We start from the raw sequence: 70,255 nt of genomic DNA on the forward strand, positions 1-70,255 counted from the left end.
CCTTTGCACCCTTTCAAAGGAGTGTGCTGCCATCGCCTCCCGGTCGTGAAGGACTGGCTCTGCAGCTCTCACATCTCTGCCTGTCCCTCTGTCTGCAATGTAAAGTAGGTGTGGGACAGGTGCCAGTCCTGTTGTACTGGCAAGGTGAGATAGCTCTGGTCAGATACCCCAGGTTAAGTGGGGATCCCACCTGGGGTGCCTGATCACTTTCTGCTTTGTATTGCCACTCTTGTAACACAGTCATAGTAACCCAAGGGATGTTTCCCCAGCAGAAGACTGTTACAGCAGGCCCAGAGGAGGGCCATGAAGATGATAGGAGGGCTGAAGCACGTCCCTTATGGGGACAGGCTGAGAGAGCTGGGGTGTTCAGCCTGGAGAAAAGAATGCTCCAGAGGGACCTTACAGCAGCCTTCCAGTACCTGAAGGGGACCTACAGGAAAGCTGGGGAGGGACTTTTTATGAGGGTTTATGGCAACAGGATGAGGAGAAATGGCTTTAAACTGGAAGAGGGCAGATTTAGACAAGCTATCAGAAAGAAATCCTTTACTGTGAGGGTGGTGAGACACTGGAACAGGCTGCCCAGAGAGGTTGTGGATGCCCTCTCCCTGGAGGCATTCAAGGCCAGGCTGGATGTGGCTTTGAGCAGCCTGGACTAGAGGAATCTGTCCCTGCCTATGGCAGGGGTTTGGAACAACATGATCTAAAGGTCCCTTTCAACCCAAACCATTCCATGATTCTATGATTCTGTGTGTGAGATGTGATAAGATTTGAGACAAATCAAAACAAAAGATCTCCCAGCCTTGTTACCAGTGCAAGCAATTTGCTCCACACGCTCCGTGGCTGACCACAGCCCTCTCAACCTCAGTGCATTTTGGTGGATGTACGGCAGGAGGTAATGATACTTCTCTTTTTTCACCAAAGACAAAGCTGCAGAAGACAGATTCCATGGCAACAAAGGCAGAGAAGTGTCCCAAGATGTGATTTGCTGTAACGATACCCACCTTGCTGCAGATAGGGCCAAGTCACAGCTCTGGAAGTAACTGTTTCCATGGGATCCTTCCAAGAGAGAATGCAGTGACAACTCAGCACTCTGCCAGAGTGTTCAAACACCAAACAGGTCCAACTGATGGAGAACAAGGCTGCTGCCTGCAGCAAAGGCTGTTCCTCGATGTCTGCCTAACCCCAAACAAGGCACACTGCTGATCGCTAATCCACTTAACCCAGGCAATTACACCTGAACGGTGGCCTGCAGAGCAAGTTCCCAGCTAAATATTGGCTATTTTTTGTTTGTTTGTCTAATCCATGGAGTGCTACCTTAAGACATGTTGAAAGCTCCTCACAGAGCACACATTTATGCTTTGGCAGTACTTGTTACGTTAGTGCATTTCCTCCTGACACTTCCATTTATCATACTTCTCCTCTCCCGCCCCTGCCCCTTCAGTTCCCATGGGGAAGTTAGTGAATTTATGCAGGAACAAAGTCACCTTGAGCTTTAATCCACACCCTAGCAGAAGGAATATGTCTGTCGGCAATCACATCCACCCACTCCACAACTGCATAACAATGCTCACTTTGTTAGCACAGAAAATACCGGCTCCCTTCCTTGTTGTTGGGACAAACTGCCTCAAAGGCAGAAGCAAAGCAAAGCAAACAGACTGGGGAGAGCAATCTGGTTCTGGACATTCGAGGATGAACAGGTAACCTGGGGTGAAGCAGTGGAAGTAGGAAGGAAAGAGCAAGCCTGGCAAACCAAGTCCTTGTATTACGAGAGAACTCCTAAAACAACCCCTGCTCCCTCTTTGCCTAAGGAATGAAGACAACCGATGTAGTATGGTTGATTTGCAGAAGATTGGCAAATATCCTTATCCAGCTGACAGCAAGACCACAGCCAAAGCACAGAACCAGGCGTATGAAGTGACCCGGGTTTCCTGACTGGAAGCAAAGGCCAGACTCAAAGAACTGGGGTGACATCCAGCTGCTGGTGTAGTGGCTCTGCATTCACCTGACACCTTACTCCAACCCCCTTGAAGCTATCTCTGGCACTGCCTGAGCACACTCAGCCAAGATGCTGCTTTTAGAAGGGGCCCGATAGCACCAGGAACCCACTGTAGCATCGCAGATGTGCGCAGAAACAAAACAAAGCAGATAAAAGACATCTCCAGCAGAAGCCGCCATCAGCTCCGCACACACTGCACACTCACCTGATGCTCCAGCGGTGCACACTGACACAGGCATTGCTTCTGTGGGTACAGTGCTGATACAAGCCCATGAGCGCAGGCAGTGCTCCCACATGTGTCTCTGATACCCCACCCACCTGGCTGAGGAGCAGGGACAACTGGTTTGTCACCTTTGGCATTCACTGCAGGAAAGCACAGCCTTCGTTAGCCCAACGTTGCTTTTCTCAGCCAGGCTCTCCAGAGAAGATGAGGATGTTTCTGGAAAGTAGTCCCACCTGGCAAGCTGAAAAGAGTGAGGATGTAGATCTCCAGGTGTAAGATTTCTCTGCATTCATGCTGGAATCCAGGGGCTGGGGAAATCAAGCCAACCCAAATCCCCAGCACTTTGCTTACTACATTATAAGAAGATTGAAATAGCGCACACCTCGGTAAGCTTATCCTGATCTGCCATCATTTCACTTGCATACCCTGGATTATATTGTTACTTCTGTGGTCTGCAGGGACAAGAGGCACTGGTGGATGGATTCCCTGTCCTTGACAGCTGAGAGGAACACCAGCATCCCAAACACAAACTTCATCAGTTAGCCCGCAGGTCCAACAACTGCCAGCTGCTGATTTAAAAGCATTTAGAAAAAAGGCAGGTTAGCCCTAAACAGCTTTAGCTGGACTTCCATAACCACAGGCAGAAATCTTCTTCATCTTTCAGTTATTTTGAGCCTAACAAAAGGGTCACAAAGCTTCCCTCATGCTCCAAGAGGCACTTTTAGTTGACGCTTAGATAGAAAAGGGGAGAAATTGCATATAGGCTTGGTCTAGCTTAGTCTGGCTACATTGGATAGAGGGCAGAAGTACACAAGAATAGTTGACCAGAGGCATGTCTGAGACATACCTGAATCGCTACTGCTTGTGAGAGAAGTGGGGCTCTCTAAAAATAGGTTCTTCTACGTCAGAGAGGAAAAAAGACAGAACTCTTAGAACACACCCCTGCTTCTCCTACTTTCATGTAGTAGGGAATGCTGCTGCTGCTGCTCTGGGCTTGGTCTGGACAAAGATGTGTGTTCTCTGAGGCTGTTCAGCTCTTAAGGCAGCAGTCCTATTCCTCCCCCTCTGGAGATAACTGCTGTGATAACTGCCACCATGCAGGCTCACTGCCATTTGGCTCCACACTTCTGAGGAAACCAGGACTTGGAAGCATTGCTTGAATGATACCAATTGCAAGGACCTTCCATGCTACTGATAAGTATCAGGGGGCTGAAGCATATCTTTTCCTTCACAACCAATTTGGTCAGACAGTCCGTCACATTCCAGGCTACAGCTAGATGTCCAGATATCGTTTCCTAATGCAATTCCCATGTTTCCACTTACCCAACATCAGGCTCTGAAGATCACAGGTACAGTAGTGGGGATGGGATTGATGGTATAAGTGTTTGCAATGCAAGTTCAAGGAAAACTCTACTTCTTAAAGTACTTTCAGAGCAGGTTTGAAATCTCTAAGCCAATCTATCAATAGACAGAATAGGGGTAAAATAGGAATAGTTACTTTTCTTGAAGAACAGTCTCAGAGCCCCCTGAGCCACTTGGGGTTGAGTGACCAGAATGTGCAAATGTGTGCTTTTTTTCTTCCCCCCAGAAACTGGGTATTGTGCTGAACTCTGAATTTACAGTCAACTATAAAGCACACACACAATTACACAATCCCCCACTGTGTCCATTTAAGCAGTTAAGTGTGGGTGTGGATTTGTGTGTAAAGAAACAAGCCACGGAAGGGAAGGCACAGTGGGGCCGGCTGCTACATGGCAAGGCTCTTTTCAAGGGAAGAACACCTGACTTCTACATCCTGATCAATAAATAATTGAAAAAAAATAAATAAACAACCCACGAGTAAAGAGGCTGGAACTTAAACTCAAAACCATTAAGCACATCATTATAAGCATCTCTGCTATGGGGATCTCACAGAGCTGCTTACGAGACTGAGGAGGAAGAGTGCCAGAGCGCAGCACATGGGGATGCGGCCGTGAGGCTTTGCTGAACCATGAGGGAGCAGCGAGGCTGACAACCCGGGTGCACAGCAGCTGTGGGATCCTCACCTGTAATAAGGAAAAGGAGCACGGCGCTGAGAGGGGTGGCACAGAGCGCACACACGGCTTGGCCCAGCTCAAGTCAAAGCAAGTTTATTGGTGAGAGATCGGTTTGGGCACTATCAGATTGAAAACTTTTCTCCTTCTGAGTACCTTGAAGAAATAAACAGGACACAAAGGCGGGACGACAACTACAACCGAAATGCTGAAGAGAAGGGAAGGCCTTGCTAAGGGCAGGGCCCCAGAGAAGTACCGCACGTACACATGAGCTGCAGGGCAGCTTGTGCCTGCTCACAGCACTTCTGACACTTCTGGAAAGGGGACAGAGCTGTTTACAGGAAACCATTTGTTCCAGGGGCTGCCACTCCCCGCCCCCGGCGACGTCCCCTTCCCACCCCACCTTTCATCGCAGCTTATTTTGCTCCCGGGCAGCGGTCAGAGAGCCCATCCAGCCTGGAATTTGAAACCAAGCGTCTCAGACAGCACGGCTGGGGCAAATGGTGCCACCATCAATTTTGGAACTCGGTTTCAGGGAGTTTTGATTCTATTTGTACAGGAGCTAATGAGTAGCTTGGGACGTGAACAGCAACCCCAGGGCATAATTGTGAGAGCCCGATGATAGATTCTCGGTCCCCTGCTCTAATTATACAGGCAAAATTGGAATGGGAATGAGAATAGACAAGAACAGAATTTCAGGTCCCCCGTCAGATTAATGGTATCATTTTCCCAAGCACCGACACCTTTTGAGGATTAGCAAAGAAGGCAACAATCACCTCCACCAGGAAAGAAAAAGACTTTAAAAAGAAGTATAAAAATGAAGTAGCCGAGCCTCCGCATGAGGAAAGCTGTGCCTGGAGCTGTCACTGCAAGAGCAGCGATCACCAAGCAACCGTTCCATACAGTAAAACCATAAGGCACTAATCACATTCTGCTCGTTACAATCATCACATGACTGAAAATTGACATTCATAAATTAAAAAAAAAAACAACAAACAAATCACTGTACATGTTAAAAAGGCAATTTTCCCATTAAAAACAGTACCCACTTCCCAGTTTCAAGAATTTTCCTGCCCCTGGCTCCCACGTGGCATCACCATTCAATTAGGCTGAGTGTTTGATCAAAGTTCTGCTGGTTAACACATATCTACCACACAAACATCCCAAGGCAAAAGCAGAAGACAATTTGTTGAGAACTTATTCAGTGATCCCATGAATACCACCATCAGGTGTCAGAGGTGTCAGTCAGCCATCCTGCTGGCTGCAGTACTGCAAAATGCTCAAATTCTCCCATCCTAACTGCAGCCACATGATTTTAGAGCTCACCTGCATCTAAACTCCCACATACAACTCAACTTCAAACTCTGGAGTATAAGCTCCCTTATGCAGCCACATGGAGAGACAACTGCATTTGCTTCTTGTACTGCACCATGAGGAAGCTTCAGTCCCAGTCTGGAAGCTCTTGTCTGAGAGCAGCCAGGTCTCTTAAATTCATCCAATTTATCCCTTGTTGGAGTTGAAAGCAGCTGCCCCATAAGGACACAATCAGCGACACTCGCTTCCTTCAGAGGGGCACTGCACAATCCCATTTTGGTCAGTATTGATCAAAGTACAAAACACAACCTGGTAGTGAAAGTATTTGTGTCCCATCACTGATCCCCAAAGCCGTTGGAAGTTCCTTCAGAGGCAAAGGATCTGTTAAGGCTTTTTCTCAGAGATCACTGTAAATTATTACCTAAATATTGCACACTGTTTGTCTGCTTAAATATTAAAAAAACAAAATCTCATTTCCCAGAGATTAGTAGTAATATTATTAATAAAAAATGCTAAAAAATAAAATAAAATATGGAGTTAACCTCTCCATGCAAATCTGCTGGAATATGAGACAGTTATTAGCCAGGGACAACAGAGGTCCATTTGTGCAGAGATTTAGCAACAAGATTTTTGAAACAAATGGACAGCACAAATTCCAAATATTTTTGCCCTTTCTAAAAGCTACAGTGATTGTAAATTGAAACTACCCATGAAATACACTGTATGCTTTCGCCAGCACAACAAAGCATCGAAATTCATTGCGAGACAGCCTCTCTAATGTCAGTTTCAAACGCCTGACCTGTAGTCAGGACATCTAGAAATAAATAAGGGGATAGCAGTGAGAGCACCCAACAGCAGATCCGAAGTGACTGCTGGCATGGAGAAGCCTGGTCAGCTGGGACAACCCACCAGCCCTGCGGATTGCCCAGCTCTGAGCAGCAGCTCCATGATGCGGATGGTCTCAGGACAGGTATTTGGTACTGTGATACTGAGCTCGCAAAGGCAGGCGAAGCACAGCTCACAGAGTCATTTTGAACTAGTCCAAACCTGGAAGATGTAACCAATAAGTCTCCCAGGAATCTGATTAGTATCCCAGCCATCAGGTCCAGGCAACAGTCCTTCTGGAGGAAAGCAGAAGTCACTCAGCCAGCATCCGCAGGCGCCGCTCGTGCAGAAGCAGTCTGATCTCCCTCACTATTAATGGTGAAATGAACAGGATGGTTGAACTCGTCTGTGGAAAGAAGCATATTCAGGACAGTCAGCACAGAGCAACAATAGCCACAGCCATCCTGCAATCCAGAGTGTGCTCAAGGGCTCCACTGAGAGATTCGGGCTAAAAGCCACTGCAACAAAATGCGCAGAAGTCAAAGTGCCCGAGTTTGCAAGGAGGCTGCTACGACTTCAGCTATCGTGGTTTTCCTTCCAGGAAGAAGCTGAGCCCTTCACCTCCTCAACAGCCTTCCTCCCAGCTTTCTCTGCTAGTTACCCATCAACTTCCATTGTCAGCAGAGATACAGAGACAATCCCTGCCACTTCCAGTAGGAAACGAACAGCATTCAACACTGTGGCAATGCTGAGGAGATCAGGGTTTGAACCGTCCCCTCTCCCGGTGCTGTATCAGGACAGGGCATTTTAATTTTAGTTTCAAGAGCCTCGTCGCTCGTCTCACTAACCTTCAAGGGCTGACAAACGAGCAGCTCTCTGAAAACATTAGGAATTGCATAGCATGGAGATGAATGAGGAAAGTGTCCTGCCTTGGAAGTCAGACAGGCCAAATGAACTTTGGGAAATGCATACAGGTATTTTTAGGTAAGTATTTTCGTACGTCTGCCAAAATCCCCATTCCTGTTGAGCAATGTGACTTTAAAGGATCCAGAATGAACCCAGCTGATTTACAAACCCTGAGGCAAAGGCACACCACAGACCATTCTGATAACTGCATCAGAGCCTGCAGCTACTACACAAGTACACTGCAGGTCCAGGTCACCGTGTTTCAGTTCTCATAAAAACTTTCCATTACAAATTGAATAAAAAAGGGGGGCTTTCTTACCATAAGAATGAAAAAATAGAAAACCCACATCCATCCCAGGTTCTCTTGGATCAAAGACACTAGATACTGAAAGAGAAGAGGAGAAAATGATTCAAATTGGGAAGATAAGCATGACATTCAGACATTACTCTTTCAGAATTTGTGGGCTGTTAACACGCCATAAAGAGCTGATCACAAAACCTTCCAGCTGATCTCTTCCTGTCAAGATAGATGACTCAGGACAGCAGCCTTTCTGTGTAAAATCCCATCTCAGCAAAGCAGAGACATCATCCTGAAGCTTTACAGTAACTCACAGCAGCACAGAGACAGAAATGAACTACAGCTTCAAGGGTGACAAATTGACTCCGCTGAATACAGGGTTTTTGCGCAGAACACCAGGACATAAGTGGATGTAAGTACTCTCAGAAGAGCTAAAAGCTCTAGAATGGCTTATAAATTAGGACACATTTTTAAGAGCCGTGCAACTACTAACTACTTAACTCTTCATCAGAGGCAAGGCACTTGAGACTACAGTCTGTTCTGAACTGCATCCTTCTTCTACAGGACTATACAGTGTGTAAAAGAAAATGTATTTCCTATTAGCAGATTTATACTCAATTGCTGCACAAGGGCTTCCCCTCTTCACCACATATTAGCACAAAGCAGGATGTGAGTTTCCAACACGTTCATTTTGCATTTGCTGTTACTCACACATCCCCAGAATGACATCATGCTTGTCTCTGCTGAAATAAACGCCATGTTAGAATGGGAGGCAGGTGGAATTTTTCAGAACTAAAGGCCCAATTTTTGTGACGACGTAAGTTCCAATGGTATGTGTGGGGGAAGACAAACACTGAAGACAATGTGTAAGAAAACTGAGTGCAGCAGTGCACTTCAATACACCCACCAGGCACTTGTAATTTTCCATGCTTAATGGAGCTAAGTGGCATCTTTCCTATGAGACAGAACGATTGCATTCATCCGGCAATAAATGACAAGTACAAATCCAAATCCCTTCAGAGAAAAGAAGCTTGCACGCCTTGCCTAAACCATCGGTATTTCACCAGCACTACAGAATGCCTGGAATAGAACTGGCTCCGATCCTCCTGCTAAGTCCTCCCATCCCAAAGCACCACTGTATTCTCCCACAAAGTTAACGCTTGTATTTGAGAAGTAAAAATGCCCCCAGTGGGCACTCTGTCTGCTTCCTCTTCTGCAGCAGTCTGCTCTTCAGGCCCCTGGCAGCAGGCTGTAAGGACTATGAAAAGTAAGTGGTGCCAGATTTACAGGGTGTAAGAGACATTTGCAAATAAGAGCAAAAGTGAAATTGCTTTGTAAACACTGTAACATTCATAATGCGTGTTCTAATTTTATTCAGTCCTGTAGATAAAGTTTTCTGTAAGCAAAGATTTGGCTATTACCTTTGAGCAAAAATCCCAAGCAAACTTCAAAACATTTTATTCTCCCTCTTTGTGAATCTGACCTTTTCTTGCTTTTTTCCAGTTTGGGGTATGAATGTCTCAGACTCACTGGATTTATGAAATTGCTATAACGATAGGGCTAGAAATACTTAGTCTGGTTCTTAGTTAAACTTCAGCCACTGGATCACAGAACACATTCTCATGGTTGTTTGTTAAACAAATACCATACATACACACATACCCCCACACTCCATGCACAGAGGAGTGAGCTAGCATCTGTAACCACAACAGACCCTCCGCCTCATTCCCATTGCTCGTTTTCCTTTGTAGCCTCACCTGGCCCACTGCAGCACCAATGCTGCCAGTTCCATCCACAATCCCCGTGACCGTTGCCAAAGCTTCACTGCTGCCTCTCACCAAATCCTGGCGCCCCAGGTCAGCAGAAATCGCAGAGCTGATCATGTTAGAAGGGCCACCAATGAAAAATCCTGAAATAGCCAAGAAAACAGGCTTGGTGCAAACCAAGTAAGGGGATGGATTCTCAACAGAACGTCTTCAAAACGCAGATTCCAACAGGCACATCTCGGGAGAAAGATTAATTCTAGGACCAGTGATCACAGACTAACTGCAGGTAGAAGTTGACCCGCACAGATGAGGAATACAGTTCTGACACACCTGGAGTATGCACACACAAATTGTCAGCAAGCACATCTTCATTCAACAGCACAAGCTAGGTAATCAGATGTGGCACACTGCAAGGAGTCGGGATGCAACAGACTGAAAAAGCTACTGATTAACAGCGTGCATACACAAACCCTCAACATGAAGTACACACAGCACAGGTATGTCCCCCATGCTACAGCCTCATCATCCCAGGGTTGGTGGAAAGATGGAAGAAAAAATCTCCATGGGACAGCAAGTTCTGAGTAGGAGTGTTTGAAAAGAAGGGCTCTATTCATGCAGGCTGATCTTAATTCCATAACACAACATCATACATCTGGTACACAAAAAGCTTGTGACCCTTCACAGAACACAGGGCATTCGGGGTCCTGGCAAACACCCTCAAAGCTGAACTGCAGTTCACTGCCAGATATTTTGGTAGAAATCCAGCTCCATCATATTGAGCCAAGGCAGACTGCTATAATTCCAGTCCACTCTTCCATGTAGTATATATTCCATACTTCCCTCTGTTAGGCTATTTTTCTACAGGTATATTCCAAAACTAACATAATTTGAGCCTCATATTTTATTCTTTCTACAAAGCTAGTAGAGATGACGGCACATTACCAGTACTTAAGCCTGATTTTTCCACAATGTAATATGTGTGTAATACATACACACATTATAAATGTGTAACAATGTCTATTGACATAACAGTGGCATTTTAGATCATACCTGTAATTGCCATGATCACAGCATTGATAGGTTTGCTATTAGGAGAACCTGAAGGAGAAAGAAAGGTTAAGTCTTAAGTAAAACAAATGAACTTGAAAACATCATTTATTTATGCCTTTACAGGAACAGCATTATTAGGTACACGTAGCTTCTTTTCCATCACAATTCCTCAGTGCTTCTCAGACATTCTTTTCCCCAAAACCTCAGTTCCAGGCACTATCTGAACTCCTTACTCACTACCACAACCTTGGGCCCCCACATGACAAAGTTACCGCATGTAAGACAAGTTGCAGCCCTATTGATATTTTCTCAGTCCATTATCGTTCTTATGTGCAACACACATTTCCATCAGTTTGGCTGATAGAAACGTAATTATCACTGCAATAACTTTGTGTTGCAAGTCTGAGACTTCTGCATATCTTGCTCAACTGTACTTTTTGAGTTGAGCACCAGACACCTGGACTTTTGGCTGCTCGCTCTGCTATCTAGTACAAGCTTCAAACCTCTTCAGCAATAATACTGTATTTGCTTCTAACTCACTTTTGACAGTAATGAGGTAGCAAAAGTTCTGGCAAAACTCCACCAAACGCAATCTTTGCTATCTAATGCTTATACATCACTGCCTTTAATTTGAGACCATTTGAGCAAGCCAGCATTCCTCTGGAAAGGTATGACTAGCTCTAGCAGTGATTTTTGTCCACAGACCTCAAAGTGCTCTATAATAGCTGGCCTGCAATGCCACTTCATTTTAGAGGAAAATACAAAGGAATGAAATGACATAAAAGTGAGTCAAAGCACTCTGGAGCCACTGAAGAATATATCTCAAGGTACAAATCCAGTGCTCTTAGAAGAGCTTCATAGATGCTTCACTGAAATGAGATCTGCCTCTATCCATTTTCCTGACAGAGTTTTTCTAATAGCCAGCCACCAAGAGATGGATCTACTATAAAGGAGGCAGGAACTCTTGTAGCATTTTAGCACTTTCAGAAAAGTAAGAAGTAAAGCCTAAGGGTTTCTACCTTTTTGTAGTATATACATATATATTTGTCAGCACAGATCTTCCCCAGATTCTCTTTCCTCTTACTACAGAGACATGCCTTACATTTCCTGCTCTGCCAGTTGTGGTTTTGATACAGTGACAATGCCAGAAACCTCACTGACACCAGAGAGGGAATAGTACCACATAGGGAAATCCAACCACTCAGAAAATTCTGTTCCATCTCATTAATCAGACAATGGATTTCTTCCTCTGCAGTGCCACACATGAAGTAAAATACACCAAAAGGCACCATCCTGGCTCAGGAGCAGCTTCAAGAGCAGAAAACATAATTAGAACAGGGTGCACACTGTTTTTCCCTAAGAAGCACCAAATGAACGTCCATCATTATGCAAACAAACCATACTCACGGCTGTATCCAAAGAGAGAGCCTACAGCAAAGAGCAGGCTGATTGCTAGCACTGGGGCCCTCTTTTGTAGCACGTCAGAAATCAAGCCCTGGATAGTTCCACCTGCAAAACCATAAATCATCATCAGGCTTAGAATGCTAACACTTGAACAAAACCAAGTTGTTTCACTGAGTGCAGTGGTCTCTTGCCTTCTGATTAACGTGCATTTTCTCTACAGTCCAGAAGGGTATGCCTCCTGCCCTTACACCTCAGATGCAGAGACAACAGTACACCTAACTGGCCCAAAAAGAGCAGGGAAAACGACTCATGCTGCTTTCTCAAGAATTTGTTACTTTTTTTCTTCCCCCTCAGGCAACTAGCCAGCGTTCCTGCTTTCCTTTTCCTTCCCCTATAGCAGCAAACACAGCTCTGAACGTGAGCAAGCTTAACATTGTGGCTGATTAGCTTAACTGGAAGTGCAGTTCTTTTTCACAAGGCAAGTATTAAGCACCCAGGCGGCTCACGTTCCCTGCTGTCTCACCTACTTAGGGTAGACGCAGCTAATTGCAACAAATGTTGCTAGCTGACACAAATCACCTTATGCATCACCTCTGCCTTCATAGGAACTCCTATGCTGGTAAGAACTACAGTGTTTGAAAAAGCCTAACTTAGAAAAGGCCAGAGAGGCAGAAAAACTGACACTGAAAGGACCCAAACAAGGATGAATGCTCTAGGAAAGCAAACTGGACTAGGTAATAAAGCAAGAAATTGAACACAGGAGTGTGGAAGCCTAATCACAGACGGTAGATTCTTTATTCTGGAGGGCTAGAGGTAAATTTGGCAGTCAGCAGAAAAAAATACCATTCCATTTTATCTCACTGAAGATAACAGAGCTGTGCCTGCTCTATTGAGCTTTGTGCTGAATCTGTTCTTATCCATACAGGACAGAAGGTGTAATACAGCACTTCACAGCACAGACCTCACCTCTCCCTCAAGGGTTCCTGTCAGAAAGGAAGCATCAAGCCGTTGGGATGCTGTTTTTTGTGCCTGGCACTTTTCAGAAAATCCAAGCAAATAAAGAAAAATACCTGCTGGGGGTAGTGTCCAAGAACACAATAGCATCCTCTAAATCATATGTGAACAATCTGGGAGGCTAATATACTCTGCATTTTATAAAATGGCCAAGCACACACATACATAAAAAGCCTATTTGTATATTCACCAAACAGTTAGATTGCAATGAATGTGACTGCTCTGAGCTGCATTTTCTGTCTTTCATTTTCAAACACTAGCAGGGCAGATGCAGAAGATGTCACCATTCCCTTGCTCACTCACCTATGATTCCTCCCACATCATACCAGATGGAAAGCTGGTCAGCTTCTGCTTCTTTCCATCCAAAGTTGTTGCTGAGGTAGAAGGGCAGCCAGAAGAAGAATGAGTAATTCACCAGCTTCAGGCAGGCATAGGCCAAAGAATACTGGAACAAAGAGTGGGGCAGAAAGCAGTTAGCACTTGAGAAAAGTAAAAAGCATTTCTGCTTCTTCCCAGAAAGCTCTGCACCTCGCAGAAGCTTTCAGGGGAAGTGCTTCTGCATTTCATATAAGACGACAGCATCATGAAAGCTTAATGCTGAACATCAAAGGGAACCCAGGAACTCAAAAATCACTGTCAAGAAGGTTATTTTCTTTTCACTAAATGCAATGGGTTAAAATACTTCCAGTGCAATCTTGAGAGGAACTGACACAAGCCTTAAAAAAAAGAACAGGAAAAAAAAAAAAAAAAAAGGGAAATTCAATATTTAATTCGCCTTCTAAGGAGAAGGGAATTAACCATATGACATGAAACAAGCTTGACATTTAGTCACCTGCACATACTGCTGAGCAAAATTATGTGAAGTAGTTCCTCCATGCTACTTTTTGTTCTTCAGAAGGCTCCTGCCTACAGCACCAGGAGAGATAAAGTTTCATTCATAACCACCAGGTAAATATTCCAGGACAGGTTTATTCCAGGAAAGGTTTGGCCAAAGCTAAGCCTCCACACACAGCAGCTGAGTCAAGCTTTTGCTTTTGGCTGCTGAGCTCAACTTCTCCTTAGCCAACAGGAAATCTCATTCTGTAGATCTTTCCTATGTGGAACAGGATCTTTCTCTGGGATCACTGGCCCAGCACGCAGCAGGATGAGGCACGCTATTTCTGTAACACCTCCTGATTTACACTGACACAACAGTTTAAGGGATCCACATTGGAAGAGGTAAATGAGGATGAAGGTGGAAAAAATTACCTGCTCAGATCACAGCTTTTGAGAACATATGTGCTCAAATGTTAAAAAGCAGATTATTCTAACACAAAATCAGCTCTTCTGAAATTCTCTCAATACATCATTATTACCAGCTCTGCTCTTTAACAGGACACAAACCAACTTTTATCACATACGTATGCGACAGAGTTATGTCTGTGACTGTGAAGAAGCACGCTGTACAGAGGTATTTATTACAACATGCTTAGAAACTGTCAAATAGATTGACAAATTTGACACTGAATTTCTGGAGGTCCAAGGCAAAACTGTCTATGCTGAAACTCTTCCAAGCACATGACTCAGCAGCAGAAGAAAGGAATTACAGAAAAGCAAGTGAAATCTTTGTAGGATTTTAACAGATCTCTGGAGGTTCTCTCAGCATTTGTTTTCTCACTCACTGATCTGACACAGAACTCTGACATAAGATAAAACTCAGAGGTGTTTGCACTGCTGGGTTAACACATAGAATGTGCTCTCAAAATCCCAAGCACAGAAGCAACATCAGTTATAGAGTACTTCCTTATGTTCTGGTCAATGGAAAACCATTGCTAAGAAATAAAGGTTCTTTTTCTACCATCCCATTGTTAGCACCACCAAAATCAAGCCACAGTTTATATGGCATTCAGCCATATTAGGCAGGAACTCAAGAGGACTACATTTTCTTTTGCCATCCCTCAGTCAAGGTCTTACCAATGGAACCATGGCTACATAAACACTGATAACCATCCACCCACTCCTTCTAGATCTTGTGTTGCCTTAATCACAACAGCCAACTGCTTAGCCTCTTAATAAGGGTGCTTGACAATATCACCCTTTCAGTAGTTCTACTGCATGATCAAATCCAAATGGTTCACACTTATTACTGAGTCAGCCACTCTATCCACTTCACTGCACTGACTCTAGTGTTCAGAGGGCACAGAGTTCACCTGCACAGAAAACTAACATGATTTTTAATGGCTGTTTCATTTTTTCAGCTGGATCAAATTCATGAATTGTGCAATACTGCTGATGCAGAAGTACAAGTTCTCATGCAGGGGACAGGATGAGGACATGGGGAAATTGCATCACCATGCCTTGTTTCCAGCCATCTTTTTAAAAATACCTACTTTGGCTCATTACATCACCATCACATTGACTAAGGCTTTTTCAGGCCAACCTTCTGTTCCAAAGCAACTAAAAAAAGCACAGCCGAATATCAGCATCACAGAGTTTAGTGTAATGCTCTGCTAGCAGTAAGAATTCAACCAGTTACCTCAGCAAGAAAGGTAGCTTATTCATTGCCTCCCTTCTAATTGACCAGCAAAAAGGGCAGGATCTCCATAGCCCTAGTTGGCTCACCGTGTTCACTAAATGAAGCAGCAGTCCAATGGGAAGAGCAACACGCAACCCCATATCAGGACATCATTGCAATGCATGCAAACAGAGATAATTACCCCAATCCCAAGATTTTAACAGGATAAGTCATCAAATGTCGGCAACTGAAACACACAGTCTATAAATCAACAATCACATCAACAAGAGCAGACAACACAAAAAGCCACATTTATATTTAAAAAATAAGAAGCCAGATCCCACTCAAGAATCCGCGTTCTCACCAGTACTACACCTGGAAGACAACAAGCCTGGAAAAAGCCGATGGCCTTTGGCTGGCTGTCAGTATCAGCTGCTTGAATGGAGTAATTGCCATCATCGTCATCTGCATCATCATCGCCCATTAAAGGTCTGTTGGCATCTTCCTCAACCTTGCCTTCTTCATCTGCTCCAAGCTCAGGAAGGCCTAAGTTATACAAGGGATATGCAACAGGAACAATGGACCACAGACTGTTCACGCTCTCCCCAGTTCAAGCTACGCTCTGTTCTTTTAAGTAGTTTTCTCTTTGAGAAGTTCCCTTGACCTCCCATACCTCCATCTTCTTTGGCTTAGAAACATTTCTAGATGGTGTTCTTCAATGTCAACAGGTTCTAGCCTTTGTCTTCTAGCGCTCTTGCAAGTATTCTGTCTGATCCTGGTGTTGACTTTGTCTGCTCTGAGTGTCTGGCCATTAGTTTGAAGATATACCAAATTAATGCATTTCTTTCCTTACTTGGTGGTTGGAATCCTTTCACCTGGCTCCTGGTTACCACCTCCACAGTGCACGGAGGCTGAGTGTACCACCACCTACACTGACAGCTGCTGCTTGTTAATGCCTCCTCTGGAATGGAGTGCTTAGGAACTGCACTGAGCTTTCAGGGCTGCTGAACACTTTTATGCAGACTCTTTTTGTGCTACCAACTTTATAGCCATTACAGGCATCTGGGAAACCTCCTCCATGTCCCTGTCAAAGCCTGAAGAGTCTTTTGTTTTCCTGTTATACTCTGACTTGTCTACCATCTTCTTGAAGAAGGACTGTATCCTGCCTGAGAGCTGTTTAACTGGCTACTGGAAGCCTACATACTGAAAGCACTTTCCCTTCCTAACATATGGCTAAGGCTTGCCACAGTTCTTTTTCCTACAGTAGCCCACCAACAGTTTGCTTACCATTTCTTAAAAAAACTATTGGTTTCCCAGGTGAACAAAAACTCAGAATTAGGCATACCCTAAATGGAAGGATTAGAGGTAGGCTGTTACATCTTGTTTTTTAAAAATTTCCAGACTCTATACAGATGTTGCATAATGACATTCAGTGTGATTTTGGTAAGAGCATTTTACATATTAAAGTGCAACACCATTTTGTAAGAATCCTGAGGATTAGTGCTGTCAGAACAAGCAGCACTTTTAGTACTACATGGAAAGCTACAAATCAACTCCCCATGAAAGAACTGAAATACTACAGCCCTCTGCTACTTACCCACTTCCTTTGGTGAAGTCAGGAGCCCACAGAAGACGATTACTCCTCCAGCAAACTGGACTGAGGCAGTCACCAAGAAGGCATACTGAAGATAAACAAAACAGACATCATTTTTAAAAGGCTTTCAGTCACATGGGTTTCTTTGATCAACGAGGATCTCTCTACATCCTGACCTTATCAGAGGGCAAATATAGCTACAACAACTCACATTACATCCATAAAACTTGGAAACAAGTGATCTCCACATCTTCTGAACAAATTTGGTTCTATCTAGGTGACGGAGGAAGGAGCTCACACAACACAATTGCAGATCTAGCTACACTGGTAGGCACTGCTTGAAGCAGTGGCAAATACCAAATTCAGACCAGCTTGCTCAGGGGAGTCTGTTCAATTGGGTCTCAAAACCCTCCAAAAGCAGACTCCCCAGGCTCAGGGACCTTCCTCCAGTACTTAAGTGATTTCACAGTGAAATGTTTTCCCAAATTCCAGCTGACACGTTCCTTGATTCACTTTATAGCCACTGGTTTTTGGTCTCTTACTGTGCAACCCAGAAAAGAATATGACCCTGATTTTCACCAATCTCCATACAAGCATTGAAAGGCTACTATTTGGTGCCCAATAAGGTTTCTCTTCTCAGCCCTGTTTGTCCATGCACGTCGTGTGCTCCAACATGCCTTGGTTCCCTGTGTTCCCTGCCTGGCATATTACAGCAATATAAAGCACCCCTGGCCTCTTCCCAGGAAGAAGCTGTACCTCTGTATCTGTCAAAACTACACCACTACTTAGCAGCAATGAACTCACTTTAGTGAGAACCTGTGATGGACGTGATTCGAAGAGTATTTTAAGCCACTTGGATCAGAAGAGAATACACTACAGCATTAATGCTCTTCAAAAACACCAACCACATTGCCAAGAAATCTCAGGTTCACTCCTCCCAAGTCTGAAGGTTTAGGAAAGGAATAACATTCTGTTCTGCCCCCTGCTTCCTACCATAGAATTACAGAAGATGAAACTGAATGTTCAGATAAGAAGAAAAATATTCCTTTTATTTGTCAAGACAAGAAACTGACTCTGCATAACCCAATCAGACATGCAGGCCTAGCTAGAAGCCAGACAGCAATACCTACCTCGTAGCCATACTTGAGAACGCAGGAGGCAAGGAACGCCCCAAGGATATTTCCCACAGATGCACAGGCACTCCAGAGGCCAAACACAAAACCTCTCCTGCAGAAATGAAAGAGAATTTGGAGGGGAGGATGCAGGAGAGGTGATACTAGGAGCAAGACAGACAGACAACATTAGAATGAACTTTAATTTACTTATAAAGTTACAACATTCTCTCGCCTGCTCCAAAGAGAATCAAAGGTCTCTTACAGCAAAAAAAAAAACATAGAGCAACTTGGGGGCACCAAATAAATAAGCAAGAAATGTTTTGTCCTGAAACACTCACATTACAGCAGAGATAAACTGGCTTACAAGCTATGGCTACAAGTGTGCCCCAGTCAAGACTCAACACTCAGATAAGTCACTCTCCATATGAACTCTTTAGTGATAAGTGGTCAGAACCAGGTAATCCAGCATCAAGACAAATTGAATTCAGCCACTTTGCACTACAAAACTTTTCAAGTTTGCCCTTGTGTCTTTAGCACACACAAACGTGTTCATACCAAACTGTTCCATGGCTCCAGAAGAGATAACAGAAGTAGGGCATGCCACACAACTTTAATTCTGACCGAAATGTTGGCAAAAGAGAGTTGTGTTGGCAAAACAGAGTTGTGCCCTTTTGGTTTGAAACTTCCAGCTCAGCCAGCTACTCAGCAGGTCAGAGAAGTGAGTCACTGAAGAAATCTCAGCTTACCCAGCTTTTCCAAACCAATTGCCCATGACAGCAACCACACAGGGCCAACCAGTGGACTGCAGCAAGCCGTTCACAACCCAGAGACAGCAGTAGAACCACTTGTTGTAGAAATGCAACCACTCTGTGAGTGTGCCAAAGAAGAATACCTAGGGAAGAATAAGAAGAATTAGTAAGAGGTAATAATAAAACAGAAAAGAAACCACGAGGCTACTCTTGGAAGCTGAGAGCGAGAAGTAAAGGCAATTCAGGGGGAAGGTTCCCGGCAGAGCCCAGGCCAGAGGCAGGCGTGGTATTGTTTGAGAAATGGCTCAGAGCTAACAGCACCCTCTGCTGAGCCACCACAGCACCAACTCTGGAGCCCAAACAGCTCAGGAGAGAAAAACATCTTTTTAGCACTTCCAAGACTTATTTTTGTAAACAACTCAGTCATAGCCAAAGAAAGAGACAAATACTTTCAATAACAATGCTAAAAACCCAACGGCCTCTTGATTTCTTACTGTACTGACATCTGAAACCACAGTTCTCCATGCAAACACAAAGCCTCCAGTAGCTCTTTATCTTTGCAAAAATTAACATAAATATTACAGCCAGGTTTCAAATTGCCACAAGCCCTAATCCAAACTAGCCAAAATAAACACACTGTGTTGGATGCATGTCTGCCTGTGATCACGTGCTTGCAGAATGCAACGGCCCACAGAGGGCTTCATAGCTGAAGGGTAAATCAAAAGCACTCTGCACAGTTTACATTGCTTCAGTTGCTAGAAAACCACAAAGAGATAAAACTGATGCCCGCTCATCTGCAATGGCTTGAACTCAAAGAATGGTTTTGTTTTATGCAGTCATTCATTTTTGACGTACGCCCTGTTGTCAATTACAAACTAAGCACATGACTGCTTAGTACTGTTAGCATGCCCTTTAAGGATGGCAGCAAGGATTGCATTCGCAGGCAAAAAAATTGATGCCAACACACGTGTGTTTGGAATACTGTTATAACACCAAGTGGTCCCCAAAAGTCCAAGCACACTGATCTCGTTCAAAAGCTATTTGTCAAGTCTCTAAACAGTGCCTCAAACATAGGAAATTCCTTCTGACACAGCATCCATAAATAGATATTTCAGGAAGAGCTGAGTCATCCAGTAAGTGCACTGAGACCACTGAGGTACAGCTAGAGCTCAAGGCATGGTTCACACAGAAATAGTCTCTTCTCCTAAAATAGATCCCTATCCAGATCCCCTTACAGAGGTATTTCTAAATCGCACCAGTACATTCTGACTTACCACCAGAGCAGATGAACACATGCCAAAAGACAAAACCCAACGTAAATTCAGGCGGTCTCCAACAATGCCACTCACAAAGAGACCCTGAGAACAAAACACAGCAACAAATAAATCCACAAAATGAGCACTTGTGATCTGCAAGAATTAAAATGAAGTAGAAGGGGCAAGCTGATCCCAATGTTTCTGTATCAGCTTACAGGTTGGTTCTAGCCACTTCTTCTGCCACCAAAAATCATACAATTGCTCAGGTTGGAAAAGACCTTAAAGATCATCAAGTCCAACCACAATCCATCCATACTACCCTAACAACTACCACTAAATCACGTCCCTGAGCACCACATCCAAACGGTTTTGAAACACATCCAGAGATGGTGACTCAACCACCTCCCTGGGGAGCCTATTCCAGTGCTTAACAACCCTTTCTGTAAAGAAGTTTTTTCTGATACCCAAACTAAACCTCCCCTGGTGCAACTTGAGGCCATTTCCCCTCATCCTGTCACCTGTCAGCAGTGACAAGAGAACAACTCCAACCCCACTGCAATCACCTTTCTGGTATTTGAAGAGAGCTGTTTTCCTAAGTTGTTCATTCAATTTCTTACATTTAAAAATTTCAACAGAGTTTTTGGAGAGCTCAATCTACCCCCTCCCACTCACTCGTGAAAGGGGTATAAGAAATGCTGAAGTGACAGTTACTTCTCTTGCACTTGTCAACAACCACGTTCACAAGGGACACAGGCATAGATGGAATGAACACAACCAAAGAAAAAAAAACTGCTCCTGAACCAAGCTTTTTCACTGCATTAGTGCTAGGCAAGTCCAGGAAGGTCCTGTCCAAATGTAGGTGCATCAGATTTAACCAAAGCTCAGCACCACTGAGTTAGTTTTACTCACCACAGCATAGGAAAACAAAAAAATAGTGTCCAATGTTCCCAAGAAGAGAGTTGCTTCTTCTGCATTTGGAAATAGATGGTTGCTGTTCCATAGCTACAGAGAGAAAATTGCAACAGGTAAACATGGAGAAGCACAACCCATTACATTCATTTTGATGCAAACCCCAACTCCAAAGCAGAAGAGCATCTGTCCCTAGCAACTTCCTATTCTTCCAACACTTTAATTAACAAATTAAGAACAATTCTCACATTCTTCACTGCAGAAAATGCCCACTGTCATTTTGTTTCACTTCTAAATGACATAACAGCACGCCAAGTGAGAAATGCAACTTCCACCTGGATCAAGACAAATGACTGGAAAACAAACTCTGCTTCTAACGAGCACACAACTGTTAGACAGTTTCTTACATGCAAACACTGATGAGTATCTTAATGAATAATACAATAAAGGCATATTCTGTTTTATGTGCAGTGCCTCTCCTGTAGCTATCTGTCTTCTTTACATGAATAATTCCCTTAAAGCCTTTGTGGCAGCAATCATAATTAGGCATGACAGACCACAAACAGAAAAGTGAGAACACAAAAGGAAGGCAGGGAAGAAACAGACTAGATAGAAACTATGCACAGTGAACTTCAGTTGCTAATTCTTTCATTTTTGTGTTAACCTGTATTCAGTATGATCAAACAAAGGAAAAGGTTCAATTGTCTCCAAACTAACATTAGAGACATCACTGGAAAAAAGCAAGCTTTGAGGATGACTTGAAGAATGAATAAAGTTTATTAGGACAATGCTTCCCCCACATTTTACCCCCATTAGAAAAACAAGCAAACAATCCAAACCTGGCCTACAAATGCAACTAACTCAACTATGGTCAGTTTTTGCTTCTGTCTCCCCAGAGGAGCATCTTATCCAGGCAGCACCAATTACACATCTGCTTAGTTTAAGAGACTTAACTTTGATATGGCCAACCAACACAGCTTCTGCTTAAGTCTCATGTGTCAAAGAAAACTAATAAAACCCTTGAAAAACATTTGCCACTTGAAGCCACCAACACCTACTTATAGCAGGATAGCTCAACTTTTAACAGATTCCTGGAATTCCACAAGCTACTAAGTGTCCTAGAAAGAGAAGAGAATCAAATCTCCTGTCACTAGGTTTAAATTCATTATAAAACCCCTAGAGGACTTACAAATCTATAAAGGCTGAAAAGTACAGATCTAATAAAATCATGGTATGGTCACCAGCACCAGAAAGCCAGAGCCAGGACATTAAAGCACTGTAACCCCACTCACTGCTCTCTTGTGTTGCCTTTGGCACTTCAAAACAGGTTCTTTCCTTATCCCTCCCTTACCTTCTCTGTTCTGCTATATCAGCAGGGAAGGTGTCCCAATCTCCATCAGAACACCAACTTCCTAACAAATTTTTCTCTGGGAACCATTAGAAAAGAGTTCAACACCAGCTGGTGATCCAGAAAACTACAGTTCAGAAATCTGAAGTTCCCACACATATTCAGAGAAGCAACCCTGACAGAAAGAAATAAAAGAGCCTCTTCAGCACCACAACCCAAGCACACTGGAAGTTACTCATCTTTCTTTGCACCTGCTAGTTACCTCATTTGGCCGGAGCTCAAAGGTTGTGCTGTTTAGGCAGGATGGAGTCCACTGGCTTGAAATGCTGACTTTGACATTACTGAATGTCTTTCTGGAAGCATGGAGCAAGGAATAACTGCCAGAAAAAAACACAAGCACAGGTTGGCCAAATCTTCTCTGCAAATCATGTGGGAAAGAGTAAGACTCAAAATTCAGACATATGCTCTGAGTAACAGAGAACTGACATTTTAGAGATCACTGGTAGCAACAGGAACCATAAAATCATGGGCAGATACTGATTTTAAAGAGGAAGAATCTGCCTTGTGTACCCACCCAGGCCAGCCTTTCTGCCATGGCTTGAGTTCCTGGCAGTCAGTCTCACCTTTGGCGAGGGCTCTGCTGGTGGCTGGATTCCCCAAGGGCACAGCACACTTCACTTTGCTATCACACGATTCCCAGACTGGCTGTTACTATTGACTTTTGAGTTTGTTTTCAAGGCTCAGAGCCAAAATTAAGAGTACTTCCCTACTTTTGCTCTCCTTCTTCAGACAAGCTCTGTACCTCCCCCAAATTCAGTGAAACGAACACCTCTCTGCAGAAAGACACTCAGCCTACCTGAAGAAGGTCAGCAGGAACACAATAATATGATGGTGAGTGCAATGGGACACCAGGCCTCTGTTTGCAGGCTGTCTCCGCGAGCTTCCAGGCACAGCCATGGCCCTGCTCCTGCCTCAGCAGCAAAGTTTGGCCGGTGCTTATGTCATTTTGTCTTCTTGCTTAAAGAGAAACAGGTGGGAAGGGAGAACAGAAGAACGGATACGAATTAAAATACAGGTATAAAATACAGTGCTACAAGATATGGTTTAGTAGCTTGTGGCAGCAGCGCTAATAGGAGGACTTACAGGTCATTTCCAACCTTGTAATTCTATGATTCTATGATTCTCTTCCCATGTCAATGATCACTGTGCACTATTTACGTATTTGGTAGACTACAGGGTGGTCATACATCATACCTAAGTTGCTCTGAAAGTAATGCCTCCTATTTATTTCCATGGAAACTACAACAGACACAAAGAACACAAGGACACTATTTGATCGAGAAAATTGTCAGCAGCAACGTTATTTTTCAGCATAGTCACCATTATTAGCTGTGCAATTTCACCATCGATGAACAAATGCCTACACATTGTGCTCATAAAGACCTGCACTTGTGGAGGTGACCTACTGTTTCACAGCTGCTATGATGGTCTTGCAGCTAGGAAATTGTTACCCATGCAGTTCACCTTCCACTGGTCTGAATGCATGGAAGGCAAAAGGCCTACATTAGGACTACACAGTAAGTGTGGTAGGACCGTCCAGCCAAGACTGGCAATGTGCTCCACAGACTTCAAATTGGCCCCTGTGCTGCAAGAGAAAGATTGTCTTCTTCTCAGGCCTGACTCTGGAAGCTTAAGCCTTCACCTTAGTCAGCATTGTGGTGTAGTTATCAGAGTTGATGGTCTGTCTGGGTTCCAGAAAATCCAGAAGAATCACCCTTTTCCTATCCCATAAGACAGCGCACATCACTTTATCCACTGAGGGCTGTGTCTTGAACTTTTCCTTCAATGAGGAATTTGTATGTCATCACTCCTTGGACTGTTGTTTTGACTCCAGCTCACAGTGGTGACACCACATCTCATCACCGGTAAGGATGTGATCCAGAAAAGTGTCACCTTCAGCCTCATATTGGTTCAATAGGTCCTGACAAACTTGCACGTGCTGCTCTTTCTGTTCCCACATCAGCATTCATTGGACCTACTTTGTGCAAACTTTGCAATATGCCATCGTTGTCGCTGTCATTTCCAATGCACTGAAGCCGATATTCAGCTCTGTACACCATTCCCTGGTCACAATCCGCCAATTCATGTGGATGAGCTGACGGAGACATCCGTGGTGCAACAGCTGTGCATAGCAGTCTGGAATGCTACTTGTCCTTCATGTCACTGCTGAAACGCACCACCCACAGCCTCTCTGTGCTCACATCCACTGTTTGGTCTGCACAAGTGTTCAGCAAGCACCGATGAATGTCAGTGAGTGCCATTTTTTTCCAGCAGCCCTCTGCTGCTCCTCTCTCTCTCCTGCATGCTGCAGCAGATAACAGAGGTCTCCAGAGGACAGCAACACATGTCCAACACTGAGGGAGAAGTTCCTTCCCCGCACAACCTCCCTGCATTGAGATTTATTGCTATCCTTGTGCCAGCACACACAGACACAGATCTGCTTGCCTGTAGGGCTGAGTACTGGATCTGATCTCCATCTTTGTATAGAATCATAGAATCATTAAGGTTACAAAGGACCATTGAGATCACCCAGTCCAACCACCATCCCATCACCCCATGCCCACTGCCCACGTCCCTCAGTGCCACATCCACCCGGCTCTGGAACACCTCCAGGACGGTGACTGCACCACCTCCCTGGGCAGCCTGTGCCACTGCAGCAGCGTTCTTTCCGAGAAGAAATGTTCCCTTACACCCAACCCGAACGCCCCCAGGCTTCAACGTAAATCCATTCCCCGCCCAGCCGCCATTCACCGGACAGAAGCCGGGCGCGGCTCCGCAGCCCCACGTACCCCACCGCCGCGGCGCTCAGGAAGTGGCGGCTCGGGCGGCTCTTCCGGCGGTGGCGGCCCACGGGCACGGCGGGACTTGTAGTCCGGGAGTCCGCTCAGCGCCCGCCCCGGGGAGGCTCCCAGGGGTCCCGCCTCGCAGCCGGCGTGGAGGGAAAGAGAGGGGAAGGGAGGGGAAGGGAAGGGAACAGCGCCGCCCCCAAGCCGAGGGGTGGAGGAAGAGGAAGAACAAGGGCCGGGACTACGTTTCCCACCGGCCCCGGGGCGTCGGGGCGGGGTATAAAGCGGCGCTACCTGGCCGGCAGGTGAGCCGTACAGGTGGGGCGGCTCTTGGCCGGGTCGCGGCTGCCCCTGCAGGTGCGGGCAGCCCCGGGTCGGGGCGCGCTCCCTCACCCCGTGCTCTCCCCTCATTCCAGGCCCGGGCTGCGGGATGCCGTTCTCCAGCTCCAGTTCCAGCACGGACGATGCCTTCGATTACCTCTTTAAGATCATCCTGATCGGGGATTCCAACGTGGGGAAGACGTGCGTGGTGCACCGCTTCAAGACGGGGCAGTTCTACGAGAAGCAGCAGAACACCATCGGAGTGGACTTCACCGTGCGCTCGATGGATATCGACGGCAAGAAAGTGAAGGTGGGTGATGGGAGCGGGCTGGGAGGCGCCTCGGGGCGGGACTGCGGCCGTGCCTCCATTACCGCGTAGCGAGCGCGGCTCCGGGGGGACCCCAGATGAAGGGGGATGTAAGAAAGAAAGGGACGGGGTTTTTAGTGGGGTCTGCTGCGATAAGACGTGGAGAAATGGTTTCAAACGAAAAGAGGGGAGATCTAGATTGGGCATAAGGAAGTGGAGTTTTATGGTAAGCATAGCGAGGCACTGGAGGAGGTGATCCAGACAGGTGGTGGATGCCCCATCCCTGGAGACACTCAAGGTCAGTCTGGATGAGGCTCTGAGCACCCTGATGTAGCTGTGGGTTTCCCTGTTCATTGCAGGGGAGTTGGACTAGATGGGCTGTAAGAGTCCCATCCAACTCAAACGATCCCATGGAAGGTCAGGTAGCAGACTCCTTCCCTCTGCCTAGCCCTGCAGCAGGTTCATCTGCTTTTCCCCTTCCTATTTGAAAGCTGCCACGCTCCTTATCTCTCAGCCCACTTGTGGGAATGTTGGTCTATTTACAATGCCAGCGTTAATCTAACAGATTGCTCTTTAGTCTGTGTAGGTTGTCTGTATGCATACAAATATCTCTTCAGATCATAGAATCATCATAGAATCATAGAATGGACTGGGCTGAAAAGGACCACAATGATCATCTAGTTTCACCCCCCCCTGCTATGTGCAGGGTTGCCAACGAGCAGACCAGGCTGCCCTGAGTCATGTCCAGCATGGATCTACTGGTCTTCACATCTTGAATCCTTTCTCTTGCAGATCCAAGTGTGGGACACAGCTGGTCAAGAGCGCTTCCGGACAATAACCCAGTCCTATTACAGGAGTGCTCATGGAGCCATCCTTGCCTATGACCTTACTAGGAGGTCCACATTTGAGTCTATTCCTCACTGGATTCATGAAGTTGAAAAGTATGGTGCTGCAAACTTGGTCATGATGTTAATTGGTAGGAATCTGAATTTAAATATTACATTATATAGCTTTTGTAATAGATGTGTAAAATCCCCCTCACCTCCCTCCTGCTGCTTAAAGCATCTATGAACCTATGAATTAAAAGGGAGTATGTTTTAATTAAAATAATGAAAATATATATTAGTTCGATTTCAGACAAAAAGAAAGTCACAGCCTGACCCTGGCATGACCAGACCCGTTGCAGGCACTGAAATCTCTTCACACATTCCTTTCCTGCTGGAATAATGCAAGGAACTTGCTAGTAGCTTAGCAAGCAAACACAGCCCTATTGATGTTAGAATGGCAGTAAACCTGACCCTGTGCTCCTGATGTGCAGGAAGGCAGCAGTGTGATAATTCAAAATGAAGAGGGATGCACAAAGCAACACAACTCCTCCTTCTCGTTTTTCCTCCCTGTTCTTGTGATAATGCCTTCCGTTGCTCTGTAATGTGACTCTGACTGGGTAGGACTGTATGCGGCTTCTGCAAAGCACTAAGAATCTGTTTGCATTTCTCTTCCTCCTTCATTCCGCTAGCATTCAAGAAACTTCGCCTATCGCGGAAAGGAATGAGTAGAAACTGCTGAGGTTGGAGATTAGAGGAAGCGGGATGGTTCTTCTTTCCCTTTGGGCTTCAGATTGTTATTGTTCTTTCCCTCCCCCAAGGAAAAAGCTGCAAATGAGAGCCCTGACGTGCTGAAGTGATAGAGCCTTTATCTACTTTCCACTGCTTCTGCCTTTTCCACTGCAGCACAGTGCTGAGAGCAATGCACGCAGCCCCAGCCGCCCAAACTGGCTTTTGAGGGTAGGCAGCACTGAGCCCTGGAGGCAGCAGGCATGGGATTTAAGCTGCTGCTGTTGCCTCTAGCAAACTGTGTGCTTCTGGTGTTGTGGTTGTTCCTGTTTGTTTCCTTAGAGGGAGAACAACAAATTCTGACCTGCTTATGGGTTGGGAGGAGGAAGGAAGGAAGGAAGGAAGGAAGGAAGGAAGGAAGGAAGAAAGAGAGGCGGGGAGGGAGAGGGGAGAACCACAACAACCCACAAACCTTGGTGATAGGGTTTTTCTAACTCTTCTAATGACTGCAAAAAACAAGATTTATTAGTGTGTATGGTGGGGTCTTTTTTTGTTTATTTTTTTCTCTTAAACTCTGAAATGAGTAACAATCAAGCTTTTGTCAAAGAGCTGGTGTGGTAGTTTCTTCTGGTGCTATTTTACTTACCTTAGCAGGAAACACTGAATTAGTTGTAGCCATTTTCTACACCTTTCCAGTGGGACAGTTAAAAGTTTTCAGCCTTTCACATCTGGAACTGAAGGAGGAAAACACCTGGCACTGGAGGAGGAAAGGGCCAGGGCAGGGTGGTTTTAAGATGGCAAACAAACATCAATAAAGCAGCTTTGGGGGCTTGTGCTCCACTGATAATATTTGTTCCCTTTTGGAAAAGCTAGATGTGACTTACAGGGGAAGGGCAGCTGGGTTATACATACTGTGGTGTCGAGATCTGCACATGATGAAGGGTTGTCTTGGAGCTAAGAAGGTAGATTTAAGCCAGGCACTGCACGTACCAGGACTGGTACTGCAACTATTTGAAACACCTCAAATAAAATACCTTTGTATATTTATAACTTCTATCAGATTATGATTGTTGTTTTGAATAGTTTTCATCTATGTGCTTTCAAAGAATCCTTTGGCTCTGCTATCTAGAGCAAATAACTAGATACCCACTGTTTTTCGTGGGTCTTCTTTTCTTAAACTCATTTGATGAGCTATGTTTTTGATCGATGTGATTCTGACATGCTCACATCTTGCTTTTCAGCAATTAGTTTCCACTGTAATTCTGTTATTTAACAAAACTGAAGTAATGCATTGGACTTAAAGGAAACAAAAGTGTGAGAGATTAAATTATCAGGTTATCTATTTGCCTTCCTTTTAAGGGAACAAATCGGACTCAGTGGATAAGCGACAAGTCCTGTTTGAAGATGCCTGCACGCTGGCTGAGAAGCACGGGCTCCTAGCTGTGTTGGAGACATCAGCAAAAGAAGCTCAAAACATTGAAGAGGTGTTTGTGCTGATGGCTAAGGAGCTGATAGCCCGAAACACCTTGCAGCTTCATGGAGAGAGTCCTCCAAACAGCGTCTATCTTGAGTCCAGGCCAGTGATTGCCAGTCCAAGTGCAGAGAAGACCCAGTGCCTTTGTTGAATGCTCTTTTCAGGAACAAAAAGTTGGAAGTCATCATTTTTCTGAGGCTATGTTTGATCTCAGTTTAATTCAGATGACGAAAGTTTGCTACATGGCCTCGAGCCATCTCTCATGTTTCTACCTTGCAGTTTGGTGTGTAAATATCCTCAGAGATCACTGTTGCTGTTGGCAGCACAGGTTGCTTTGAGCATAGCAACTGCTACCTTAATGTGAACTTGTAAGCTGAGACAGCTCAGGAAGCTGCCAGCCTTAACCAAAGAGAACTGTTTAAAAAAAAAGAGAGGAAAAAAAAAAAAAAAGCCTTTAACTATATCTTTAAGACACTTTTCTGGCTATGTCAGGAGATAAATTTGCACTAGAGCTTGCACTGAGTTGATTCTTCTGAGATGCGCCGTCTGTTGCAGTACAAGCTCTTCACCTTAAGATGTCTGATGCACTCGGACAGCACTAACCCACTTCTGCCTTACGTTTCATTTAGGGGAGGGCCTGATGTGAGGCACGGAGCCACCCGTGCTGAGCTATTAAATACCAACATTTGTAAGAGGGTGCAATTTCACAGCTGTGTGGTTTTCTCACCAGGCAAACCTGGAGTCATCCTTGGTGCTTCAAAGCAGGCAGAATGTGGTGCGTTAGGGTCCCAATCTTCTCCTGGGAGTGACAACTCCTGCCTTTCATTTTGTTCTTGAATTGTAAGAATTGTAACTAGTAGTGAGTTGTCTTGTTACACAGTTATTAGGAGCACTGAAGCTTCCAAGGCCACAATAGCTTCCATTAATGCTGGGGTGAAAGGACTACTTTGTTTTGCTAAGCCTGCCTTGCTTTTGATGTACTGATTTTAATCAAAAGCTGACTGTTAGTTGGCGTGAAAATGCAATGGTAGAGTGTGCCTGGAGACTTTCAGAGGCATGTGAAAGAAGGGATTCAAGTCTATGTAAAACAGCAACAAGGAGCATGGTTTAATAATGCACCCTCACCTCAGAGCAGTGAAGGGGTGGTGTTGAGCATACAAGTACGTGTGCTATTGCCTGGGAGATGTCATCAAACATCTTGGTAAGCAGTGGAAGATTTTGTCTCGGCCCTCCGAAGTGCAAGCAGTGCTACTGGAGGGCTCCATTCTATGCACAGGAACTGAAAGTGGGGAGGGGGGGGTTGTTAACTTTTTCAGTAGATATGAACAGTGGAGGAGAAAGGGGGAAGAAATAATGTACAGGAGAAGCCTTCAGATGACACAGTCCACGTGTACTGAAGTGTATCACTGAAGCTGTTAACGTTTAAGCTATGAACTAGAAATGGCACTCTGTAATGATTAAAATACAGTCTGGGTTATATGGAAAGAAGCCCTGGGAGGGTTGGCAAGCTGCCACTTCACAAGATGGCACTTTACCTATGATGTTTCACAAGTTCCTGAAAAGTGGGGAAAAAGATGTAGCAAATCCTTCTGGAAAAGCTTGTCTGAAAAGCACAAAATAGAGTCAATCATTGCTTTAGTCTTGAGCGTAATTTCATTATTATGGCTTGCTCTGGCCAGGTTCTTTGCTAGTGCACACCAACAGTGGTTAATTCAGCTGCCTGTAAACAGAGCAGAATGCCACACAGCTCAGGCTTGCAGTTGAGCTGTTGTGCTTTATTCTGCACTGTTCCCTTTCGTTTGATGGATGTAATGGTCCCTCTGTCTTTTTCTTCAAGAGTCTGGTCTCAAATACCTCCCCTGCCATTCACCCTTGTGCAACTCAAAAAGGAGTGTGTGCTCTCCTTTGGTTGCTTCTGCCTGGTGCCTTTCAGAAGCCCTCTAAGCACAAGGGTTCCCCTGGGGTCACTTCTCATTCACAGAAGGAGCTTAGAGTGAGCTGCAGCAGTTCCTGGGTTTTTCAGAGTGTAGATTAATAGATTAATTTATGATGTAGTTAATAGTTTTCTTCATGTCAGGTACTAAGTCTGTTAACAAGCTTTATTCTGTTGTTCTACAATGTATGATAGCAACCACCAGATTTGTAACTTTCGTCAGTGCCTTTCTCCATCACAGCAAATGGAAGTGTGCAGCTGCTGCCCATGCAAGTTAACCAAGAAACTGCTGCAGAACCTTATGTTACCATTTTTGCTCTTCCAGCATCATACACAGATCCAGCATAGTTCCTGATGGCATCATTAGCATGCTTGTAGAAAGGCAGCTCTTCTATAAATGTTGTTTACAATACTATGCTACCAATTACTACTGTCCCACAGTTGTAAGAGCTGTGCATCCAGCTGGAGGAGATGCTCGTTTGTTTTTACCTACCTGGAAGAAGTATTCAAACCTTAGCTGTCTGAATTTGCTGCTGTGCATTCTTTGCACTGATACCCACACCCATGTCACATGAAACAGAGGCAGCGCCTCCCCACGTGGCAGGGCAAAGAACTGAAAGAATTCTGAAATGGGGCATGCACTGAAGCCCCTTAGAAGCTGACTGGCTTAAAAATAAGCATAATTACAACCCAGTGATGTGGAAGGCATGTGGCACTGCTTATGTGGTCACACTTTCCTACATACATAAGGTACAGGTTCTTAACAGCAAAAGCTGAGGTTCTTACCTAATAATTCCAGTTAAGTATAGTTGGAAAAGAGACCAAGAAGGCACATCTCAGGCCCACATCTGGTACAGAGCTCTGTTCTGGAGCCTCCTTTCAGGAAGCAGATGCATGCTGGTGCTTTGGGACAGAACCAAATCCACCTCCTTTTCCCAGTAGGCAAGTGTTCCAACCATAGCTGCTCCTCCCCAGCTCTCATATATGGAGGAAGGCTGCTAATGAAGTCTACATATGCAAAACATTCAACTCAAGGCAGAGGGAGTTTTAGTACTCAACACCCTTTCTACCAAGTCCTGGAGCCATTTTCCAACGCCTCTCTCAAGCGCAAGGACCACAACCACAACAGACAATGCTAGGATAGACGAGTTGCTTTATTCAGAGCGAGAACCTCTTTCACTGAGAATTACATCAACTTTTAATAGGGAATTGCACACTTGAGCGTTTCACTGTTAGCTTGAGACAGTTAGGTCCTTTAAAGTCATTTACTGCACTTACAAGAAGTTTGAAAACCAGCCTCAGCTTAGCTGCCCACAAAGGCTTTGTCTGTGTGATCACATTAAGCTGCTGGCAAGGAGGTGTGGACAGCAGCTGGGCTGCAAATGACAAATAGCATATCCAAGGGTAACAGCAACAAGTTATGGCAACATGTGAGGGGCAGAAATTGAATATACTTGCAACTCTTATTTCCTTGATAAAAGCTGTATCCATAAACATTAGTGCTTGTTAGTTATCACTGCCAAGTCTGGCTAGATTTGCTCACCAGACGCAAGGCTTACCTCAATTGCACATGTACACAGAGTTAAATGATGCCTCTAATTCTACAGCTGACTTAAGTTGCCTTTGTAGCTCCTTTGTTGCTATCTGATTCATACAGCACAGTCCTGTATTCTATCTGAATCCCAAGAACTGTGTGGATTCCCTCCCTTTAGGCTGCTGCAGCATTAATAACGCCATGTAGGCAAGTTCCATTCCAAACAGGAGACACTCTGTACCTCAAGTCACGCTCCAAACAGAAATTCATGTCATGCCTTCCGTAACAGGAAAGAGTTAGTATGCATTCCCTTAAATGAACCAGGCCTCCCAGCAGCAAGATTACAATACACATTGTTGCAAGCAGGAAAGAGCAGCACTTAAAAGCACTGTAAAGAAGTAGAGGCTCTGAGGCAGCAGTGAAGCTGTTAAGAAGTGCCATTTGCTTTTACAATTGCCATCAGACCAACCAGAACATGCAAACACTTATTTCACAGTTACCACACAATGCAAAATTTCAAATGAAATCAGAAGTATATTTTGCTGCACAGGGACTGAAGCCAAGGCACTTCAAATGACAGCATGCAACTTTTTCTCCCCCTGAATATTTTGGTTTTGAAATCAAGATTTTGTATAAAGACTCCACAAATTTCCATCAACCTTTTTCATCTCAACACTGCCATGAATACTCTCATTGTCCTCTCAGCCTATTCAGTTTCTGTATCTTGGGAACTTACTATGTTTACTTACATACTTACTATGTACTACGTTTTCTTTTTGAGCTTTACTCTCGTTTTCACATTAAAGGTTGATCTTCATCCTCATGAATTTATTTGTTCTTAAGAACACAGCAGCCTACCAACATTCTTCACTCACTCCAAAGGCCCCACACCTTTCAGTCATTCCCCCTGACAGGGAATTATAGCACAACAGCACACTTCAGAACAGGCCTACGAGCAGCTGGATTCACACAGGAAGAAACACACAGTGCTGCTCAAAGTAAACACACACAGCTCCTCTACTTGCAGAACAAGAACCAGCAGCACTCTTCAAAGCAAGGGAGCAACCAAACACCTTGCCACGATGAGCTGGACTACACCAGTCACAAGTGGACAGAGCCACCTCCTCATTAAATCACTCATTAATGTATTCCCAACTTGCCTGAAATCATACACAAGCAAGGTTTAGAAGCAGCAACACCTAGCACTGTGCAGCAAAAGCACCCAAACCAAAAGCAGAGCATGCTATATCTGACCCTTTGGGAAGGAAAACGATCCACATGCTTGTGTCCATTACCATTCTCCATCCTCATGGGTCCCATCTTCATTACACTTTGAACACAGCTCTCCAGTAAGAAGCTGGCAACCTACCTTCACTGTGTGGAAGCCTTGTTCTACTCCACAGCCCTAATTTTTTCCTGGTTCTTCCTACCTCCATTTCATTTACATCTGCATTTCTCCCTCTGCTGCTTGCCTCTGGAAAAAGAAGATCTGACAATGATTTCAGACTGCTCGGCTCATCTTTTCTCATATTTCTGAGCAAGGCAAAATATGCTTCTAGCAGTTAACTTCCATCTTTATGCATTTTTGTAGAAGAATGCTTCTTTCTGAACACCCACAGTTTTAAATAAGCATGTGGATTCCCAGAAAGCAGCCTGTAGCAATGCTTAAACTTGCTGTCCAGGCAGCATTACAACAGGAAACTTAATAGAAAACACACTCTAGTTGACTTTTGTTGAGGACAACAGAAACAGCACCATAGCATGGGAATCATTTCTGAGGAAGCCACTTCTGTTCCCAGCAACACCTGCAAATGTTCCTTCAGCAGCTCAATTATCTCAGCTGTCCATTCAGAATGTGTTCACAAAATCTTCATTGGAAAAGTTGTAAGAAAGTTAGAACTTCCTTTTAGCATGACACAATTCTGCAGGAGCTAAGCAACAAATGCTTTTGTACAAACCAAACACCCTCTCCCCACCCCCCCACTTTCCTGAAATAAAAAATACAGAGGCTTCAAACGTAAAAGAACAGACAGACCTCACTTGATTTTTTTGGGGTTTTTGTTTTTTTCATTTTTTTGTATTTTTTTATTTGGGAAAAGTGCTTCTTACAAAAGGCAGCTGCAAAACATTACATTATAGACCTCAGAACAATTTCTCATTCCAATTAAAAGTGAAAGGAGAGGCAGTCTAGGGGACAAGAGCAGCAGGAAAACAGATCACGGGGCATCCACAAGTCAATAAAAAAAAAAAAACAACAGCAATAATGTAATGCAAGGTTAAAATTCCTGTACGGGAGCTTTGGTGGCAATGTAATTTCTCAATGCAAATTACAGCCAGAAACTGCATGACCGACTTCCTAAGCGCTAACTCACGTAAGCTGAACAGCTTGACCAGGCAACCTGCCCCACTCAGAGGCCGAAAGGCACACGGCCCTTGAACCAGCTGAGAGGCACAGAGATTTCCTAGCAAAGCTCGCGGCTTACGTGGTCACATCGAGTTCTAAAACTTAAAGAGCAATGCAGCTAAAGGGGCCTCTCGTGTTCCTCTGACCCCACTCAGCTAACCGGACTTCTGCTCCTGGACCACCCTAACGAAACACATGAAAGAGAGCTGGTGTATCAGGGAGTTGCACATGACAGATCGTTGCCACGGACTGAGCTGAGACCACTAAACCAGTTTCATGTCCAATTGGAGGCTAGACTTCATGCACCAAGAGGGGATGAAAGGTGGCCTTGTTACTTAACTTACACAGAGTCTCCCCATCCTCGAGGTCCAACTCTACGTTTATCTGTATATACACATAGAAAGTTCTCCTTTCACTAAGACATTATCCTTTCATGCTAGACACAGTAAAAACTTGGAACATTCACACCTGGTTCTGGTTACACAGTAGTAATAGTAATGTGCAAGTAAACAAGAGTCCAAAATCACAAATGAAGATGTGTACATGAGGGGGCTGGAACGGAGCTGATGTCAGAAAAGGATTATTTGTATCTGGCCTGACGTCAGAAATATTGATACAGAGACAGAAAAGAGGCCATCAGCCAATTTACATCCCCACTGCATGGCCACCGCTCATTTTTGTATCTGGGCTCTTCAAAATGAGTGTGGAAGTCCTGTAAACACTTTAACCCTGGAACTGGGTGAGCTCTGTTGGGTACATAGATGAAGCAACAAACCTAAGCTAACTGTTTGACAGTTAAATTCATTTTTACAAAAACTAAGATTTTAAAGATTTCTTGTTATTTGTTTAAACAGAGGAGAAACAACACTCTTGGGGCGGGAGGGGACAGGAGAAGACAGACCCTGGGTAAAAGTTATTACAACAGCACCTGGAATTGATAGGCCTGCCTAGGAGAAACACAGGCACTGCCACAACACCACAGGTAAGTAATAGCTACTGCCTGAAGCCAAGACGACAGTCCACACTCCACTGTCAGGTGCTATAGATCCAGGTCATAATAATCTTCCAGCTCATCATGAAACAAGTCCCACTCGTCCTCGGAATCCGTTAACTCATCATCACCTCCTGCTGCCAACAGCATGAGCAACATCTCACCGAGCTCAAAGGTCACCACTTCGTCCTCATCGGTCTCAAATGGGTCACCGTTCTCTCGCTCCTCAATGAACTCCCAGAACCGATTCCTCCGCTGGGCCTGCAAGCAGAACACAAGCAGTTACCCGGGTGATCAAGCATGCAAGGAAAGGGCCTTCCCACAAGCCAACAAAGGTTAGCTCCCGTGTACTTTCTGTGTTTCTCCTTCAGGGAGACACTGACTCCCAGTAGAACCTACCGTCACACTCTTCTTCATGCTGCCCAACATTTTACCTCAGTATGTTGGTATAAAAGTTCGAAAAATTCATTCCTTCCATCTTAGCTCCCATCACTTACAAAATCTAGACTGCCCTCTCTTTCAAATTCACTACAATACAGAACTGCCAGAAGTTAGAAAATACAAAGTGCCCCTATCCTCAGTGCAGCACGTTCCTCTTGTGCATTTCCTGCACCAAAGGGACAAAAGCCAGCACTGACCCTAGATCTACTTGCTGTACGCACTTTGGGTCTCTGTGGCTCCTCTTGACGGCCATCAGGATACGCATGTTTGTAAAAGCAGTTCCCTCCAAATGGACAGCTCCCACGGCCTTCATCAAAATACCTGCATGGCTTGTTGCTGGAAAGGAAAACATCACAACTCTTATTCACAGCACACCCAACTAGACTTCAGAACTGCATTTACCTACAGACCAAAGATCTCAAGCACCATTTGGAGATGGTCAGTACTATGCCTGTGCGAAAAAGTGGTGCATTACGTAGCGTTCACACCCAAGGTGTGTGTGGATGCATGCATAGGGGCACTGATGGCTTCCACAGCACAAGCTTGTATTACTTAACGACGAGGCCACCCCTGTTCAGAGTGCTAAGGGAAAGACTGAGGTGAAAGCACATAGGACCAACTTAGTGACTGTGTGGCTGCATGCATCTGCGGGTGGAAAGGTAAGGAAGTACATCACACGTTGGACTGGAAAGGGAAAGGCTTTGCACCTTCTTCTCCAGGTGTGCATTACTTCTCCAGCCTCACAGCTTGAGAAGCTGCAGTGCTCATACCTCATTGCCTCCTTGTACTTCTGAATGAGTTTCTGCTTCTCTTCCTTCTCCTCCACCCAGTACTCACTTGGAATGACAAAGTTAGATGTGATCCGACACTCTGGGCAGGACCTGGGGAATGAACAGACCGTGCTGCAAGACTCCATATTACAGGGTGCTATCACCTATGTAATAAGTCATGGCACACATCCACCTTAAAAGACATTTTAAACATACTTGCTATATGCGCTTTTCAATCTATATTCTGTCTTAAATACAAAGATAATCTAAGCTCAATGACTTCAAGAACTTAATGTTAATGGTAGCTGGTCGTATCAGACCCTAAGGTTGTATCAAACCTTAAAAAAACACTTAACACAGACTCCTTTTTCTTTAGAATTAAATAAAATTATTTTCATTTGATTTCTATATATATTTGACTGGATTTCCTTCTTTTTCTTTTTTTTTTTAAAGAACAGCCTTTAAATGGAGAAATGGTTTGCCAACTGATTAATGCACTAGGGCAGCAAAGAACTAAGCAGCATACATTCTGAACTGGTTAATCTGTTATCAGATTTCTGGCTGGGTGTCCAAGACATAAACAGTAACCATCAGATAACAAGCTAACTAAATAAGTGAAAGGCGTTTTCTACCATGAAGTGAGTTCTGCAAACTTAATGCGCATTAACTAGATCAGGGTGTAAACATCATCCCTAACAATTATTTTGCTTCCAAACTGAAGTTAGTATGCATTAAATGAAGTCTCGTTATGGGGGAGGGGGGCAGGAAGGGGGTGGAGGGCGAGTCTGTTGCAAGTTGTCACCAGTTACTAAGTTCTTACAAAGCACAATCAAAATGGGAAAGTGTCTCACTTTATAATCTTGCTCTCAAATTGTTTAGCACTCCTCCACTTGCGGATGCACTTGAGACAGTAAGTGTGGTTGCAGTTGGAGAGGATCCCAAAGCGGCGCTCACTAGGATTAGCTTTTTCATACACCACCTCCATGCATATCCCGCACACCATGTCTTTACTACGCTGGACGGCAAATGAAAGCTCCATGTCCTTCTCGTGAGCTTCAATGCAAGACTGGAAAGGAAAGAGAAAACAACTGCAGACACGACTGGTCACCTGGGGAAATCCAAACAGGTTTTTAAGCTCAGTTTCACTCTATTACATAAGGAATGGAAAATGATTAAGCTGCAGAGTCTTCATCCTCAAAGAGCCTTGCTTAGACAGTGGGAAACAAGCAATTCAGAGTTCAAATTCCTTTCTTCAGACATTGCTTTAAACATCAGACAGGCAATCTGGAAGACCATCCAGTTTTACTAGGCTAAGAACAAAGCTTTAGTATCTTGACACAGACTGCTCTCCCAGCACAGATAAGGAAGCGCAGCTGCTTCTGAATACAGCTCTGACAGGAAACAGTCCGTTTTACAACAGGAATTTCATTCACTGCCCAACCCTGCATGCACCTTCAAATAAAAGGGAATGAAGGACAAGTGACTTCAGGGAGCTAGGAAGCAATAACTTCAAGCTGTTTAACACCAGACAGCTGTCTGCTCACCTTTATGTGCTGGGATCTCTGCGCAGCATCAATTGGATGCAAGACCTGCAGTCCGCACATATCACAGACGTCCCCATGGATATACACGCAGTTTTCTCCATAACGACACTCTCCCACTGCAGCGTAGGGGCACAGCTCCTTCTTCATCTCCACGTCTGCTTCCTGCTTTTCATACTCTTCCTCAATCACCATTTCCTCCAAGGGTACTTCAGTGCAGGAAGGGGCAGCTGGGTACAAAATTAAGAAGCAAGGAAGGAGATTTCATGAAAAAAAGTTTTAAAAAACCCTTCGGGTGACCCTGCTCAAGTCATTCAAATGGATTATAAGAAAAGTAAGACTCACTTCAGTCCAAGTTCCATGTACCCTCAATTTGAACTCAGTTATTTTCTGACTCAAGAAAGCAAGATTGATTTCTAGTGTAACTTGTTCATCATTCAATTCAGACAAGACTAAAGCTATAAAGCCCTCAACAGTCAGAGCAAAATCCATTTACAGCTTCAGTCTGCACTAGAAAGCCTCACTAACTACGTTTTTGTGCTGACTACAGTTCAGCAACAAGTAAGGTTAAAAATCTCTCACTTTGAGAACCAGTTCCACTCCAGCTAGAAACGACTCTCAATTTTTCCCCACCACAATTACACTGCTGAAGCAATAGAGGTGTATCCAGCACAAAGAAGTGCCAGTACAGGGACACCACACCAGCAGTTTCTCAAATGCAGGTTAATCAGCGTGTTGTTGACACTTCCACATGGCTCCAAGTCTATTCTAGACACTTGCAAAAAAAATAAATAAAACCCATCCAAAACAGACATCCAATCTGCCCTTATCAAGAGAGCAATCCTAGCGGTAGGAAAATCTGTCATTTTCCGGCTATTCTCACTTCATTCTAGACTAGTTATCAGTTTTGCAAAAAGAAATCCCACTGAAAAAATACCCCCACCTAATCCTAAATTGAACTGAAATCTGTTTAGCTTCTCTTTCCTGCACAGATAGGCTCTGTTTAAGACTTCTGTTTCTCCCACAAACGCACTCATCTGTGCCACCATGAGCTGAACAGCCTTTTGAGGCTGCGATATCAAGCAGGATTATGTTACAAGACAAAAGCAGACAGCTGGAAGATGCACTAAATGTGGAAGAATGACAAAGCAGTGCTACATCCAGAACATGCACAAGGAAGAAGAGCAACTGGATTTCATCTACATAACCAGTAGCTGACAGAGGAGTGAGAAGTCATCTGTGCCATAAGAAAGTGGAGCTTTATAAATCCTCTGACCACTAGGTTTGGAGAAGCAAGTAAATACAACTAAAAGGGTACTTGGAACAGTAAAAGAAAAGACTTTCTCAAAAAAGAATCAGGGGCCACACACTCCGTTTTTATTCCCACGAAGCAAAGATGCGCAGCAAGCATCCAACAGCCCAATGGCCTTTAGAGATACAAAGAAAAAGCACGTGCTAGAAAGCTCAGTTTCAGGGGGGAATGAAAGTTATGAAAAAATTAAGAGCAGGAAAAGAGGAGCACTCAAAAGCTCAAGTCTGCTTCCTTTTGGTTCCCACTTAAGAACAACCATCTGACTTCAGAGGTTACTCACACTGCTCTCAGATACTTTTCAAAAGCAACTAATTGATTAAGTAAGAAGCCAACCATTAACCTGCTGATTTTCAGAGGATCCCAAACAAAAAAGAACTAAACCTTCATTACCTCCTCTTCCCTAGGAGTTCTAGTTGCTCTTCTCTGGTGCTAACTCAAGTACCCATTCACTTAGACCTACTTAGTGTTCCATCCAGCTGAACACAATAGGAAAATTCTCCAGCCCCTTTTTCTGGAGCTTAAGAACCATGGTCTCCTCAAACAGCAGCAACAAAAAAAGAATCACAAGTACCAGACTGTTTCCATTCCCCTGGTTGTCATTTTTGCCAGATTTTTTATTATTATTATTTTTAACTTTGTGAGGAGGGAGAGTTTAATAGATCACAGGATTCACAGATGGAAGTCTACTAAGCAGATAAATGCAGCTGAGTTTCAAAGGAATCTATTGATACAGTGCCTCTTTGAAATGGGGCTGGCAAGATTATCTTTTGCTCAAGGCAATCCTATATCCCTGGAAAATGTATACTTTGAAGCAGAGGCACGCTTGAAGCTTTTCTTAATGGAGAAAGTTTCCAGAGTCACCTGTACTCCTCTGAAGGATATCCTTTATAAAACCTTTCTTTGATAAAGTTTTGACAAAGAGCTGCTTAGCTGAGGCTCTTTTGAGAATAAAGGTTCTGAAGTCTTATTCCCCAAAGACTGACTTACAATCCCATTCACTTTCTATGCTGGGCCACAAAAGAGAGAGAAGAGCTTCAAATCTTGGCAAAAACGAGTATACTGAATTATTTAAACAACAACAAAGAATGCAACATCACCAAAGACTGAAAACAACAACAACACTCAGTGTAGCTAGTAAATTCTAGCTAAGTCCATGCTACCATCCTTGTGTCCAAAGCACAACCTGTTCTTGTCATCTAGAGGTCAAGACATTAAGATACAGCTCTGTGAATGTCAGTCTTTAATAACAACTTCAGGCACTTTTACAGTATGACAGTACAGGAGGGGGAAAACACGCTGAAACTGATCTAATTTTTCGGTCTGTCTTCCATGCTATTCCAGCACTTCCTCTCAGCTAGCTTTTATTTCTATGAAATAAAAATCTGAACAATCTGAAGCCCTACACGTGTAACTCTTGAACCTACTGCTCTGTTTTGCTCCAACTCCGAAATTCCAGTTGGGAAAACTCAGTCACTGCCTCAGCAGTTCCACTTCCAACACTCCACAGAGTAACACTTATTCTCTATGATCCTGCCCACTGTTTTCAAAGCCATTCTTCAGTAGGTTAGATCCCAGAAAGCAATCTTCCCATTCTCCATTTGACTTGGAAGGGACCTGCAAAATCATCTAGTTTTATTTCATAGTCAACATGAGTGACTAAATCATTCTAGGGATTAAATCAGACTACGGTACAAAGGTAACACAGCATCTCATGGACTTGCATGCAACCTACTTCCAACACTCAAGCCAGTTTCAAAACTCAGAGCAATACTACACACAGATCTCACTTCAGTACTTCAGCACGTAATGGAGTGCACTTTTGAAAACAGCCTTCCTACAAACAACTCCTACTTTTCACAGTTTGGCTCTCATTACACAGCAATCTCAAAATACGAACCAGATAAGTTTTGGACCAAACTGAACAATGTTAGGAGCACATCTGATGCTTGAGCTGCAAAGAGATCTTCAGCCCACAGAAGCAGACCATAGCTAAGCCAGAATGAAAACTGAGCCCAGAAGCAGCTGCACTGAAGAGTGCAATGTTGCTACCTCTGCCAGCAGTTTCATTCAACAGATCCACTTGTTGCAAGTTTTAGAAGAACTCTCTAATCATGCAGCTTTTTAGAGCCCAAATGTATGGAAAATAATGAGGTTACTAAGCTCCTATTCAAGTGCATGATAACAGAATTTATGAGCTGAGGAATATATCTCAAGTTCTGAAAAACTCAATTAAGGCATTAAGATATTATCTACTCCGTCAAGATGAGGCTGTGCCCACAAAGTAAGCAGTAGTTACTTTCAAGAGCTTGCATTCTCCAGCTTCAGTCTATCACATTCAAATGCTCAGCTCTTAGTAGGATTACTCCAATTACTTTTGTTTCCCTTAACAGGGCATACAGAACAAAAGCACTCTAGTCTACTTAAATCCAACCCAGATAGTTTAACAAAGTATTTTCCACTCTTCAATTTATAAAGTAGGACAGATATACATTCGATTAGAATATTCTATTAGAAGATATTTTCAATAAAACTAAGACACTCCTTCCTGCTGGCAGATCTACCATTTACAAGGAAAAACATAAGTTTCTCTACAATGAAAGACAGCAAGTATGCCCTCATTCTGCAGGAATTCAATAAACGGAATCTGAATTGGAAAAGAATTGTTTCAAAGTGTGTGTTGCTTGCCTCAGAAAATAAGGAAAACCAAGAATTCAGCCTGACTACCAGTATTACACTTCAAACACCAACGAGACTTCTGAATGTAAGTGCTTCCAGACAATCCTTAAACTCTACAGTATCATTACTTAAGTAAGCTATTAAGCCTTAGGCCAGCTACAAAGCAGAATCTTCCATTCCTTTAGTGACACTGCTCAAAAACTCTAACTTGTGGTATTAAAGGGTAAACTCACCTCCTAATCAGCCCTTGTGGATAGCCCTCCCTGGAGGCGCTCAGGGCCAGGCTGGATGAGGCCCTGGGCAGCACGAGCTGCTGGGTGGCAGCACTGTCACAGCAGAAGGCTGGGACTGGGTGAGAGTTAAGGACCCTTCCAACCCAAACCATTCTATGCTTCTCTGTAGGAGCAGATACCTCTCAAAACCCAAACATACTCCAGCAATTAATATGAAACTTAACAAGAGCATCTTCAACTTTTTTTTTTTTTCTTTGACGTTTTCAGATTAAAATCTTTACAAAAAATACCTAAATAACATTCCTTAATATTTGATTTCCACTTCTTCTCCCTCTTTTCAATTTGACTTCAGCCCCATACTTGTCCAGACCACTTTCCTGAAAATCCCAGGAAGATATGCATAGAAAAATTATTTTCTGTATATCTTAACTTGATGCAAATCCTTCAGACTTCCAGAATTCTAGAGAAAAGATCTATCTATGCCCTAATAAAGCTTTAAAAATCTTTAGTTAGGAAAAACTGTTGCAAGACAGATGTCAGATGCCTCAAGTCCTAAAGATACTGAAGGAAAGTAATCCAGTGCAGACCAGTTAATTATCTTCAATTCACACATTTACTTACACATTGGAACAATTATTAACAAGTACATACATCTGGTAGCCCAGAAGGCAAAGTGCATTTCAGGGTGTGCTCAAAACCAGGCAGCCAAAAGAAAAGGCAGTCTGCCACCGCATTCACCGTTGGTGCAGCATCACCTCAAATACTGAGTGCAGTCTGGGACTCCACAATATAAAAGGGATGTTAAGATACTTGAATGCATCCAGGGGAGGGCACCGAACTAGTGAAAGGCCTGGAAGGCATGTTCTACGAGGAGAAGCTGAGCACACTCTGGTTAGCCCTGAAGTGGTCAGGTAGCTGGACTAGATTCTTGTAGGCCCCTTCCAGTTGTTATCATCTTTTATCCTCACAGCAGCGGGAAAGAGCAACACTATTCAGTGCTGCTTACATCTCTGCCATTTTACTGCCTTCAGTTACTCCAGAACATCTGGCAGCAGTAGCAGCAGAACAAACATGGAAATGTGGTGCACCTGAACCTCAAAAATTGAGTATCTGAAGAATTGTCACTATTTTCTTTGCTGAGCTCACTGTCAAGATACAATGCTTAGTCCCAAATCAGAATCATTTGCATTAACAAAATGTCCTGTCTAATAGTAAAAGACAAATACTGCTAAATAGTATAATCTGAGCATTATGTAACAAACTTCAAATTACTCTGGGCATAAAAATATCAGTTTTTGATTCAATCATTATTTGATCATTCATGGCTATACATCTTCAGTTTTAGAGAGCCCGATACTAGAAGTTAGACTAAATGCATGCACCCTCTTTTCGATATCTTTGTGCTACCTTTCTGCAAGGAAAGTAAATGAGAGGTGTGGCATACTTAAACTGTCTGGTCCCATACAATAAGCTTTTCCAATTTCATTCTCCTTATGAGCCATCACAGTACCATAAAATCAAGTCTCAGAAAAGTAACTAGAGTAAATGATCTTCAGTTTCTGGTCTGAATTGCTCTGGGACTCATGAAAGCAAATACTTGGTCAGAAGTCATTCTACAGGAATCCACACTTCCTCTAGACATCTTTCACAGTACTCAGAGACTTTGCATATATACCTGGTTTTAGAACACCATTACAGCAGTAAGAAGGGATTTGAAATGATCCTACTATTCACGCAGAAAAAAATCAAGTAGAACTTAAGAACCGAACAGTTGAAGTGATTCATAAATACGATCAGCTGTACTCAGCTAAATCAGAAGCATTAAAATAAATGCACTATGCAGAAACTGTTGACCCATGACAGAAATTTACCATTATCCCACGATCAGCTTACCACGTCCGCAGTATGGCTGCCCAGGAACAAACTCTACAGCATTCACCCAGTCTTCAGCACCTACTCCAGCAGCTGCCAGATCTATATTTTCATCTTCTATCTCAATAATATCTTCTTCAACAATTTCAGGGAATAATGCGAGGTCTGAGGATACTGAGGGATACATTTTTGCAGCTGGATTCACAGTAGTCTCTTCCTCTTCTTCTTCTTCTTCCTGCATCAGCGGCTTGGTGTGTTCATATCTAACATATGAAAAAAAAACATGTCAACTCCTCACAAGAAAACTCCTCCACAGAGCTGCCTGAAAAATTGGAAGCAAACCAATTTAGATGCTAACACGCTATACTGAAGAAAAGGCTTGGAAGAAAATGCTAGATGACTCTTCAAGAGAAACGCATCCACTTGTACAACATGTCAGCACTGCCTGAGGAACCCAACCCTACTCCATTTGGAAGAAATGGAGTGATGTGTGCAATTTTCACTTAAATTACAAAAAAAATGAACTTCATTTACATCCAAATTTGCTCACATACCTACTACATATGTGCAGTAGTAGTGAATGAAGTGAGTTAATTTAGCCTTGAAGAGACTAAAGACAGATACTGCTGTCTTCAACTATTAAATGAGAAGGCACAGAAAAAGAGTGAGCCACTCTTCTTAGAGATGCAGTGATAGCTAAAGGCCAGCAAACAAGCTCAAAGTGGGAAATTACTGTAAGTTTACCATGAAATTAGTTAAACACTGAAGGAGATGCCCAGAGAGGCTACATAACTTCTGTTCTTCCAAGTACTCAAAACTTGAGTGGACAGTGTCCCAGACTGTGACCTAAACTGACCCACTTTGCCTCAGTCAGATGTTATGTTGGCTTTAGTAATTACTTTTAAGTCCTTCTTCAATTTACTGTGGACAACGATGCTCAGAACACATTGATCCCTGCCACCCACAAACAACAGATAAGTGCCATTTCTCTCAGAGATCTGCCTTCCAGCAGCTAGTACATTGAAAGAGAAATAATTCATTTCCCCCCACAAAGTCTTAGATATCTGCTAACTAATTTCAAGGATGAAAGGAGGGAATTCTTGGAGATTATATACAACCTTTAAGCAACTGCGATTCACTTGCCTTGTGTCAGGTTGAAAACAATTAAGCATTACAGATCCTGCATATGAAAGAAACGCCTGACCAAATGTCAGCTTTAAAATCTCAATGAAGCTATGAAGCACAAATTAAAAGGCAAGCCTCCAGCCTTCTTCAACAGTGGTTTCCAAAGCAAGGCACATGCACCCCACGCATTATACAAGATAATCCACCAGAATTCAGGACAAAAACGGTAGGGCTTTTTTATACCTAAAATTATAAGAAAGAACTCAAGCTTTTAATATTAAATATACAGAGCAAGGTTGGTGCTCTTACTCAAGTTTGCATGCCAAAGGGTCCTCTGTCACACACAGTACACACAAGGTGTCCTGAAGGAAGAGCAGGTGTGCCACAGTGTGCAGGGATTTACAGCAGTGCCTTTGCTTGTTTGCTTTCAGTGCATTGATACTGTAATTCACATCTGCCCACTAAACAGAGCTGCAGATTACGTTATCCAGTTTTAAGTTAAACTCTCACAAAACAAACAAGAGGTTAAAAAACATTTCTGCAAAGTAATTGTGGATTTAAGAGAATCCTGAGTATGTGAACAAAAACAATGACAGGATGTCAGATCTGATCAGGTTGTAGTTGTTTTTATCTTTGTAATGTGGTTGAGGAAGAGCTGAGAGTAGAAGAGTGAGCGCTGACAAGAACTGTGGGGGGAGTGCAGGGGAGGGAAAACGGAGGCAATCAAAATAACTCAGAGGAGGATTTGAAACACAGATTCACTATGGTTAATGATCCTTGCCCTCAGCGTATGTTATGTCTTGAGATATTAGACAATGGCAGTATGAAACTAGCACAGTGACAGGACTTGATCTAAGCAACCCCAACATGAACTTCTATAGTTGTTGCTTTTTTCCCCCTAGAGATGTTTCAGATCATGGAAAATCTGGGTTGAGTTGCAAAGGTTGGTGATAAATGCTGAAAAGCATCTCCCATGTTTCTTAGATAATAACAAAAGACAAAAAAGCTACACACAAATTAGAACACTTGTTCTTCCTGATGGCAGAAATAACACCTGGAAAGCAATACAGCAACAAACAAAAGTACTCCTTGTCAGCAAATACTTTTGGGAGACAGAACACTATGGAAACAAGTACTAGAACAAACTATGTAGTGTTCAAGGTTCATAACAGAGGCAACTGGAAGTATGTTACTAATAATGCTTCAGCTTATGGCATTCCCTAGATTATGCTGCAACAATGAAATACACAAACTACATTTCTGTGAGCCACTAAGGAGATACAATAGAGAAGATGTATTCTCAACACTAAGTGACTATTAAAAATGATGTCTTACTGGGTGAGTTTAACCACCGAAGGAGCAGCTGCGTTAACTATAATGAACTATTTCCAGTTAAGATTACAGGGATAGCACAAGTGAAATTCATTCACTGCATCATAAATAAGATACTGCAGCAAAAAAGCTGGAACCAGAAGCGGACAAAATGCTACCACCACATCATCAGTATGGTTAACTCAAAACTAAAACATTCTGATAGTGAAATCTTTCAATATTTTGTAACAAGAAGTAGAATGATGATGAAAACCTTCAGTACCACTCAGTGGTTTGCTGGTTATTTCATGTTAAATTGCTTAACAATTCTTGTAAAAGACGAGTTGCACACTTTTCTTTCACAATACTGCAAGTGCTGCAAATTTGTTGACCTACTCTGTGATTAGAGGTAGCTGTGACTAGTATGCTACTATACCCAATAAACATTTTCAAGAAATAAGCACACTCAGTCCCTTCAAATCAGAAATGATGTTTTTGGAGTTAGAGCAAGTGCTTTTTGAAAGAAGCTTGTGCCATGGAGATCACATTTCGTAAGTGGCTGTTGGGAAACACTACCATTGTGAGATGATTTTGTTGTCAAACACAATGCGTGTTACATGTAAATATTCTTGCATCTGTACATCAAAAAAAATTTGGAAACTGTTTTATAACACGTTTAAGAATCTTCTAACAGAAGAGTTTCAGTAGAGTTTAGATTCATTAAAAACATCGACAGCCATTAAGCCCAAGTACCACAGACTGAACTAGGAACCTGACCTTCCAGTTTCCACATCCAAGTGCTACACTGAGAACTTCGAAAGATAACAAAGTGCACTGAACCACAGCACTCTCCGTAAAACTATGTTTTTAGTGAGGGTAAAAAAATTTTCTGTATGTTGTCGGCAACTGTGAGACCCCCCCACGGGATGTGACGCGATAGGCCCTCTCCCTGCTCTGTGATTGATGTGTGGCACGTGCTTTAGGGGCGTAGATGAAGCACACAGGTTATATAAGCTAGAGTTCACATGTAATAAACACCATTTTGCTGTTCATCATATTGGTATGTACGTGCGGTCATTTGGTCCTGACCTGGTTTTAGGTCAGTACCGTAGGAGGCAATGCAACATCTGTACAGTTAATAAATAAAACCAGTGTTTTTAAAATATTTTATTCTTTATCTTAATCTAATCTTATGTTGCCCTTGTGGCCAAGAAGGCCAATGGTATCCTGGGTGCACTGAGAACAGTGAGGCCAGCCGGTCGAGGGAGATGATCCTCCTCCTCCACTCTTCCCTGCTGAGGCCACATCTGGAGTGCTGTGTCCAGTTCTGGGCTCCCCTATTCTAAAAACACAGATCTCCCAGAAGGATTCCAGTGGAGGGCCACAAGGATGGTAAAGGGCCTGGAGCATCTCCCGTATGAAGATAGGCTGAGTAACCTTAGTCTGTTCAGCCTGGGGAAGAGAAGACTGAGAGGCAATCTAATTAATGTTATTAATACCAACAGGGAGGTGGAAGGCAAATGGATGAGGCCATGCTCTTCTCAGTGGTGTGTAGCAGTAGGAAAGCAGTAATGGCCTAAAACTTGAAGTTTTGTACTAACATGCAGAAGAAACTCTGTTCCGTCAGGGCATCAGAGCACTCAGGCTGCCCAGAGAGGTGGAATATCTTCACAGGAGACTCCACAAGATCATCTGGACACCCACCTGTGCGTCCTATTGTAGAGTACCTGCTTCATCGGGGGTTGGACTCACTGATCTTTAGGTTCCTTCCAACCCCTGCAGTTCTGTGATTCATTTTCTCCATGTTTTAGAATGTGTGTGATGCAATAGTAAAGTAGTACATCTGTATAATTTATCAGCAAATATACATTCAGTGGGGGTGTGTGCTAAAAAGATTCACTTTTTTATTCCATCTACAAGCAACAAAAGTTTGGAGACCACTGATGTACATGACCATGATTGTAGCACTGGCAGACATACAGAAGGCTAGAGACTAATCCTCCATTATCTTTCTTATACACAGTTACTGAATACTAAACACATAAGAAAAGCAAACTATAGCTACCGCATGAGGTCATGATGCAAATATTTAATCACACATAGGACCTACAACAATACAGTGTTAAGGCCCCTGGTAAGTTGTAATACAGAAGAACTTCAGCGACAGAAAAAGATCCCATTGCCTTTATAAAGCTTTGCTACCCTAGGAAAGCATTATTTTCCTTTGTTCATTCTTTTAGTTTTTCTTCTCTTTTTCAACAGTATAGGTTAATTTACGTCCTCTCAACACAGGGCTGATTTGTACAGGTGTTTTAAAAATCTATATGACTATAGCCCAGTTACTTCTTCAAAAGTGACACTTAATTGTCAGAACAGCAATTTCTGAAGAGAGAAGCAATACAAAAATCATACCTGTTTTATCATAATTGACCCAATGTTTCTCAGTCATCAATTTGGGTAGTCTGAATGTAGTCCCAGATTTCATTTCATCTACTCATACTATTAACAGAACAAACCACAAGCAAAAACACACCTTGATAACCATTGCTTTTCTGAAGACTGGTTCTCTTCACATCACCTCTTACTGGTTTTCAAAACAAAGTAAACACTACCACTCTTAGTAAGAGAAAGCCATTAGTGAAGTGAAGTAATTTCTGTAGAATTATGAAGTTCCAATGCAAGGAGGATTTCCTTTTCTCTTGCCTTTCTCTGAGCTCTCTACTCAGGAACTCTAAGTGAATTTACTCCTACAGCGCAGCGAGTAGCATTTCTTTACCTGCAGAGATCTCCGTAAGCACAGCATCCACGCTGATAATACCTGCACACCATGGCAGACTGACTGGTGGACAGGTCATGAGAGTAGCGACAGTTGTCTCCCTCCTTGCAGACTCCATGCATGAAATACCTGTAATACAGGGAATTACTGTGAATTAACAAGTACTGAAGCTGTAAACACAGTATTCGGAAGACAAGTTGTTTTATAAATCAAGGTATGCTGAATTTAAGACATAGCTAACAGCTCACAGGACCCTGTCTCAGTATAAACATACAAATGAAGAAAGAAGTCTGAAAAAGGACAAAGCCTTTTCTACTCCAATGAACTGTAAAAAACACTCAAAAGTGTTTTTTTCCCCCCATTCTTATACATGTTAATCTAGAAAGTGTAAGCTTCTTTAAATGCACGGCATTGCAACTACTCAGACTTTGTATGAGAGCCATAACTGAACATATTAAAGAACACTTAACCAATAGAGAAGTAGTACCAAATTCTCTCCCTTAAGAGCTCCTTGGCAACAAGAAGCTTACAGAAAGAAGCTCTGGCCCTCAAATATGAGGTAAATTACAATCTCTGAATTAATTTATCAATACTTACCATACAAGAAAAATTGCCAGGGTTCAGGTTTCACACAAACTCTTAGCTAGCCTATAAGGCACAGCCTGAGCAAAGATTCAGAAGGCCATTATACCCTTTTAAGACCATCCCACTGCTGAAAGGAGAATCTCTGCCTCTCTGCTCCACACTGCTCTGCATGGATGCTGCCACCCACACAGCCAGCAGAATCAGGCCCTCCAAGGAGGTGACCGCACAGCCACCCTGCAGTGCAGCCAGCAGGAAGGACAGCTGGATCATCTTCTGCAGCACCAACTAAGAGGATGGCACTTCACAGAGCAGCATTTGAAGTCATGCTCCTAAACAAAGGGTGTCAAAATCTGGACAAGTACTTAAGACTGCTGTAAGGTAAGAGGTCATAAATCAGAGCAAACAATTCACCAAATTATATAAGCAAAGCTACATTTGTAGTGCAATACTAGGGAAGTGCTATAACTTGAAGCAAGTCTGAAGAAGACTGACGTGCAAAGCCAGTGGTGTACTCAAGATACTTACTAAGAGCAGGAGAGCTGAAGTGGTTTTATAAGCCACCAGCTGACACTAACTGTCAGGCTGCAATTCTCGCTTTCAAGGTACCATCTGTCTGTACACTGTGGCTACACAGCAAACCTGATCAGAAACATGATCCTACACAGAAATAAATAATAAAAAGACCAGATGACACTCTGCAGGCTATTCTCCCCAGAGACATCAGCACTCTAGTCAGGTTTGCCAGGTGGCTGCACCAACCACCATGCCAACACACCCCAGGAACCAGGTACTACCCCAGGACTCTCCAGCATTCCTCACCACAAAGAATAATTCATTCCATCCTCTCTCCCCCACAAGCACACAAACACCATCACACACTTGTCCATACACAAACACACCTCAAAGCCAAAATGTAGCAACTCACAGACCCACGGAAGCAGAACCTAACTGGAACTTCTAGATTCTTTTAAGGAATGAGATTTACACCAACAAGTCAAAATTAATTCAGGCTGTTAAGTTACCAAAGAACAAGCTAGGAACATTCATCTCCACCCTTTGCTTGTTTCAGCACAGCTCTGCTTCTCCCATGTGTCAGGGCACGCAGATCCACAGCCACCTGCTGACTTAGATCAAGGAGCTGCTCAGATGTAACCTGACATTCCTTCTGCCACCCCTGCGGTTATTTTTAATGCGGTTCAGATCACGGCTCAGACCCATGCACAACCACCCTGCTACTCCAGCCATAGGGCTGAAATAAGCAACTAAGGGGAAGGCAACAGCTACAGTGAGCACTTTGGCTGAGAAGGACCTGACCAGTGTAACTTACTCTAAATACTGAAGCCTTGGAACAAGGCTCTCCTATTGCTGCTTACTCAGAGGAAATGGAAGTCCGAGGCCCTTTCCAACCCTACATCAAGAGATTCCTCTGTAAGCACAGATCCTCTAGAATTCTGAAACTAGCCACAGTGCATTACATCAAGACAGTATGTTATAAAGGGGAAGGGAAAAAAACCTGAAGCACTCATGAGCTTCATTTAATTTTCATCACTTTTGCACTGCATTCCCATGCAGCAAGCTGAGCTCAATTCAATGAGATAACTCAAGTGAGGGGAGGGAAAAGATCTCTAAGGATTACACCAACTCCATCTCTTGCCCAAAGGAGGGAAGTTTTGACTTCAACATCACAAAGAAATGAACATTTTCCACGTGAAATTGCTGAATCTGGCTAAAATGTGCTTTGGCCATACTTGAAAACTGGGTATGTTACAGCACAGAGTGCATTATTTTTGGCTTGGCATGTAAAAATGTGGAAGAACATCTTTACACAAATATAACTGTAACATTACATCCTAGCAATACCAGCCTCCTGTTTCTGGATACAGGACAAAAGGATTCTAAAAACTGAAAACTGAACAGGCTACCTGCCTCACTCAGTGACATGCAGAAGGATATCCAAACTTTGCTTTCTGTCAAACACACATCCTCTGATCTGAAAAAGTTTAACTGGAGCAGGATAAGTATACAACTGCATTCCCCCTGGGTGCTTTCACACAGCAATGCACTGTCTTTCCTGTTCAGATATAGGAATACAAAGTGGTGAGACTGCACAAGTTGAGACCATGCCCCCACTCAGCTCACTGCAAGATTATGCAAAGCTATGTGGTACCAACACATGGCACAACCCATCCAGGAGGTACCAACTGCAGTGATATTTAAGCACTGCAGAACACTGCTATACTTAATTATGTATCCTTTAACCCAAACAGCAAATCCTGTCTTTCAAGGGGTGCTTAGAAAAGCCAGAGAAATCAGGCTCTGCGCATCCAAAAAGCATCTAATCCATAACCAAAATCTCCTGGGCATTTTTTTTGAAATGCATAGAGAATGCCATCACCCAGGGCCATGGATGTAGAAGCCTTAAAATAGCACCTTTTAAATATTTTGTTTTCCACTGTCAGAAGGATATTACTTCTATTACCTGCCATAAGCTAGAGCAAAAGCACGTGTAATGACTTCATTGAGACCACAACACAGTTTAAAACAAGACAGCTGCATTCTAGAACCTCAGCGTGTACTAGCTGCCTTCAGATCATCTCCTTCATTCGAGTCTTCCATGTGTAATCCTATTAGTGAAATCGCTATGCAAGATCTCTCCCCACAGCTTTAGAAGGTTGCAAGGAGTTTGCTTTCTCAGGTGTGGCTTGTCCTTTCCTTCAGACCCACTTAACTCTGCTATCAGTCAACCGCATATGTTTATTAAACCACTGGTTTCATTGAGAACGTTACACCCAGCAACAGAGCTGAGTTTCCAACAAGAACAAGAAGCACTGCCATCGCTGGCAGACGGGAACCTCTGAGGAACAGCCAGCTGCACCCTCTGGCTGCTTCAGGAGTGATAGAGGCTGAGAGGTCTTAACAAGGGAGGCGGCTGAGCAAAGGCCAGGCACGCTGCTCTAGCACAGCACGTATATATTCAGCTATGAGCAGCTGGTAAAGTTCTACAGGAGTCAGCAACCTTATAAAAATGGAAAGACAAGACAAAAGCGGGTCTTAATTGCATTTATCTGCTCGTCCTTTCCTTTCCATAACTTTCTTCAGCAAGAAGGTAGTGGGAGGTGTCTAGAAGAGAGCTGCTAAAAAGGGGCAGTGCTGCAGGTTTTAAAGAGGCTTGTGCACCACACCTCATCACTACTGTTGCACCAAATTAAGGAAGCCTACCTGTGTGCTTCAGATTCTCTTCTCTGTTTAATATAAAAACAACACAATACCTGATCTGGGTTCTCAGAAACAGAAGCAGTTACACACGCCAGACAACTCTCAAACCACACCATCTAGTTGCTAAAGGGTTTTATTTCTGTGCAGTTACTGAATGCAATCTGTTTACATCAACTTGATGGGCTGAAGTACTGCTGCATGAGAACTGGAAAACTCAATTATCTGGAGCTTAACAGCATTATCTTTGGTTTAAGTGTCAGCTATACCACCACTCACTAAAGTTTCCTGTCTGTCTAAAACAGGAAGAACAGAGACACTTGATAAGAAAAAAGAATGGTAGTCCTTATTTTAAATCTATCTGTAATGAAAGGATCTGAATATGAAATAAGTCCTCACAACCTACTGAGGAACAAGATGAATTTCGTTTTCACCCCGAGCTCTAAACTAAACCTGCAGAAAAAGCAGAAGGGCAGCAATTGCAAAACCACAAACCTAGGAGAAATCAAAGCCCTTCCTCTCAGCCCCAGTGTCTCTCACTCTAAGACACCAATCACCCAGCCAAGGGCATCACCCTGACGTAACAAGCAGCAAGAACACCCTCTAATTCTACAACTTCCCATTTTGGTAAAACAGCTCTATGCCCTCACCAACCACGAAATGCCAAGTATTCATATCGAAGATACTCCTGTTTATCTGAAGTTTCTCAGGCAGTGTCTGCTGTTACCCATACGATGATCCAGATAAAGTTACAGATGAAAGTAACCCTGCAGCATTACTCAGAACACAAGCTGCTCCAGACAATAAAGTGAAAAAAAAAAAACCAAACCTCGATTCTGAAATGTTACTAACCCCTTCATCTCACAGTTAAATCCTCTAGCTCATTTACAAAGGTAAAACAAGGCTCAAGAGTGTGTTCTCTTAACAAGTTAACAGGAACTCCACCCCACTGAAACTTAACTTAGAAAAACCGAGTTCTTATAAAGCAGCCCCAGAAGATCTGGTCCAGTCATTAATTTCACTTCAAAGCCTGAGGAAAGCTTTGCTGCCTGCAACTGGAAGGGGCCCACTGAAAACAAACAAACAAAGAAAGGAACAAACAAGCACCGGGGCAGCTAAGAGGATTAGTCAAAAAGAACAATGGAGAGGCTCATTAGGTCGAAAGCTGAGATCTTATTTTTGTTTAAGCTCACATTACTGCACACGAATGTGTTCTCCGATGATCAAGTTTTCCTGAGTGTTTTGAAATAAATATTTATTCGACACACTCACTGGCCGGTACAGGCACAGGTCAGCTCGACTGCTCTGCAGTAACTGTTTGCAATCAAGCGATTCGCTGTGCCTGAGCAAGTACACAAAGCTCATCTACATACTTCCCTTAATTAGCTTTTTAGTCTTCAGAAACATACAGCAAACTCACGCAGAAGGAGCACCGACCTCTGCCCTCGCAGCCCACTGGAGAGCTGAGCTAAGCACCATTCCCAGCCATTTCCTCATCTCCGCCCCGTGCTTAACGGCCTTGCAGCAAACATTAACCTGGCTATTCACGTTAAAAGCTCTTTGCACGCAGAGGAGTACTCAGAATTGAGAAATGGTGTTTTCCAGATGAGCACCGTTAACGTGCTTAACTTGAGGCAATGCAAACAATACTCAGGGTTAGCAGGAATGCCTCAGACACCGCAGGGCCCCCGCAGCAGCACAAAGGGATGCAGCGAGCAAGCTGCTGTGAGAGCCAAGCACCAGCTCTCGGGGCCGCCCTTGGCACCAAGGGGAAATGGCGCACAAAAAAATCTCACGTTAAAATCTAGAGCCTCCTTCCCTTCCTAGAAGGAAAACGGAAAGTATTTTGGATTTGTAAAGTATTTTGATCGGGAACGTGTTATGTTAAATGGAATACAGAGACTTAAAAAAAAAAAAAAAAAAAAAAAAAAAAAAAAAAAAAGAAAGGAAATGCTTCCTGAACCTCGGCTTCGATCATCCGTTTGTGTCATAGGAACTCCTCTATTCTCTCTTCGCAAGAACTGCTTTATGCTCCTTTTAGCCTGCAGTCCCAGTTTAAAAATAGTCCCTCTGGCAGCGCTGCAACATGCGGCAAGATCTGCACGCTCATCGCGAAGAGATTTATCGGAAACGCATTCTGCAGGGAAATGCAGATGCAAAATGACGCAGCGCTCTGAGCCATGATGTAAGGCGGGCAGCGGCGCTCCCGGCACTGCGGGGACGGGTCACGGCGAGCCGCGTCCCGAGAAAGGCCTCAGCGACACCCGCGTTATTGAGACATCTAAAGCCCGATTCGAACTCGATGGCCCAGCGCTTCCCCCACAGCCCCTTTCGTGGCGACCGCCGTGACTCAGGAGCCCCGCGGGCCTCCAGGGCAGCGCGGCCCAGTCCCCAAGGGCGAGGCGGGCGCGGGCCGCAGCGCGGGGCCGGCTCCAGAGGGCGGCGCAGGACCGCGCCGGAAGTACGGGCCCCGGCGGCAACCTCACTGCCCGCGGGGCCTCCCCGCCCCGGCCTCGCAGCGCGGGCCCTCCAGCGCGCGATCCCGCGCCGCCCCTCGCCCCCGGCCCCCCCCTTCAGAGGCTTAGGGGCGCTGCGGTGCCTACGTGAGCGAGGAGGGAGGGGCCCGGCGACCCGAGGAACGGCCGCATGGGGGGTTGGGAGGGGGGGGGATGGGGAGAACGCGAGGAGATGATGGGGACGAAGGGCCGCCGCCGCCCCCGCCCTCCGCCGCGGGCAGCGCCTACCTGCAAGTGACCTGTTTGGTCCAGCCGCCGCCCGGCCCCAGGGCGAGGGGCGGCACGGCCGCGGGTCCGAAGATGGTACCCGTGGCTCCCGCGGCGGTGCTCGGCCCCAGGACCGCCGCCGCCGCGGCGTCCGCCGTTGTTCCCAGAGCCACCGCCTCAGCCATTACTGTTTATCCCACACACGGCGACAGCACCGGAACTTCCGGGAGCACATCCTTCCGGGCGGGCGGCGGCGGGGCAGGGCGAGGGGAAGGACCGTCCCCCCCCCGCCCGGCGAAGGTTCCGATTGGAGGAGCAGGCGGGGGAACGCCCACTCGCTCCAGAACGTTCCCGCCGCGCGGTGCGGTCCTCACCCGCCCACCGTGGGGGAGGGGGAGGAGGTGGTATGATGGCGGGCTGAGCCGTCTGCTAACAGAATTAATGCTTTGCTGGGCATCTCCTTTCTCTCTAGGAGATTGGGAGATTTCTGTTTTTCTTTTTCTTTCCTCGTGTATTTGCTCCTCTGTTGTTCCTGCTGGCAGAGAAAATGACAGCTGCATTGCACGATGCATAGGTTTTTATCTCAACAGACCCTCAGCCTGCTGGTGCTGCCCCTGTGTATTTCAGCAGTATGTTACAATAAAATATAAGTTCTCTCAGGGCTGAAATAAAAATTACAATTCACTTCTCCGTATGCATTCTATCTATAAAACCTGACCCAATCTTAGCTTCATATTCTATTTATTTACCTTACTTTGGTGAACATGGTGGTGTGCGTTCCCACCTCCCCATCCTCCATTATGTGTCCCTTTTTAACCAAACAAAGTTGAAAACCTTTAGAGGAAGCAGTGCGTGCCGTTTGTAGAACAGGAAGAAAACTGTTGAGCTGTTGAAAAGAAAATTGTACCTTCGTTTTAAATAGCATTCTAATTTTCTTTCAGACTTTCTTGTCTGTAGTCTACGTGCTCACCAAAAGCCAGATGGGGTACAATTCAGGCAAATATGAAAATGCAAGGGTGGCATGAGAGTGGCTGGGGCCTGAGGGTGCAGTTCGCAGCAAACAGCAGGAATTTGCCATGCCAATCTGTATTCCTGGCCTCTCCCGTGTCACCCAGCAACCAGTTTAATATTAACCCTTGCTCCCGAGGCCAGCAGGAGGAAGTACGAGCAGGAAGCTTTGAGTCGCTGCAGGCGGACAGTACTAAAAAGTCAGCAATCCATGGCAAACAGAGGAGCATGTTATGCACAGCCCCATGGTTTCCAAAGCTGTCCCCAGCAGTTCTCTGCGGCCTTCTCCTCCCCATCATCTGCACACCTTGGTCCTGACTGCTGGCCTGGGTTGCCATCAAAGAACCGCTTGAGCGGCCATATTTGTTCTCTGAAATCTGCAGTTTCCAAGTGGAAAGCTGAGCTAGACATCTAGCAAGCTGAAGGGCTGATTTTCCATTTTGTTTGAAGAGAAAAAATGAACAAACACACTGTTGCTGTGACTTAATGATGCTACAGACTGAAATGGGTGTCCATGGCTTAAGATCATGTTAAGATGATCTTGATTTTAAGAGAAAGATGAAGACTCAGAGATCAGCTTGATTACCAGAACACCTCCTCTGATAGCATGCCAAAAAAGCTAATAGGCTAGATAAGTTCCTACAGTACTGCAGTATTTCTACATCCACCTAATTGAGATTAAAATGATGCTGTGAGAATTTGTATGTATTTTTCATAAATGTAATTTTGCCTCCACATTTGGTTTTCAGTACCTCTGGCCATCCATCCTCACAAGAAAACCATACCAATCACAAAATCCTCAGCATGCATTGGTTGTATCTGAGGATGTGATGTGCCATTCCTTCAGTTAAACTCCCTGCAGATCATGTAGCAGAAGTCAGGGGTGGATTTTCTTCGTAACTTAGCAAACTTCAAACTCTCCCTGAATATGTTTATTCATGTAGAAAAATAAAGTCATTCTTTATAACCAAGTTAAATAAAAGTTACAGAAGGCTTCTTTAGAAAGGGATGAGCATAAGATATAAATGCAGCTTTAAAATCTTCTGTTTTACAGTTTCCAAACTGGTGGATTACAGTAAAATCAGACACTGTTTACTTTAGCATAAAAGAAATATGTTAGTAATTGATTTTGATAGTTTTATATTATGCGTGGAAGTTGTATAGAATCATGCCTTCCATCCAGTAAGTCAGTGCCTTTTGGGATAGCCATCTAGCTCTGAAACATGACATTTTTTGCAGAATACAAAATCTACACATGCATAATGTCAGTGCATTAGATCTCAAAGTGTCGTGGCTTTTTATGATGCAACAAAAATTTTCTAGATTCAAAGTTCTTGTTTGAAACCACCCTACACCTGTTAGAATACGATGTCCTTGTAGTAGGAGACTATCCTGTGCTCAGTATTTCTCTGCATCATGATCAGTTCTGCCAGCATGAGACCTACAGCACTGGAACAGGCTGCCCAGACTGGTTGTGGAGGCTGCGGGGTGACCTCAATACCTAAAGGGAGCCGACAAACAGGAAGGGAATTGACTCTTTGAAAGGGTTGATAACTGCAGGACAAGGGGAAATGAGGGAGAGAAGATTTAGGTTGGATGTCAGGGGGAAGTTCTTTACGGAGAGAGTGGTGAGGTGCTGGAACAGGCTGCCCAGAGAGGTTGTGGATGCCCCGTCCCTGGAGGTGTTCAAGGCCAGGTTGGATGGGGCCCTGGGCAGCCTGGTCTAGTATTAAATGGGGAGGTTGGTGGTCCTGAATGTGGCAGGGGGTTGGAGATTCGTGATCCTTGAGGTCCCTTCCAACCTTGGCCATTCTGTGATTCTGTGATTTTTCTCTGGGAGGCTGAGAGCTGTGTTTGGCAAACCTGCAGGGGAAGCATGACCGCAGTTTGTCTACGTTTTATGAATATCTGCAAAGGAAACCAATCTACAGAGACACTGTTTTAATGATTCCTGAATTCATAGATTAAAAAAAAAAATAGCAGCAAAAGAATCTGAATTATAGAGTGAGGGAAAAACGTGGCACCACATGAACAAAAATAACCCCAGAAGCAGTCCTTGCCCTGCAGCTAAATCGCCCCTTTGCCCCAGGCAGCAAAGTGGCCGCAGTGCTGAGCTCATCTGTGGTTAATAATAAATGGCTGTCAGCCCCACAGCTCCGGCCCTTCTGTCACGCCTTCTGCCAGGGCTGCCCCGGCACAGCTCCAGAGCCCACCCAGCCTTGGACACGTGACGACAGCGCCCGGAGGTAAGAGGCACACCAGGCAGTAATGCACCAAGGCAGGTGCGTGGGGCGATGGTGAGGGGAGGTGAGTAGCATCGGTCTGCAGGAGGGAGGAAGGCCACTCTGCGTGAGAGCTGTGCAAAACCTGTGCTAGCAGTTTGCACAGGTTTGTTATGGGTCAGACAGGTCTCACTGCTAAGCTTGCCAAGCTTCAAAACTTCCAGCTGGCTGGCCTCCATTCCAGTCGAAACCGGCTAATTACTCTCAGGTTGCAGGTGGGGACAACTGGTTTGTATCCACAGCCCAGCAAGGCTTGGGCTCTCCTGGCTGCTGTGCTACAGAGTCCGGGGGTTTGTTAAAATTCAGAGCACTGCTAGAGCAGCCCAACTGATCCTCGGCGTAACCTTTGTGGCTCAATGAATAGATTCCAAAGCTGACTTTGCCCAGAGAGCCGAGGGGTGTGTACACACCCTCAGCGAGAGCAAAGCATTTACATGAACTTCTCAGGCTGCTGGCTGGGAGCTGAGCGCTGCACAAGCAGGGGCTGTAAGCATGAAACAAAGCTTGTGCCATGTCTGTGCAGCAATAGGATTTCATAAAGTCTGTTTGGATTTTTGTTTTAAAGATGGATTTTGAATGTAGAAAAAAAGATCTTCTGGTTTTGGTTGGGTGTGTATTGTGTGTCATGATGATGTATGGCCTGATGGTTTGGGAGATGTCCCACAAAATCAGCCCGTCTCTCCCTGTTACACCACCCAAACTGCTCTGTATAGCTGAAGCCTTTAGATTCTGGGGAAAAAAAAAAAAAATAATAAAATAAAAAATCGAAACACATTTCCTGGGTGTACTATGCTTCTAATGGCTGTGATGCCACACATTGTGCAGAGATCAGAGCCATGTTCTGTTAAATATAACACAGAGTACTGTACTCTAATTAATTTCCTATCTAAATTAGCAATAGGTACAAAGGGCTGAAGAAATAAATCCTTTCCTTACAGTTAAGGGGTGAGGAATAGGAAGGCTTGAGAGAGATGGCCAACTGCCCAGCAAAAATACGTGTAGCAGCCTGGAGTTGAGCGAGACTGCCCTGGGGCCTAGATCAGACCAGCCTCTTAACATTTGCAACTCTCTCCTCCTCTTTCTCTGTCCTGAAATGAATTTAATTAAAGTGAATAGGAGTTGCTAAGAGACGAGAGGAGTTCTGGAGTTCTTGCTGGGGCTGAATTGTGCCTCTGCTTCCAACACTTTATGCTAAAAAAGATGATGTAACATGAGCATACATAAAGCACTGTTGGCTCTAGGAAGAGCTGCTCTTCCCTCCTTACAGTTACAATCTGGCTTCCCAGTCCTCAGCATCTTTCTTTATTTTAGAGAACTGCTAGTTTCCTCTGAGACACCAGCAAAATATAGTTACATTTCTCTGTAGTATCTCTGCAGTTTTCTCCTTGTGCTCTTTTGGGTTGCGGGTGTCAGCAGCTGAGCCTGAAATTTGTCATGAACAGGTATCTTTGGAAATCAAAATAGGAACTTCAGAAGTCTTCCTACTTTGTTACTCCTCATCCTTTCCTCAGCTCTACCTTGATTTCAGCATCAACAATGGGCTAGGTAAACTCTTTCAACTCCATTTCTTCAGTTTAACATTTTGATTTGGCTCATGGCCCAGCTCATGCTTGAAACACAATAATTTTCCAGGCAGTCTTCTGGTCAAGCCCAGGATTGTTCACTTTCCAAGATCAGGGTAAGGGATGGCAGATTTAGCTTCTCATGGTCACATTATTGCTAAATTAATACTTCCATTTTTACCTGACTTTTGTAATCTTAGGACCATCCTGCTGTACAAGATGATTGCGAAGATAACTTACAGGCTGGCAAGACATGTGTCCACTGAGACACATAGGACCACGCAGGTGAGAAGATTTCTGCATGGTGAGTAGTGTATCCCAGAACAGTCCCTGGGTGGAAAGCATCTTCCTCATCTGAACACAGCAGGGACCTTGCTGGAAGTGTTTTGGGAGCAAAGCAAAGAGCTGCTTTTTCAGCTTACAGGGAGGTACTTCAGGTCCTAAAAGCACAGGGAATTTCCATTGTTTCATAATAACGCTAAAATAGGTGACATTTTGATGCACAATAGTCTTACTATATATTTACTCTTGGTGCTTGCACTCTTTTAAAATATAGCATTATTCAGGCATGATTGCAGTGCTCAGTTCATTCACAGAAACATTAATTTAAAGTAATATTAAAGTAATGTTATTGGAGCCAGTAGCAATGCAGCTGTAATAACAGTGGGAGAATAACATTCAGATCATAAGAGGAGCATTATTTGTACTCATTATGGTAATTTCTTCTTGTTTTTTTTTGTAAATAGTTCAATCACAAAACACAGTTTTAGTCTTCATGAAGTTACTTGCAAACCCCTCAAAAGAAGAGCTGAAGAGAGGAATGAATTTACTGTGACTATGAGAAATTGCTTTTTTATAAAATAGCTCAGTAGTAACTGCAAATACCCCTGTAAATAATTGACTTCTTTATGTTTATCTCCAGGTGCTTATTTCAGGATTCAGCCCTCCATACAGGAAGCCCTGGTGGAGGGGAGACCAGTTGTAGCCTTGGAGAGCACCATCATTACACATGGCATGTCCTATCCTCAGAATCTGAGGTTGTAGGTTTATGTTCCTTGTTCAAGGAAGTTGTGAGAACAAAGTGAGGGGAAATGTCAGGTTATTAGAGATAGTGGTATAAAAAAAGTCCTATTTGGACTTTCTAAGTAGAGCAGAATCATAGGACACGCATATTCATACCTATTTATCTCCTAACCCAACACCTTACATTTCTGGCTTCTTTTGAAATGTGGCAGCAGATAATGTCATCATTTGCTCTAAGACAGAGATACCACAATTAATGGCTGCCCAATGACAGACACTGAAAACTCCCATGTAGTTTCTTTTGGTATGCCTTTTGTGATACAAAAAGGATTGGAACACAACATTGAAATCTGCTCATTGGCACCACTCAGAGCAGCTGCTGTGAGAACTCATGGTCCCTCTCAGTGCCTTCTGTGCCCTATGCACAGTTTTAGTGGTTGAAGATTGCCTAACATATGTAAATATACCTGCAATCAAAAGATAGAATATCCCACAAATGATCAAATGTATAGCCTGCAAAGCTTAGAAAGGCCTAGTTTTTAACCTTAGAATATACTCAGCTTGCAGCTTTTCAACACTGTTGGTACCCAGTACCTAACTGCCTATACTGTAAAAATATATCCTGGTCATTTGAGTAGAATTGAATTATCAGGGGTTTCTGTGAAGATGTATGATCTCACAAATAACAAGGATTAGATACAGAAAGGTTCTAATTTGAGAAGATCCCTAATATTTAGCAGTGTATTCTACAAATAGGTTTGCTTGTAAGCCAGGCTATTTTACAGCTCCTGCCTCAGAAATGAAGCATAAAGCCTGTCCATTGCTATCCTTAAAACAGGAGCTCTGAATAGTTCTGCACTGCTGCAAAGTCAGGTGTAAGGTTTTGCCATTAGGAAGATACAGAAGCAGAACTGGACTTAGCTGAAATCCTAACTGTGCAAAACTGGAAACTGGGAATGCCAGCCATGAATCTCGGCAGGTTTCTTGTCTGATTATTTGTCTCACTAATTTTGTGATTGTTGTCTCATCTACCTTCTTCTAGCATGGCCAGAGAGGTAGAAAAAATTGTAATGAGAAACGGAGCAGTGCCAGCCACTATAGGTATTTTAAAGGGTCAAATCCACGTGGGACTCACAGATGAGGAACTTCAGTTCTTGGCAAGCAGTAAAAATGTAGTTAAAGTGTCTCGGAGAGATCTTCCTTATGTCCTCAGCAAGGTATGATATGCAGACTTTCTACTGGGGTGTTTTCAACACAGCAACAGGGTGGTCTCCAGCTTTAAGCCAGGTAGCTTTGAGCCCCTTACTGAGATACCACATGTATCCGGAGTCAAAATAAATCTGAGTCAGGGAATAGCAGACCTGAAATAGGACTCCTGAAAATTCACTCAGGATTGGTTGGTTAAGCAAAGAATATTCATTTTGGCATGATAGGGCATCATCATGTTACACATGAACTGTGTGACAGCAAGTCACCCCAACGTGTGCGCATAGTGCTAATGATCTTGTTAACTGCCCAAGAACCCTGCTGGTTGAAAAGCCCAGGAGAATGAAGGCTTTTGCTATTATCAGACCAAGAACAGCTTATATAGAAGGGATGATGAAACCTCTGCCTTTTTGCAAAGAATGTTTGTGTCAGAATTTCACTTAGCTGTGCCAACAGGCTGTTGTGACACTGCTGTTTGTCAGAACACAACCACAGCCTCCTGCATGTGGCATTCTCTGAGTCACTCTGGGGGCTGTCTGTGACCTCCTTTCCCATATAGGGTTTGTCTGGTGGAACTACTGTATCTGGAACAATGATTGCAGCACACAAAGCAGGAATCCCTGTGTTTGTGACAGGAGGCATTGGAGGTGTCCATCGAGGAGGAGAGAACAGTAAGAAAATTAATACATACTACATTCATCTGTGAGCTGAGGAGGAGGTGGGTCTCACCACACATGAGGTTTATGCCCTAGTCCATGTTGCTCTCTGGAAACCTGGGATATGGCACAGCTTTGGCAGTGCAGCTTGTGACCTTTAAGTACATACTTTTCTTTTAGCTATATATACTCATAGTACAGTGTAAACACACCGCTCTGCTGAGTGCTATCTCTTTCTGGTGTAAATTCCACACTGGAGGTTTCCAGAGGTCAGCAAAGCTTATGTGGTGTTTCTCTGCCAGTTGTGTCAATATTGATATCAAAGTCTTCTTATATTCCATTTTCTTGAACTTTGTCCTTTCTTTTTTCCAACTCAATTTTTGCATGCTATTTAGTGACGTGAACTAACAACTGAGACAGTCAGTACAAGGCTGCACCTCTGCCCTTAATCAAGTGACTTCTGTGTTTTCAGTCCTTCTTACAACCTTAGCGCCTTAACATATGCTTTAAAATTGTAATACTTGCGTGTGGATCAGAATGTTTACAAAAAGAGGCAGATGTGGCTTTTTAACAGGGCAGATCACATTAGCACAATCACAAACAACAGCTGCTTGTCCCTTGACAGCTCTGGATGTGAGTGCTGACTTGACAGAGCTAGGACGGACTCCAGTTGCCGTTGTATCTGCAGGAGTCAAGTCTATCCTTGATATTGGCAGGACATTGGAGTATCTGGTAGGTATCATGGGCTGCTGAGCATGAAAGCAGGTGATTATGTACTTGGTATACTGTGTCCAGCAGTGCTAAGTGGGCCCAGTGATGCTGGGGCAGTTATTAAGCCTAAGATTCTGATGAATAACTATTTAGAGGATGTGAGGCCTGTCTTTTCAGTTCTCTAGCCCTGGGGCTATTCAGGCACTGGACTGCCCCCAGCATCATTCTGTCTGTGCCCAACAGGCTGTTGCAGCAAGTGCTCCAACTGAGCCAAAGGCAGCCTAAGCCACGGCCTCTTCTCTGAGTTTAGAGTCACTCACTTTTCTGTCTACTGGGAGAATGCTCCCACACTGATGGATGAGGCAAGCTATATCTATCAGACACTAAAACAAAGCTATAATTAAATTAAGAAACAATATGATTTTTAGTAGAGTCCGTTTTTAAGGTTTGTTATATTGGAAACCACCAGAGGCAGTACTTCAGGTGACAGCCAGTGTCAATACTTTCCAATCACAAACAGAACTCATTTAAATTCCTGTCAGCTCATAGCATAACTTCAGGTCACAGCTTGTTACCTTGGACTCAGCATTGTGCTAGTGACAGCTGCCCTGCTTTTGATCAGCTCTGTGCAAAGGACGCGTGTGTCTCACATGTTTCAATATGCCAGATTCTGTCTGACTAGTTACCATGTCTGGCTCTTTGCTTTGAAAAATGTTGGTGACAGAACAGAATAGAATGGGATGTATTAAACATGCAAAAATAATCAAACCCTGTGCTAATTCTGTGATTCTAAAGAAAGACGGTTTCTAGCTGGTTAGAAGGAAAAAGTCTTATCTCTCTCTCTGAGTCCCATTTCCCTCCACTGATTACCTCACCTCCATTACTACAGGAAACTCAGGGGGTCTGTGTGGCTGCCTTTGGAGAGTCAAGGATGTTCCCAGCCTTCTTCTCAAGCCAGAGTGGCTTCCAGGCACCATATCATGTCCAGGACGAAGAGGAGGCAGCTGAACTTATCGGTGTGTTTCAGCAGGGAAAGGCTCGTGTAAGCCCTGGAACAGAGGGTCAAAAAGTGGAGTCATTTTTTGATATTTGGTTGGTTTCTTTTTTTAAAAAAAAGTCTTTGCCTCTTATTGTACAAACAGCCTCCAAAGAAATAGGGGGACATAAACTGCTTGCTGACTAGACAAGAACCTGTCCTTGGGTGAGCTAAGAATAGGAGCTCCAGCTGTGGATTCACATACTCTCCATCCTTTTACATTCAGTTTGTCCAAAGAGAACCTCTATCACAGAATCACAGAATGGCCAGCGTTGGAAGGGATCTCAAGGATCATGAATCTCAAGGATCATGAATCTCCAACCCCCCTGCCACAGGCAGGGCCACCAACCTCCCCATTTAATACTAGACCAGGCTGCCCAGGGCCCCATCCAACCTGGCCTTGAACACCTCCAGGGATGGGGCATCCACAATCTCTCTGGGCAGCCTGTTCCAGCACCTCACCACTCTCTCCGTAAAGAACTTCCCCCTGACATCCAACCTAAATCCTCCCTCCTTCAACTTACAACCATTTCCCCTTGTCCTGCTGTTATCTACCTTTTCAAAGAGTTGATTCCCCTCCTGTTTGTAGGCTCCCTTCAGGTACTGAAAGGCTGCAATGAGGTCACCCTGCAGCCTTCTTTCCTCCAGGCTGAACAAGCCCAGCTCCCTCAGCCTGTCTTCATAGGGGAGGTGCTCCAGCCCTCTGATCATCTTTGTGGCTCTCCTCTGGACCCTCTCCAACAGCTCTCTGTCTTTTTGGTACTGGGGGCTCCAGACCTGGATGCAGTGCTCCAGATGGGGCCTCACAAGAGCAGAGCAGAGGGGGACAATCACCTCCCTGTCCCTGCTGGCCTCCTCTAACCATCTGCCTGTCCTCTCCCAGCCAGCGCTCTGGGTCTAGGCCTGAGCAGCGGTGTGCTGATAGCAGTGCCCTGTCCCCAGAAGCAAGCTGCCTCAAGCCAGCTTATTGAAGATGCCATCCAGCAAGCTCTCAGCGAAGCCAGGTGAGAAGCAACCTAGGCCCTAACCTCTGTTCGCTCCATAGTTTTGAGGAAATAAGTGACTTCAGGGACACTGCTAGAAGGGTTGTAGCACAGCTTAATCTTGGGTGTGGATGAGCCCATAACAAGGCTTTCACCATGGTTTTATCTAACCTGAAGCTTGTTTACAGGAGTTTTTATGCTATGTGGTTATGGAGATAAATTAATCTGCTTGCAGCAGTGCTTGTACTCTGATGCCATTTCAGCTCAGTTTGTCTCAGTAATTTTCTTTACATTTGCAGGTCCAAAGGGATTTCAGGCAAAGAACTGACCCCTTTTTTGTTACAGAGGATCAATGAATTAACCAATGGGAAGTCACTGGACTCCAGTATCCTTTTACTAAATGGAATGAATAAAGGAGTAGTATACTTCCTATCTCCTCCAATGATGTTTGCTGGAAAATGCTGACATTTTATTGACAGTTCAGCAAGGGGCAAACACTTTGTTACCTACAAATAGATGAAAGCTCAGTAGCTGCATCCTGATTTTTCAGTAGCACCCTTACTGTCCTCCTCCACTTTTGCATTAAAAATTAGATGCCAACACAGACAGCAGATAGTCAAAGAGATCCTTCACATGTGATCCCTGAGCTTGCCTGCTCTGTGATGGAATCTTGCCCTCAGTTCAGTCTTGCCCTCAGAGGAATTGTACACTAGAAGATGTCTGGGCTTCCCAGAGCACTGAGAAACTTGGAAGAAACACTCCTGTATAGCATGAATGCTCTTGCACAGGCAAGAGGAAGGCAGATCTACTGGCTAGGATACTGGTGTAGGGTCTGGAAAAGATAGATTCAACCCCAAGCTCTGCTACCAGTTCCTTGGGAGACCTCATGGCTGGCAGACTGGTTTGAGGATACTGGAGTTGTATGCTGCCACAAAATGGGGCTTTCAAAGCCTCTGATACTCTGCTCCCTGTGGAATTAATGAAAATCGGACATGGAGAGACTTGGCAAAAATCTCAGTAGGCATCCAATACTGGAAGGGTGGCCAAGATCCTCAAAGGTTGTTACACTCTTAGCTCCAGGTTAGGCACTTCACCTCATTTTCTGTGAGGCCTTTTCTTCTATTTTCTGTCTGTAAAATGGAGATGTTAGCTTTACTCTCCATGGACACAGAGGAAGGTGAATACTTAAAACTTCAGCATGCTCATACAGTACTGTAATCCAGCATACCTGTTCCACTGGATTTTGGCTTCTGGGAATCAAATCTACCAAGTCTCACAGCATGCATTTCCTGCTTTCTCCCTCTAGGCCATTTCCTACGTAGGCTTCTGTTGGGCCAGTCATGCTGATATTTTCTCTTTTCCTCAAAAAATGCCATACAGACCTTGCTCTGATCCAAAACAATGCCAGAGTGGGCAGCTGCATTGCAGTGGCTCTGAGCAAACTACAGAAAGCCACAAGGAAGGGGAGCTTGCCTCGCAGAGGGAACACAACCGTGCCTCAGCCAGTGAGTCCCCTGCTGTCCTCCACATAACACCTGTTTGCTGACAGCACTGAAGATAGTTTTTTATCTATTTCCAAAAGCATAAGGTGACTCAGCCAGAGACCAGTCGTTCTCCTTTATGCTGGCAGACCTTCTCTCTTTAATTTTCTTTATTATTCGCAGCTAAATATTCTATCCCATTCTATGTACAGAGGATGAACTGTGGCAATGCCTAATCTCATTAAATCTTAGACCACTGTATCCATTAAAGCTTTCATCACTTTTTCACCTTTTATTGTGACCTTATGTACAGCTTCAACTCTGTTTCTCTCAGTGCCAGGGAATTTATGTGACTGCAGGAGTAGACTTGGAAGAGGGTGTTGGCAGAGGATATTTTGAGCTGCTGAGTCACACACATTTTATAAATATCTTCTTTCTTTGGCCTCCTTCTCATGACTGCCAGAATTACAAGATGTGCCGCTTATCCCAAATATGATCCATTATAACTCTAATACTCCATTCACGATCTTAGATTTCATGTGTGCTACATGATTTACAGCAAATCTATTTTAGGTAGACTTTAGAGAGCTGAAAAAAGTTTCTAAAATCCATTTGCAGTAGGATTTGTCAACATAAAAGAGTGCAGTGACTCCAGAGGCAGTAACCTATGTCCCCAAAGAATCTGGGAACTTTCTGTTTGTGGAGCTGTGCTGCTTTTTCTGGCTTTGTGGGACAGTAAGACAGTGATCCATGAAGTTGCACTGGTTAGGTAATTTCTTCTGGGAGCTTGCAAGACATGACTGCATTTTTCTGCCCATTTTTATCCATTTCCTCCCTGTCCATCCTTCCTCTCACTCCTGTTAAACAGCACTGCCTGAATCTTTCTGAGGGTTAGTATGTCAAAAATTGTTATACTCTGTGAACAATCAATAAAACCGCCAGCTCCTCTGTATGTACTCCATAACGTCCTGCCTGCCATGCTGGGACTGCATATCAGCAATTATAATTCAGAAATGCAGAGGAGAGATTTCCATTCTTTCAGAATGGAAGTGCACAGACCTGTGTCTAGCCAGCCAAAAAAAGCACAGGCTTTCACTCTGTAAATCAGAAGGCTTTTCAAGACGGTGCAAAAAAAAGCCAGTGAAAATTGGAACTTTTCCCTTAAGTCCTTCCAACCACTTTCTACCTCTTTCTTCCTTTTAAAGGTGGTGATTGGAGGTATCAACGTTGACTTTATAGCCAAGGCGCAGAACTCTGTCATCCTGGTATAGTATCTTTAGTAGCTTGCTTATCACTGCTGCCATTTCCAGCTAGTTTTACAGAATTGCCAAGCCAAAGAAGGGTGGTGGGGGGAAGACGATGTCAGTGCATGTTATCTTTGTGTCTGTATGAACACACAAGCACACACACGGGAAGCGTCGTGCTATGCATTTGGTTGTGTTGTCTAGGTGGACACACACATGTCGATCTGCTGTGTTCATGTGCTGAGTCATTGCCTCTCAAGGAGCAGAGCCACATATCATCCTTACAACCTCCACATATCACTGGCCTCAACTGGTACCTCAATGCAATTCTTTGATGCCAAAAACCCAAAGAGCTGTTTTAGTAGAAGTGCTGCCCAAGTCACTGACAAAATACATATGCAAAGAGCTAGAAGCAGTGGATGAAAACCCTCACTGTGCTAACCTATACGTAATTCAAGATTAGAAACTATACTGAGGAAATCCCCAGATAAGAGCCAGTTCTGGCTGCTTCAGGCTGTCTTAACAGCTTGAATAGGAGCCAGACTACGTGCAAAGTACCCAGAGTAGTAAGAAACCTTTGAGAAAAGTAGCAGTCAGAGCTAAATGAGAGCCATCTTCCTCAACCATAAGAAATTTAAGACATAAAAAGAAAAAAAAAGATTGCTTTTAAAAAATAAGCATTTTAAGTGTTGTGAGACCTTGTGTGTTTCAGTGTGGTTTGACCAAGAAGCTAAGACTTGCAGACTTTGCCATTGCAAACAGCAGTCATTATATGACCTATACAATTTATTTTATTTTATTGAGATTGAAGTGGTAGAGCTTGCTTGT

At 44.1% G+C, this 70,255-nt stretch overlaps 4 protein-coding genes across 19 annotated transcripts in view; 2 read left to right on the forward strand and 2 right to left on the reverse strand.

The window, feature by feature from the left end:
* Positions 1-4,332: 4,332 nt before the first annotated feature.
* Positions 4,333-25,741, reverse strand: SLC37A3 (solute carrier family 37 member 3). 4 transcript variants are annotated; one of them, XM_042837873.1, is made up of 15 exons: positions 25,619-25,741; positions 23,151-23,311; positions 22,557-22,671; positions 20,947-21,039; positions 20,056-20,139; positions 18,779-18,924; positions 18,048-18,144; positions 16,921-17,005; positions 15,688-15,869; positions 13,133-13,274; positions 11,819-11,920; positions 10,412-10,459; positions 9,353-9,504; positions 7,617-7,682; positions 4,333-6,797 (listed from the first exon to the last, which is right to left on the reverse strand). In XM_042837873.1, the coding sequence occupies exons 2-15, from the start codon at positions 23,249-23,251 to the stop codon at positions 6,705-6,707; spliced, it is 1,506 nt and encodes a 501-aa protein (XP_042693807.1). In that variant the 5' UTR covers positions 23,252-23,311; positions 25,619-25,741; the 3' UTR covers positions 4,333-6,704. The 4 variants fall into 4 exon arrangements, with proteins under 4 accessions (XP_042693807.1, XP_042693806.1, XP_042693808.1 ...); XM_042837872.1 differs by lacking the exon at positions 25,619-25,741 and adding an exon at positions 25,144-25,216; XM_042837874.1 differs by lacking the exon at positions 25,619-25,741 and adding an exon at positions 25,144-25,215 and having other exon boundaries at positions 23,151-23,307.
* Positions 25,357-29,307, forward strand: RAB19 (RAB19, member RAS oncogene family). The gene is made up of 4 exons (XM_042837877.1): positions 25,357-25,445; positions 25,557-25,771; positions 26,561-26,744; positions 28,681-29,307. The coding sequence occupies exons 2-4, from the start codon at positions 25,571-25,573 to the stop codon at positions 28,944-28,946; spliced, it is 651 nt and encodes a 216-aa protein (XP_042693811.1). The 5' UTR covers positions 25,357-25,445; positions 25,557-25,570; the 3' UTR covers positions 28,947-29,307.
* A 4,995-nt stretch (positions 29,308-34,302) lies between these two features.
* MKRN1 (makorin ring finger protein 1) lies at positions 34,303-56,357 on the reverse strand. Its single transcript, XM_042837876.1, has 8 exons — positions 56,257-56,357; positions 49,715-49,843; positions 44,524-44,765; positions 38,413-38,639; positions 37,720-37,934; positions 36,869-36,979; positions 36,320-36,434; positions 34,303-35,918 (listed from the first exon to the last, which is right to left on the reverse strand). Exons 2-8 carry the CDS (start codon positions 49,834-49,836, stop codon positions 35,706-35,708), a joined length of 1,245 nt encoding a protein of 414 aa, XP_042693810.1. The 5' UTR covers positions 49,837-49,843; positions 56,257-56,357; the 3' UTR covers positions 34,303-35,705.
* Positions 56,358-59,379: 3,022 nt separating this feature from the next.
* The window catches only part of LOC122170679 (pseudouridine-metabolizing bifunctional protein C1861.05-like), a 26,540-nt gene continuing 15,664 nt past the window's right edge, over positions 59,380-70,255 (forward strand). For 3 of the 13 annotated variants that reach the window (XM_042837775.1, XM_042837781.1, XM_042837780.1), the window contains exons 1-11: positions 59,467-59,525; positions 61,288-61,391; positions 62,010-62,124; positions 63,153-63,327; positions 63,876-63,987; positions 64,598-64,704; positions 65,573-65,699; positions 66,603-66,723; positions 67,002-67,087; positions 68,083-68,207; positions 69,389-69,448. In XM_042837775.1, coding sequence (XP_042693709.1) covers positions 59,512-59,525; positions 61,288-61,391; positions 62,010-62,124; positions 63,153-63,327; positions 63,876-63,987; positions 64,598-64,704; positions 65,573-65,699; positions 66,603-66,723; positions 67,002-67,087; positions 68,083-68,207; positions 69,389-69,448 — 1,146 coding nt within the window. In that variant the 5' untranslated portion in view covers positions 59,467-59,511. Of the gene's footprint in view, positions 59,551-61,285; positions 61,392-62,009; positions 62,125-63,152; positions 63,328-63,875; positions 64,035-64,597; positions 64,705-65,572; positions 65,700-66,602; positions 66,724-67,001; positions 67,088-68,082; positions 68,208-69,388; positions 69,449-70,255 lie in introns of those variants that run through there. The other 10 variants (XM_042837778.1, XM_042837777.1, XM_042837782.1 and 7 more) reach the window with 10 other exon arrangements.

This window comes from Centrocercus urophasianus, unplaced genomic scaffold (genome assembly GCF_019232065.1).
Source record: "Centrocercus urophasianus isolate 14NV4802_14NV808 unplaced genomic scaffold, USGS_Curo_1.0 seq_73, whole genome shotgun sequence".
NCBI lineage: Eukaryota > Metazoa > Chordata > Aves > Galliformes > Phasianidae > Centrocercus > Centrocercus urophasianus.

What these genes read in the sequence shown, in the direction of transcription:
- MKRN1 (XM_042837876.1), bottom strand. Translation starts at nt 49,836, where the DNA reads ATGCATGGAGTCTGCAAGGAGGGAGACAACTGTCGCTACTCTCATGAC. An exon ending in AGAGATCCCAGCACATAAAG is followed by an intron (nt 37,935 to 38,412) that starts GTGAGCAGACAG and finishes TTTCCTTTCCAG; the next exon opens with TCTTGCATTGAAGCTCACGA. An exon ending in AAGTACAAGGAGGCAATGAG is followed by an intron (nt 36,435 to 36,868) that starts GTATGAGCACTG and finishes TTTCCTTTCCAG; the next exon opens with CAACAAGCCATGCAGGTATT.
- SLC37A3 (XM_042837873.1), bottom strand. Translation starts at nt 23,251, where the DNA reads ATGGCTGTGCCTGGAAGCTCGCGGAGACAGCCTGCAAACAGAGGCCTG. An exon ending in TTCCTGCTGACCTTCTTCAG is followed by an intron (nt 22,672 to 23,150) that starts GTAGGCTGAGTG and finishes TTTTTCTGGCAG; the next exon opens with TTATTCCTTGCTCCATGCTT. An exon ending in GACTTCACCAAAGGAAGTGG is followed by an intron (nt 15,870 to 16,920) that starts GTAAGTAGCAGA and finishes TGTATAACTTAG; the next exon opens with GCCTTCCTGAGCTTGGAGCA.
- RAB19 (XM_042837877.1), top strand. Translation starts at nt 25,571, where the DNA reads ATGCCGTTCTCCAGCTCCAGTTCCAGCACGGACGATGCCTTCGATTAC. An exon ending in TCGACGGCAAGAAAGTGAAG is followed by an intron (nt 25,772 to 26,560) that starts GTGGGTGATGGG and finishes TTTCTCTTGCAG; the next exon opens with ATCCAAGTGTGGGACACAGC. An exon ending in CTTGGTCATGATGTTAATTG is followed by an intron (nt 26,745 to 28,680) that starts GTAGGAATCTGA and finishes CTTCCTTTTAAG; the next exon opens with GGAACAAATCGGACTCAGTG.